Genomic DNA, 72,089 nt, shown 5'->3' with positions numbered 1-72,089 from the left:
GTTCTCATTGCAAACAATAAAAAAAATAAAAAATAAAAACATTGACAGCAACATTTGCACAGAAATTCAAATAACTCCATTATTTCTCTCCTAAACATAAATCATGCACCTGCTTGCTCGTCTGTGCCCGAATCTCTCGCTGAAGGTGGAGGTGTAGGTCTGGGACTGGGAGTGAACTGCGGTCCTGCCGATTCTGGATGTAATAGAAAAAGCATACAATGTATTTGCAGCAAAAAACATTTTAAAAATATACTGTTTATTTCAAAAATGTGTTTGCGAATAAAAAAACAGAATTCTTTTAAAAAACAAATCCTTTACAAACTAATAGAGTAAAAAAAATACCTTTAAAAAGAAAAAAGCAATTAAAAAAGAAAAAAGCATTTAAAATACTGTTAAGGTAAAAAAAACAAATAACTCACCAACTACTTGGCCAAAAGAGGGCGAATCGGTGTCCTGCACATTTATGCCCTCTACAATTTCAGCCGGCATTATCTGGCGCAGCTCCTCCTCGTACGTGGTGTACTCCATACAAAGTGGGGGGCCACCACCCGTGCGCCTTGTAGACCTCCTTTCCTGGGCCATTTTCTCTTTAAGCCTCCTCTTAATATCAGAGAAGCGCTTGCGGCAGTGCTCCACTGTCTGCTTCAGTGGGCCCTCCATGTAAACGGCATCACAGACACGCCCCCACAATTGGTGACGCCGCCTTAGAGGAGTCCGGGCTGCCAGGTTGCCTAGGATGACCTCGTAGCAGGGAATGATATTGTGCACCAACACACAATTCTCATCATGTGAGAAACGCACATTCCTCCCTGTCTTGGTCTTCCTGCCCTGTCCTGTCTCCTTAACCTCTCCCTCTCCCTCCTCTGACCCCTCAACCTCCATCTCCATCTCCTCAGCCTGTTCTCCCCTCCTATCTCTGGACATTTTTACACAGAAGACAGAAAAACACAAAACACTGAAGGACTTACAAACACAAAGAACAAACTACACTACCTACAGACACACTCTCCACACAGTCACACACAAGTAACACAGACAAAGGACAAGTCAAAAACAAAAAATACAAGACAGAAAATAAATTAGAAAATAAATCTACAAAACAGAAAAATACCACAGGACTACTCACACTTCAATCAGATATCGCTCCACCAATCCACCAAACCCCAACTCTCACCAACTCTCACAAAGCACTATCCTCCAAACTCCTCTCACAAAACTCCTCAAAACCCTATCAGAGAAAAAAGTGTCAGTCCAGTGGTTTATATAGGGCTTGTGATGTCAAATCTCCTGACTTTGAAAATAGCCAATAGTAACAGGCCAGGAGACAGGTGTAATTTTCAAAAAAACCGCCTTCACACAAAAGCGCCGTCATTTAAAGCAAAAGCGCCATGTTCTATTCAAAGCCGCCGGCGGCTTTGAGCATTACATCCCGCTGTGACATTGCCGGCGGCTTCAAATTGAAGCTCAAATGCGCCCATTAGTAAATCCGGCTGTTTGCAATGCAAACCCGCCGGAAAACCGCCGCGATGCATGGCGGCTTCAAGCCGCCATGCATCACGCCTGATAGTAAATCTAGCCCTTAGTGTCACACTTTTACACAAGGAATATCACTGACTGGTATTAGCGCTACTAACCTGAGAGGCGCGGAGTCTAACACACCACCGGTGTTCACCAGGGACCCCCGCAAGGAGGTTTGGGCTTTGCTGCGTGCGATGTGCAGGTCGCGGTTCTCCCAGGAAGTCACCAGTGCAGCGATTAGAGGGTAGTCAGACAGGCCGAGTCGAAATCAAGGAAGCGAGGTACCACGGAGAGTAGGCAAGAGTAGTCAGGAACGGTCCAAAGGTCAATAGCAGTGCGGACAGCGAAGTACAAAGGATATCCGGAAGAGAGGTCAAACAAGCCAAGGAGTCAAATACACAGGAGGTCAGAAACAGGAATACAAACTAAATGCTGGAGCTGGTTAGAACCAATACTCTGGCACTAGATGTCACGGTTCTCAAACAGAAGTACAGCTAGGAGTCACGAATTTGGTGAAAACACTCTGTGTTTATTTGCAGAGAGGTATTAACAACAGGTAATAAGGAGCAGTGATAATTACCAGGTTCCAACTGATGCAGAAAGTAGCATGAATGTCCAGAAACAACCAGGTAAACGGTAATGCAGGGTAGCAGAGGGTAGGTATTAACAACAGGTAATAAGGAGCAGTGAAAAATACCAGGTTCCAGCTGATGCAGAAAGTAGCATGAATGTCCAGAAACAATCAGGTAAGGACAACAGGAAATTACATCAGGATCAGACAACAGGAAAGGACATCACAGGATGGGACAACAATAACCAGCAATGACTGCTGGGAGGATCAGGTATATATAAGGGGAATGAGACACACCCAGGTGCATGAGATAATTAGTGAACATACAGGTTAACTCCTTAAGCACAAGAATAATGCACGATAGCAGCACCTCTGGTGAAAAGAGGTACTGCTGGAACACAAAATAGAAATACAAATAATAGAATGACAAAAAGGCAGGAGCTGCCATGCAAGGCAGCATGTAATGCATACGCTGTAGGCAGATCATGACAGTACCCCCTCCCTTAAGGGCGGATTCCAGACGCCCAATTACCAAAAATGTCTGAAATCATCGGAATCATAGTCCAGAATTGGGGGGCCAGCAGAAAAGTCCTCGTCAATGGGTGGATGAGCAAAGGAGACTATGCCAGCTGCCAGTTCAAGCTCTGTAGACCTTGCTCTCTTCTTTCGCTTTTTCTTTTTGCGAGAATTCCCTGGAACAGCAGTTTGAACCAATTGGGTGGAGCACAAAGAAATCTCTAGGCCAGGTGAGATGGGTGGACCTGCTGACAATACAGAGGCCCCGTAACAAGGCATAGCGGGAGGTGTTGGTGAAAACTTGTTGATCACTGCCTCGACAAATAGTTGTAAGTCAGAAAGAATGGGGTGATCAGACTCAACAAAAGGGTTTGCCCATTCCATAGCCTCTCCTCTAAAATGTGTTAACAAAAACAAAACTTGCCTCTTTGGGTCACTGGCAAGGCTAGGTACTGAGGGGAAATAAGAAGCACAAAACCTCAGTAGAGCACTAAATTGAGAAAGGTGCCCCTCAAAGGTAGATGACAGCTCACACTTGGCACCCTTGGCAACGGATGGTTCGGACTTGGCAGCAGGCTTGACAGGAGACCCGGACTGGGCGGCAGGCTTGACAACAGGCCCGGACTGGGCGGCAGACTTGGGAGCAGGCCCGGACTGGGCGGCAGACTTGGGAGCAGGCCCGGACTGAGCGGCAGACTTGGGAGCAGGCCCGGACTGGGCGGCAGACTTGGGAGCAGGCCCGGACTGGGCGGCAGACTTGGGAGCAGGCCCGGACTGGGCGGCAGACTTGGGAGCAGGCCCGGACTGGGCGGCAGACTTGGGAGCAGGCCCGGACTGGGCGGCAGACTTGGGAGCTGGCCCGGACTGGGCGGCAGGCTTGGGAGCTGGCCCGGACTGGGCGGCAGGCTTGGGAGCTGGCCCGGACTGGGCGGCAGGCTTGCCAGCACTTTGAGAAGCCTGAGGGCAGACAGCACTTTGAGAAGCCTGAGGGCAGACAGCACTTTGAGAAGCCTGAGGGAAGACAGCAGTTTGAGAAGCCTGAGGGCAGACAGCACTTTGAGAAGCCTGAGGGCAGACAGCACTTTGAGAAGCCTGAGGGCAGACAGCACTTTGAGAAGCCTGAGGGCAGACAGCACTTTGAGAAGCCTGAGGGCAGACAGCACTTTGAGAAGCCTGAGGGCAGACAGCACTTTGAGAAGCCTGAGGGCAGACAGCACCAAGTGGTAACTCGGGCTGGACCGCATGGACTGGCAACTCGGGCTGGACCGCATGGACTGGCAACTCGGGCTGGACCGCATGGACTGGCAACTCGGGCTGGACCGCATGGACTGGCAACTCGGGCTGGACCGCATGGACTGGCAACTCGGGCTGGACCGCATGGACTGGCAACTCGGGCTGGACCGCATGGACTGGCAACTCGGGCTGGACCGCATGGACTGGCAACTCGGGCTGGACCGCATGGACTGGCAACTCGGGCTGGAGGGACAGAACCCCCTCTGGAGCAGACAGTAAGGGCAGCGCCCCCTCTGGAGCAGACTGGAAGGGCAGCGCCCCCTCTGGAGCAGACTGGAAGGGCAGCGCCCCCTCTGGAGCAGACTGGAAGGGCAGCGCCCCCTCTGGAGCAGACTGGAAGGGCAGCGCCCCCTCTGGAGCAGACTGGAAGGGCAGCGCCCCCTCTGGAGCAGACTGGAAGGGCAGCGCCCCCTCTGGACCAGACTGGAAGGGCAGCGCCCCCTCTGGAACAGTCGGTAAGGGCAGCGCCCCCTCTGGAGCAGACTGGAAGGGCAGCGCCCCCTCTGGAGCAGACTGGAAGGGCAGCGCCCCCTCTGGAGCTGACTGGAAGGGCAGCGCCCCCTCTGGAGCTGACTGGAAGGGCAGCGCCCCCTCTGGAGCTGACTGGAAGGGCAGCGCCCCCTCTGGAGCTGACTGAAAGGGCAGCGCCCCCTCTGGAGCAGACTGGAAGGGCAGCGCCCCCTCTGGAGCAGACTGGAAGGGCAGCGCCCCCTCTGGAGCAGACTGGAAGGGCAGCGCCCCCTCTGGAGCAGACTGGAAGGGCAGCGCCCCCTCTGGAGCAGACTGGAAGGGCAGCGCCCCCTCTGGAGCAGACTGGAGCTCAGGAACAGAGACAGCGGCTGAAGACTCAAAACTGGACACAGTGGCAGGAGACTCGGAACCGGACACAGTGGCAGGAGACTCGGAACCGGACACAGTGGCAGGAGACTCGGAACCGGACACAGTGGCAGGAGACTCGGAACCGGACACAGTGGCAGGAGACTCGGAACCGGACACAGTGGCAGGAGACTCGGAACCGGACACAGTGGCAGGAGACTCGGAACCGGACACAGTGGCAGCAGGCTCCAAGCTGGAGGCAGATGATGTGACCTCAGAGCTGGAGGCAGATGATGTGACCTCGGCACAGGAGACAGAGGCTGGCACCTCGGCACAGGAGACAGAGGCTGGCACCTCGGCACAGGAGACAGAGGCTGGCACCTCAGCACAGGAGACAGAGGCTGGCACCTCAGCACAGGAGACAGAGGCTGGCACCTCAGCACAGGAGACAGAGGCTGGCACCTCAGCACAGGAGACAGAGGCTGGCACCTCAGCACAGGAGACAGAGGGAATGGGTGCCTCAGGACAGGCGGCTGGAGCTGGCAGATTGGGTCTCTTCGCAGAGAACAGGAATGCTGGAGCATAAACAGATTTGGAGTGCCGAGAGGAAACAACAGGAGATGGTTCAGTAAGCTGACGTGGTCTACGGACAGGACAGTCCTGCAAGAAATGTGCATTGCTGGCACAGTAGAGACACAGTTTGTTGGTTACTCTGCGCTGTCGCTCCACTTCGGTCAGATGGGGGCGTGGCCCACTTGTGAACCGGGCATTAGTTAAACTGCAGTTGTTAGTTAAATGCAAATTTGACATGGTATTATTGCAAGGTGTTGGCGGCACGGATTCAGCAGCAGACAGAGTTGGCTGGGTCAAATCAACAGCATTAGATTTCAGTGAAACCGTCTCTGATAGTCTCCTGAGTGGGTCCAAAAGCAAAGCGGAAAATCCGGCCAGCTGGGAGCGCAACAATATAATGTCCATTTGTAAGGTTTGTAGCAGGGGTAATTCCATGATAGGTAAAACAGACATGTTGCAAAAGACAAATGAAAACTTGATTGCAGCAAAAAGGTCCCAGAATAAAACAAAACTTTCACCTGACTCCAAAGCTGTTTTTTGGGCTGGTTATACTGTCACGGTTCTCAAACAGAAGTACAGCTAGGAGTCACGAATTTGGTGAAAACACTCTGTGTTTATTTGCAGAGAGGTATTAACAACAGGTAATAAGGAGCAGTGATAATTACCAGGTTCCAACTGATGCAGAAAGTAGCATGAATGTCCAGAAACAACCAGGTAAACGGTAATGCAGGGTAGCAGAGGGTAGGTATTAACAACAGGTAATAAGGAGCAGTGAAAAATACCAGGTTCCAGCTGATGCAGAAAGTAGCATGAATGTCCAGAAACAATCAGGTAAGGACAACAGGAAATTACATCAGGATCAGACAACAGGAAAGGACATCACAGGATGGGACAACAATAACCAGCAATGACTGCTGGGAGGATCAGGTATATATAAGGGGAATGAGACACACCCAGGTGCATGAGATAATTAGTGAACATACAGGTTAACTCCTTAAGCACAAGAATAATGCACGATAGCAGCACCTCTGGTGAAAAGAGGTACTGCTGGAACACAAAATAGAAATACAAATAATAGAATGACAAAAAGGCAGGAGCTGCCATGCAAGGCAGCATGTAATGCATACGCTGTAGGCAGATCATGACACTAGACATGTGTCAGAGGCTGCTTTAAGTACTCTAAGGTGCCTCCTGATAGGGTTAGGGAGATTTAGGCGGTAAAGACATGCTGGCTGCAGACAGGTGAGTAGATATAGAGTTCTGCTGCTTGGCAACAGGACGAGGATTGCGGAGAGAAGGTGTCCATCTGCGGCGCCTGTGGAGAGCGCGGAGACGGCACCTGACATTTAGGTATATGTGAAAAAATTGTATTATAGTTTTTAATGCAATGCACTATGCCAGTGGTTCCCAAACTGTGCGCCACCACCCTGGGGTGCCGCAACGATCTCACAGGGGTGCCGCAGTCAGAGCCGGTGCTAAGCAAGGCAGGGGACTACTTGGTAATTATTTTGGCTTAGGGATGCCATGAAAAAATTATGGAGACCCTAAGGGTTTCTCGAACTGAGAAAGTTTGGAATCCACTGCTCTATGCACTCTCCTTTTTCTTTATTGGTTCCATATACTTAGGAAATTGATATTTCCTTTTTGGAAAGCAGCAGGCAGTATTTTTATTATTTTAAAACAATGAATTCTTTTTTTTATTGTCGCTATATTTGGCACCTGAATTTCTCAGATGTTTGTGTTTTTCCTTTGGGGCGTTTATTACATTAGCCGTATGTCTGAAAAAGTGCATGAGGCTAATCTGGAGTGGAACCAGGAGGGCACACAGCATGATCTGGGCAAAGTCCTAACTGTGGGGGACAATTCCCAAAAATCAGGACTGTTTGCAGACCTCACTTTTCTCTCCTATTTGTACTCGTTGTTACATTTCTGTCAATTCCCTCTGACATCTCTTCTTTGATTCCTTTTACATATTTCACCTGTTTTATCCTCTATAATGAAACAAGAGACTTCATAAACACAAAGTTTTCCAAAATCACTACGAACCACTAATATAGGTAGTAAAATGTGTTCATTTATCTGTTTCTACTAACTTGGTTTCTGAATCCAAATGTTTTCACTATCAGAAAGGAGGAGTTGGGTGGATTGTTTTTTTTTTTACTGACTGCATTTATATTTATTAGCGTAGATTTTATTTGGTGGGATATTATGTAAACAACATCAAAGGGATGAAGAGGGTGCATTTAGTAAAGTGTCCCCAGCTTTGCTGCAAACTACTTTATTTACTGATTTTAAAACAATTCAAGAATGGGTTTTGTCCTGTACTTGAAAAAAATATGTAAATCTAGACACATTTGGGGCTAGATTTACTAAAGGGTGAGTTTGAAAACTGCCATATTTGCTAAAGCCCAATTGCCATTAAAACAGCCAGAATTGTCCTTTTACAAAACAACCATTTTACAAGTCGCCATCCCGATTTTAACAAAATACAAACTGTGGATTTACTAAGCTTGGATTTGCAAAACTGCTGCAAAACCGTAATCCAAAATAGACAAAATAAAAAAGGTGGTTGTGAGTGGAGAGATTGCCTAAACTGCATGCTGATTGAACTATGTTGCCATTCAGAACAGAAGAGGAAGCACCATTCACATTTCAATTATTGGGGCAATTATTATTTATTGATTAAGGGGCAAAATTAATTTACAATTGTTTTTCTTTATTTTAAGAGGACACTTTTATTGTATTATATTATGGGAGAAATGTGAATAAATAATAATATTAACTGATTGATAATGGTAGATATAATTATTTATTATTTATGTTGCAAGATTTGGCATTACATAGTGCCCGAATAATATAATAATTTAAAACGGGGTGAGACATAATGACATGATTCATGACGTCAAGGTCCCACCCTCGTTGCAAGAGGGGCAGATGGGATGTGGGAGGGTGGTCTACTTTCGCTGGAGTGTGAGAGCAATCCACAAATTTTGTGAGTCTCCCAGATGGTCTGGGAGACTAGACAAATATGAATTAGATTTTTCAGTTTTTGCAGTTTGTTAAAAAGCTTTAACGTTGTATATTAAATATTCATGAATAACAAACTTCATAATTCAAAGAAAGAGAAAAAAACACTGATCCGAATGATTATAATTTTTTTTTCTTGACAGGGACACATGCTGAACGTTTTATTATGATTGTTATAAATTTGCATTTTACAGCCCACAAGTGATAACTTAATTTTCCAAGCCATATATTAACTTTTTACAAAGGATAGATGCCTAGCATGAAAGTCGTCACAGAGCTTAGTGAGTCTAAAACAGATATTAAAAGTTAATATTTATTTGTTTTGTTATATATTAGGAGCTCAGCTGCTTTAATGCTAATTCGAAATTGATCACTGGGCATTAGGATAGCAACAGATATTTTTTTTCAACTTGTACACATCACATCAAAAGAATTCGTAAATTGTTTTTGCCTCCCACATTCCCAATTGTTTTTGCCTCCCATTATGTAGTTTATTGAGCATGTGATCCTGATGCACAATGGTTGCTTGTCATATTTTGCAATAATGCCTATTTGTTCACACATACACAGGGCTTCAAGTACAGACAGATACATCCAAAACATACATGTAAAATGCATGCTGTAAAAATGGTGCTTTTTTGTGGTTTTGTTGAGTTGATCATATCCTAAGATATGCGTAACTCGCCATAGAGTGTTAAATGTATCTGCATGAAGATACATTTAAAGTGCATGACGATATGCTTTAAGAGTATGTTGATGTTTCCGCTAGAGATGCTCAGGCTCGATTCCCCGAGAACCGAACACACCCGAACTTAGAAGATCTGAGTACCGAGCCGAGGTGGCTCGGTACTTTCGCGTGCCCTCAGAATAAAAACAAGGCAAAACATCATCACTAGTGCAGTTGGGCAGGGTCATAGCTAGCAAAGAAAGAGGTAGGGTGTTCTTTAATGTCTCCAGTGACATTCAGGAGAGCTCTATTGCTCCATTGCTAATTGTCATTGCTGAAATAAAAATAAAAGGGCTGGGAGTCTTGGTCTAAATCTGCCTTCACTTTGTACAGTGTTATCTAGCTAAAACACCAACAGGACAGCTGCATTCCTCCATTGCTAATTGTCATTGCTGAAGTAGAAATAATAGGGCTAGCAGTCTTGGTCTAAAACGGCAGTCAATTTTTACGGTGTTATATAGCTCACACACCAACAGGACAGCTCCATTGCTAATTGTCATTGCTCAAATAGAAATAGTAGGGTTGGCAGTGTTCTTCAAAATCTGCAGTTACATTGTACTGTGCCATAGCTCACCCAGAAATAGGAGAGGTGGCAGTGTTTAGTGCTGAAACAGAAATTAATATACTAGGGCTGGCAGTGTTATTAAAAGTCTCCAGTCACATTTTACTGTGCCATACCTCATATGGAAACAGAAGGGGTGGCAGTGTCCTTTTCACTCTCCAGTCTTCAGTCACATTGTTCTTGTTACTCTCCAGTCTCAGTCATGATGATACTAATACTTCAACCTCATGTGCTAAAGCCTATGTTCAAGTGCATAGTGGTTTTAAGTCAGGGAAACAAAAATGTAAATAAAAGCTTGTACCTTTTTAAAGAAATAAACACATCTCTAATAAAGGTGAAAGTTTACTGTAAAAAAACATAAAGTTGCCAACATGCTAGTCTACCCAAAATATTGACAAGCATACCAGCATCAGCTATCTCCCTTCTCTCAGCTAGATCTCAGCACCTGTAATCTACACTGTCATCATATTCACCCTCATCAGTGTGTACATCATCCTCAAACAATACTAATTCATCCCCGCTGGAATCCACCATAACAGAGGTCTTTGCACTTTGATGTAATTGCTGGAAATGACCTTCCTCACTGAATTTGTAGCTCATTTTACAGAAGACCTGTCACGATTTTTGGGCAATTCTTTTAGATTAGACCAAATGTCAAAATGTTGGGCAGACTCATCTGCATCACCACTGGGTGTCTTGGGAAAGCTAACTTTTTTCCTAGCAGCAATTTCCAGAGAAACTGGAGGAGGAGACGTCATTGTGTCATGTACCACTTAATGTAATGATCCGATTTCAAGATGTTGATAACTCTTGGATCCTGGTGAAGCGAATAAAGTACTTAATCTCCAAGTCCAACATAATTAGCGGAATTGCTTTGCTTCATTTCCTCCTTCAATTTCTCTTGCTGCTTTTCAAAAAGTCTAATTAGGAGAATCACATGAGTCAAGCTAACAGTGTCTGCACCCTCTTCACAGGTGAGTACTTTGAGTGGTTTGAGCACCTTGCACAACATGGAAAGTATTCTCCACTGCGCTGGACTAAAGTTCTTTCCCCCTAAATTCTACTCTTCTTGCAGCTGCTGCATTCTCCTACGTGCTGTTGCAGAATCCCGAAGATGACCCTAAATATTTCGGGAAACTGACAGCATCTCCTGGATGTCATTGTCATTTTTTAAAAAGTTCTGTACCACCAAGTTGATTGTGTGAGCTAAACAGGGAATGTGATGGAATTCCTCCCGCTGTAATGCTCTAAAAAAATTGGTGGTGTTATCAGAAATCACATATTCTCAGGAGAGTCCAAGCAGAATAAGCTATGTTGCAATGACATCCCTTAGTTTTTCAAACAGGTTGTCAGCGGTATTACCTCTGACCTCGTCTCTGATAACCACCTCTCACTCCTGCCATCAAGACTTTTCCTGTGCTGCTTCCCACTTATGGAATTCCCTACTACGCTTATTCAGACTTTCCCACGGCCTTCAAATCTTTAGATGCTCTTTGAAAACCCATCTCTTTTTAGAGGTGACCTTATCCTCGATAACACTATTCACACTCACACTAATGCACCCTCACTACTATCTCAATCTCCACTCTGAGCCACACTCGCTCCTTTTGTTTCAGCTGTGCCCTCTTTCCTATAGAATGTAAGCTATCTAATGATCAGGATCCTTGTGAGGAAATAGGGTGCTACTGGACTGAGAACTTTGTATTCATCACCCGTTTCTCACGGTTTAATGTACTTTTTAATCCTTGGCTCAGTCTAAGTATATACACCAGAGCATCAGTGTATTATGTGTATTATTATTTCATGTTATTAGGTACATTTTGCCCTTGCTATTACCTGCGATATTGTATGTAGTATAAATATAAAGAATATTGCCATACTGTGTGAAAATAACAGAACAGCAGCAGTCATTTTGCTTGTGTTAGCTAATGTAATTACCATTTGTCTCAAATGTCCATTGTTATGAGGGGCAGCTGAGATTTGGTTTGTAATCAGAACAATGTCTTTCTTAACTAGCTGGCAGCCCAAGTTAGTTATCTAGGTCAACAGGTAACCTGAGAGGTAATGAGGTTAGAACTTCTAAATGATATGCAATGTGCCTCCACAGTAATATATTGGTTGAAATAGCATGAGGAAATGTATCAATATAAATGTTATTGTATAAAAAGGTATCACAGACTTAAATTGTGTAACACTGCTGATATAATGTGTCAAAAGTCGTATTGTTTCATGTAAGCGTGCAATGTCATTCCTTTATGTACTATTGTAGCCCCATGTGTAGTGTATCCAGCTAAAACAGCTAATTGAGTCAAGCCATTCTATTGTATAATCAAGATAACAGGGACAGTATGTCTAGCAGATAAAGTGTTGACTGGGAGACCCCTTCTGTAGGGGGGGGGGGTTTCAGACATTTGACCCTACTTCCTGTGTATACAGAAATTAATATAGGGAGAGGAGAATGCCAGGAGAGCTACTCTAGTTTGGAGGATCCTGGTGTACAAGACATCAGCAAAAAGGATTCTGGGCCAGGCATCGTGGTGCCGCTGGAGGAAACCCTACCAGTACAGGGGCAGTGTGAGCCATTATCCCAGGCTGGGGGACACCATAACTGTTTTTCTAATCGGTAGTGGTAATATTGCGGGAGGATAAGACCCTGAAAGAAACAGAGATTATTACTTTGGAGTACTGACTGTAAGAGGCTGCTGGAGGATACATGCTACCATTTACCCTGTAACTTGTGAATGTCTTGTGGTGTTGTGCTGTCATAATAATGTCTTATTTTGGATATATTCTGGTCTACCTGAGTGAGTTGAATCCCGCAGAGGGTAACTGCCATCCCCGCTATGGGTGGTATCCTCCCAATTCTCCATACCCTTTGTTTTCATGTCTCCATTCATTTTGTCTGCCTTGTCTATTCTTGTTTTACGTATGTCCTCTTTTATGTATGTCCTTGTCTTCCATACTGTACGGCGCTGTGGAGCACTGTGGTGCCTTATAAATCTACGATAATAATAATAATATGCCTCTTAGTGAAGTAAATAATATACAGAGTGAAAAAATGTGACTTTCTTGTGTACATGCTGCTGCTGTCTCTGCTGGTGAAGGCGAATCACCAACCCAGTGGGCTGTCACAATCATATAATCTTTAGTTTGCCCAGTTCTGCTTGTCCACATATCTATAGTTAAGTGTGCAGCGGGTAGAATGGCATTTTGTAGCCCAATATTTACATTTTTACGAACTTTCTGGTAGAGGTGAGGAATAGATTTTCTATTAAAATGGTGTTGTGATGGAATTTGGTAACGGGGACACAAGACCTCAAGTAACTGTCTAAATCGAGCTGCATTAATAGTGGATTTTGTATGGAGATCTAACACTAGCGTAGTCGCCATGCCATCTGTGATCTGCTTTGAGAATGGGTGACAGCTTTCATACTTGCTTCCTCTTGCAAAGGATTGTTTAACAGTCAATTGTTGTAAACTACTAGTAGTCTTCTTCTGGTCTGCTTCTGGGTTGAAGATCCACCCCCAGCAGCAGGAGCAGCAGCAGTGGGCCTAACGCTCAAGGATTCTTCTGAGGATAGGGGAGGAGTCATCTCCCCTTAGCAACTTGGATGCAGGACTAACTCCGATCACTTGTAAGGATATTGTGTTGGGGGCCTGGATTTTAGGTGCTGGTGTAATACCCTGTGTGGTGTTATTTAGAGTAATACGTTGAAGTTGCACTTTACCAGTATTAGATAGTACTCTTTCTGATTTCAACAGTTCAGATTTTCTGTGCACCAGAGAGGTAAGGAGATTTATCCACAGAGATTTAAAATTACACTTATTTTCCTTATATTAATAAGAATTACTCTGATATTAAGACCTGATCAACCACTAGGGTCGTTGATCAGTGGTCAGCAACAGGCAGCCAATCGCTAGGCTGCCTATTGCTGTGCAGCAGACAGGAAGCAGGAAGTCTTCACTTCCTGTCTGCTGATCTGAGGAGCTGAGGAGCAACGCTGGCCAGCACAACTACAGGTAAGTGAAGGGGGGACTGCCATGCATATCTATAGGGAGGGTGAGGGGGGGTACTGTCATGCATATCTATAGGGAGAGAGAGGGGGTAGGATCTGCCATAAAAATCTATAGGGAGTGAGAGGGTGGGGGGTAGACTTCCATACAAATCTATAGGGAGAGAGAGGGGGGACTCCCATACAAATCTATGGGGAGGGAAGGGGTGACTGCCATACAAATCTACAGGGTGGGAGAGGGGGGGCTGTCATATAAATCTATAGGGAGGGAGAGAGGTTGATATGTGTGAAGGAGGCCAGAGGAGGGGGGCTGATATATCTGACTGGGGAGTTTTGATATGACGGGGGGGTAGCTACAAGGTGGAGGTAAGGAAAATGGCTGCAGGGGGATGGATGCAGGGTGAGAGGTAAGGGAAATGGCTGCAGGGGGGGTTAAAGAAAATGGCTGCAGCAGGGGTTAAGGAAAATGGCTGCAGGGGATATTTAAAAAATAGAGCAGCTTTGGGGGCATAATCACATGATTGAGTGGCGGTTACATGTATGCTCTCTGTGGTCTCAGCAATTACTAGAATACTAAATATTAGTGAGATGGGGCTGGTAGAGGTTTGTATGTGATTGATCACAAATATTCAGATATTTCTTATATATGACTGTACAATGGGGTACTTTTAGCTGGCCATAATGGAGTGTTTTATTTTAACTAAAGGGCCTAATCATTCAGGGTTTGTTAACATTTTGCAGTATAATTAATTTTTGCAGGACGCCAACTCTCCAGAAGCCAACAAGAGGATAACAAAGCTGCAAGAGAGAAGAGCAAGAACAGGTAAGAGACATTGGCACAATCTGTCTAAATTTGACCCTTAATCAGGCCCTACTGATATTTATTTTAGAAGCGCACAATTATTTTTAAACAACATCTTATTACCTTAAAACTATTTTTAAACTATTAACAATTGACAAGCCATTAAATTTGCCATACTAATAACACTCATATCTTATTGGAATTCTATTTATATGGATGTTTCTGCCGGGATAAATTATTAATCTTAATCTTCACATATATATATATACATATATATATATATATATATATATATATATATATATATATATATATAAAATCACCTAACATTAATACATAACTTAACACGATAAAGAGATGAATTTCTCAATACAACTTTAAGACGTACATCAAATATTTAACTATTTGTAGAAGTAGTGCACGTGGTTGGGGCCCATACATTTCTTTTTTTTTATCCCTTTGGACTTTATGAATAATCACTTTATTAAGTGGTTGTAGAACTTCACAAGAAGATTTTGGTAAAACACTATTTCTGTAGTTTTTCTGAAAAACTGATTCATTTTTAGTAAGCAGTTCAATTATATATATACCTGCCAACTTTTCCTTGTTGGCTTCAGGGAGATCCCGGGGGAGATGGGCATGTGGGGGTGGGGCATCATTTTGGCCCTGCCCCCTAAACAATTGTCACCATTTTGGCTAATTACAGCACGGGGCGGGGCTAAGATGACGCAATATTTGCGTCAATAAGCCCGCCCCCACCACTTATCTATTGTGAGAGGTTGCCCAGAAATGCGGAAGTCTCCCGGACATTCCGGGAGAGTAGGCAACTATGCATTATAGAAAAGCAACTAATGAATCTATAGAGACTGAAGTGTCTTTTCCATTTCTGTCTCCATTACTGAAGTCATGTTGTCTTACCTGTCAGTCTTTGATTAAATCTTGGTCTTCATGAAAATGGCCACTTCCATAGGCATCAATATATGGACACAATTTCTGAACTGTGTCATCATGCCACAGATGGCGAAGCCAACTATGCCTTGTACTGGCTCAGCATCAGGGAGAATGCCAGACTCTTCAGGGAGTGAGGGAGATCACCCCTATTTCAGGGACTCTCCCTGACATTCAGGGAGAGTTGGCAAGTATGATTATATAGGGATCAGTAACATGAGTCTATGTAATTGCTGATGTTTTCAGTTGCAGTGATGTAATGGTGGAAGTTATGCTGAACTGTGTCTGCTTAACTGTTATTTAACAACTCCAACTTGTCTCTCTCCTCTCACACTGTCCTCAGTACATAGGCTTAGTTTCTGTTGTTTGTGTATTCACAGATCTCTCTACTGTTTAGTAATTTTACAGCACTTTATTTTTGACTCACGCCTCTCTTTTGCTCACTTCTTCTCTTCCATTTTTTTCACATATTCTCTGCTTATATATCACTTTGTCCGATTTTCATTCTGTCCCTATCTATTCGCTCTAAGTTTTCCGAGACACAGGGATCTCTCTCACTGGTCCTGAGTATATCACACTCCTCTCCTTCTGTCACCCCTGACAACCACCAACCAGGGTTGCCAACTCTGAAATAAAAAACAAGCAACGACTTAGTGAAAAACAAGCCCAAAACAAGCCCAAACCAATCCTAAAAAGCCCAAAAAAAGCCCAACTTACAGGGGACCGTCCTTTTCTGTAACACTAATTTCTACACTGAATTTCCATTTAGAAAATCTTTATAAACACAAGAGGACACATTTATACACTGACATGGCAAATGAAAAAGCAAATGCTGCAATTTAGGACACTGGTATGTCTATACCACACAGCTCCATGATATAACAGTATAACAGTATAAAATAGGGCACTGAAAGCAGTCTTCTGACATGAGCAGCTTACTGAATGGGAGGGGAGGGTGTTATACAGCAGTGTTACCTGCTATAAGTGCAGCGATCGTGTGTCTGTCACAGCACTTATTTCAGTAGGTTGCTGTAGATCCGTCTTCCTGTGATTTACTCCACGTTCTCATCTGACTCCGCCCACCAACAAAGCACCACTTCATTGGAGGATTTCGCTGCACAACCCGCCCACAAAAAAAACAAGCTGAATGCACCAATCACAAAATAGTAACACCACCCAATAGTCTGCCTGTCAACAGGGCTGCAGCTATGGCGGATGAGATCAGCAAAGCACAGACAGCCCATCCCGGTGGTGACACCATATTCGGGAAAATTATCCGTAAGGAAATCCCGGCTAATATAATATATGAGGACGATCAATGTATCGCTTTCCATGATTTCGCTCCACAAGCACCAACACATTTCCTAGTGGTACCTAAGAAAGCTATTAGCCAATTATCTGAAGTAGAACCTGCTGATGACGCTTTACTAGGATATCTGATGATTGTTGGCAAGAAATGTGCTACTGATTTGGGCCTGGCGAGGGGCTATCGGCTGGTCATAAATGAGGGACCAGATGGTGGCCAGTCTGTGTACCACCTTCACCTGCATGTTCTTGGCGGCCGTCAGCTGGGCTGGCCTCCAGGCTAATAGCACATACATACATAGCAGTCTCATTCTGTCCTGTCAGATGAAGTGCGTTCTCTAAATATCATCCTCCAATATATTGTCATCTGTTCAGGCAAGAATACAGAAGGCTGCCTGAGTGACCCGAGCATCGCCAGGTCCATTAAGTGCCACACTCGGGGGATAACCGGAGGCTCCCTGCACAAGAAAGTACTGCTGCCCGGCTGGAGCATATAGAGGTGCCTATCTTACCTCCCTGAGGGTTGCTGCCTGGTTTTCTGGCCTCCTGTCCGGCTTCAGGTGTCTCCCCGCCAGCTTCAAGTGCATATTGGAGCCCAAACAAGCCACAGAACTCAAAAACGGCCACTTCCGGTCAGCGGCTGTGCACTTCCGGTCCGCGGCTGTGCACTTCCGGTACGTGCCCGTGCACTTCCGGTACGCGCACGTGCTCTTTCGGTCCGCAGATACGGAGCTCGGACCCCAAGTCTAAAGTAATATACTACCTGGCGTGGTTTGGATGCCATCTTAGCCGGCAGCACTGTGAGAGAGCTCTCCACGCCGAGCCATTTTTGTTGGAGACACCACCTTCCCAGCCCGCCTACAACCCATCTCTCCCTGCTGTATGGGCCTATGTCCACCTAGTGACTCCGCGAAAGACCATCACTCGGGGAAGTACAGCGTGCGAGACCCGCAGCCTACCTGTCTTTGGAGTGCCTCCTATCAACAACCCGCCGCGGAAGCCCCTCTTGCTGCTTGGACCGCTCATCATCCTCTTGCTGGTGCCGGCTACCGAACTCCGGCCTGCTGAAGCTTATTTCCGGCCCGCTGAGGCCTACTTCCGGCCCTGAAGCATCGGTATCTAGTCCGGTGAGTGCTGCGGAGACCGCACTTCTGGTGGAGGCGGGGCATCACGGCAATTCCAGCCAGCGCAGATTACACTGAATATTGACCTCAAGCGCTAACAGCCCTGGAAGCACATCTCATCAACGGCTGTATACCTGTAGGGCTTCACTGTTGAGGTGCTACCCAGCATCTGATCTCCAGTGATGCTGGTTATGCGATTGGGGACCCTACCCTGAGGACGAGCTCCTTCTGGCTTACCCACACTTATGCCCCATGTGCCCTGCTGACAGAGAAGAAACACTAGCCAGCATAAGCTACCTGCCTCATGACATCTTGTGTTAGACATACAGTACTTCTACCTATGAAACAAGGAACCTATGTATAGTCTAGAACCCAGATAAGCTCCTAACTTGCTCGGACACAGGGGAACCCATGGCTCTTTAACTCTATAATACCTGTCCACAAACACGGCAAACACGAGAGAGATAGATCTTCGTAACTGCTAATTGAGTCCTGATATACTTCTTGCAATTACCAGTTGTTCCCAGAATAAGACAGTGCTATGTCTCACAGAAATCAGAAAAAAAGCACCGCCAGAAACAGACTCCTTTTTTACTCAGGCTAAAAAGAAGAATGCCTCTCAAGCATCTGCATCTTCTCCGCTCCACCAGCTTGACTCAGACCAAGAAGATGCCAACCCACCTAACAACACGTCTATTTCTGTGGAACTGAGAAACATCATCAAATCCACTATGCAGACAGAGGTCCGTACGATTATCCAAGAAGAAATTAAAAAGGGAATGGCTGAGCTTTGCCAAGAAATAGCGGCTATCGGATCAAGAACGGCAGAACTAGAGCAGAAAGTCGATGAGGTTTGTCACTTCCAAGAATTTGTGTCCACAGAACCGTCTGATATCCGTGCGGACATGGAACCATTTAAAGATCATTTAGAAGATAGTGAAAACAGGAACGGGAGGAATAATCTTCGTATTTGGAACATTCCGGAGACAATAGATGGAGATCTCCTACCCAAATATCTTGAGAAACTATTCCTCCATTTCCTACCGGACGCCTCTACTTTGGATATACAGACAGACCGAGCTCACAGAGCACTACGACCGAAACCTCCTCTAAATTAACCTCCTAGAGACGTCATTGTTTGGTTCCATTACTATAAATATAAAGAACAATTTGTCTTGGCCACTCGAGCAACAACCTCGCTTCAGTTTGATGGGTCTGACCTTCAAGTTTACCAGAATCTTGCTCCCTCTACACTACAGAAACGGGCGAGATCTTGCCCCAATCACTAAGCTTTGAACGAGCACAAAATTCGATATCGATGGGGGTTTCCTTTCCACCTATTGATTGGCCATGAAGGTCAGTCCCATAAGGTTAAGACGCCAGACCAAGGAATCACTCTGCTACGGACTCTAGGAATACCGATACCTCCGTCATTGGCATCAAGCATAACAGAGGCTGTGAGACCAGCAGTCCCCATGGCTTCATGGACACAAACATGAAAGACCTCGATAAAAGTTTCCAATTTGGCTGTTAGAGGGCTCAGATAATCTGGTAGGGATACCTGGAAAAGGTTATCGGCAACTCTGTGTATTGTACCGGAAGAAATCTCTGCAGAGACGTGACTGAAGAAACTCCTGCCCCGAATAGTTCGTGAGGTCTTGCCGGCAAACAAGTAGTCTTAGATTGCATTCACGATACAGTAATGTTGTTATTTTTTCTTTGCTTTCTGACTGATGTCCCTCAATTGTTGTCTGATGTTAACGTTGTTGGTAGTTCTGGCAGCAATGCTGTACTTTGCATCACTGATCATCCACTGCCTCACAGCCTGAGGGATATTTTATAACCTATAGCTTTTAATACTTTCTGGATTGTCCCTCGGGTTGCGACGCAGACGGTATTAAAGTAATTCTATCGTTTTCGAATAAGCATTGCCCAAGCGATTGTATAGTGTTTCTAAAGCACAAAGTGATTTATTTTAGCAGATGTAAAAAGTTAACAGTTCAATACATGATTGTAATATAATACAGTACAGTACAGCCAATACCAAAAAATAAATACATACCGCTTGCGCTACGCTGCGCTAACCATGGGCACCCCTGGACAGTGGTTCACCTTAGAATACTGTGTCAGAGTTGACTGAGGGCCACGGCAAAACAATATTAAACCAATATACTTTCGTTCATCCAATTATACGACTTTGACAGTCCACCCTTTGATAGTACAATAAACTATCACCTTAAAGATGTTATATGCAGGATCTCAGTACCACGTTTCATTGCTATGTAATGCAAATCCCCCTTGGGGTATGACCACGCTGTTTGTAGATCTAAACTAGTTATCATAAGAGAGTCTTAATCCTCAAAACGATTTCTTCTTTTACTATAGACCGTACATTTCTGAAGCTTGGAGATAACCTTTTGTATGCCCTTCAAGGGTGCAATAAAACACTTAATACATTATTTGGAAAGGTACAAGGTACAATAGAACATGTATCAGCTATACAGAATTCTCTACTACAGTTCTTCAAGTTTAACAGGTTCGTCTGTCCAACGCATGTCTTTAAGCTCAGAATACATTTAAATACTTCATGTTCATCAATAGCATCATCCTATGTCTATTGATAATGTCATATACAATCTCCTTCAGCTTGCGTTAATATACACACTTCTAATAATGTCATCAGTTCTTTTCATCAACACTTGTGGGCGGGCTATTGTCTGTTCGTTCTTCCCTGTCTCCCAATACTCAGACTTAACAGTGATCGGCTTGCAAAGCATTGGGAGACTTCAGACTAAGGGACCTAGGTGTCGTACTTTTTTTTCCCTAGTGACCTCCCACCTATAGTTCGGGTACCTCAAGAATATTTAGTGGAAAGAGAACTAATCCTACTTGATATAATCACTGAGGCACGTGTGAGCACGCCCAGCACTTTGTTTGTTCTAAAACCTTACCCTTCCAAGAATAATAATCATTCTCAAGGATGCCTGCTCAAGTCCGAATATTACTGGACTGGCATCGCTGGGTGTACCTCCTTTTTTTTTTAACCATGGGGTCGCCATACTTACGGACGTAATGCTACTCAGACAATAGCCCCTCGCACTTTCTCCAAGCTCCAAATTTTCCTTTACCCCTGAATTGAATAGAGTAATTGGCTGGACCGATTATGCTACTAACTTCTCCTCCATCCCCAATACCTCCTTATCATTACCTGAACCAGCCTCTGTCACCTGCTAATAATCAAAAGAATTAACCGTCCTGAGAAGAGAATGAAATGAGAGAACACAAAACCAGAAAAACTACAACTTCATGCTGGACAACTGTCTTAGCCTTTGGCTCAGGTGCTGCTAACTGCATTCGAGGCCTTCCAGAACAGACTCATGAGTGCCCTTGGACCCTTCTCTGAGTGTTGGCCCCTCTGCAGTGGGTGGAATGGGCACCAGTGTGTCTCTGCTACCCTTGAAGCCATGATGCTGGTAGCCTATACCTGGTACCTGTCTGTCAAATAACCTGAGCCTAAGAAATTTCTGCTCCACAACTTACTCTCCCAATCCAACATCCTGACAGTTAGTGTGACTTTTCAGGAAACAGTGTTTTGGACGTTCTCGGTTGCTGTCTCACTATTTACCTTCTCTCAAGGTCTAACCTAGCCTCCCAGTTACAATCTCATCTCACGAGGGGTCAAGAACATTTCAAAAACTGACAGGTTAGGAGTCTGCCCAGGAGTGATCTTTTGGTAGCGGGAAAGGACTAGTGGCCGAAGCTATAAGTCACTTCAATCAAGTTCCAACTCTTATTCTATTCAATTCGTTCTACCGAGTACCACTACTTTATGTTCACACTGGTTTATGGCTAATTGAAAGTATGTGATTTGTTACCACTACTCATACATTATACCTCTATTATCAATAACATGAAAACCCCTATCATCTATTATAACTCTAGGACTATCACATTGAATAACAAAAGCTTTGAATATGACACAGTAATACATTAGACACATTTCAGTATACCTTTACCCAGACATATTTCATTGGTACACCAGTGTATACTTGAGGATCCTGCATGGTGGTAATTGGATGACGTGTATTTGTTTTACCTGTATGAAAACCCATCAGCAGGAGGGATATGCGATGGCTCTATTGGTCTACCTTGTCCATCTTTCCAGAGTCCACCAGACTCCTCACCAAATCTCTTCACCTTCCAGACAGTTTATTCCTCAGGTAACACAAATCTTCATATATTCACCAATATGTGTATGTGTGCATGTTTATGTGTGTGTTCACCTTTTAAAACTAAAACAATACAACGAAAAACAAAACAAAACATAGATTTGTTAGCTGTCACATAAAACCCTGCTGTCTATTTGACAGCTATGTTCGCCCTGGTGTGACAGCCATGTATGGTCGTGTGTGTAAGTGTGGACTTTACTAGCAGCTACTTCAGTTGGTAACTGTGTCACTGTATAAAGTCCTCTATGTAGTGTCCTAATCATGTGCTGGTATTGCTATAAAACGATTTCTCAGTCACCTCAACATCGCCCCCTAGACTAGAAAAATGCTGAAGACCAATGTATATCAATCGATTTTCCCCTCTGCCAACTTCACCTGTCATTCTCAGTACCTCACATTCAGCTACTTGACTAAGTGAGAAGGACACAGGGGTCTATTTCTATAACACTTTCTTCAAATATAACAGTATCCAGTACATATCTGTCTAACAGTGAAAAAATATAAAACATGAAAATTCTACATTTTCTAGGGTTTCACATTATGTCGTATCTTGTGGTAAAAATCCTACTCCAATGTTCTATTCAGAGATGCATATCTGTATGCCTAACCTCCAGCAATCTCCTTTCCACCCTTTGTGCATCCATATAAAGGCACATTTTTGTACAGGAGGCACGAATCATAAAACAAAAAACAAAACAGATATGCAATCTATAAAACATGAATCGTATTTCCACAACAGAACCTTTCTGCTTAAAATCAGCAGTTTCTATACCCATGAAAACAAAACCCCTGACTGTTTCTGTAACTCATGTCAATCTAGTGTGTGTATCTCTGAACTTGTCTTATTTAAAAAAAAAAAAAATATGTCTTAGTCCCATTGTTGAGACTGTGTCTGATTTTATCTCTACCAGAGCAGAGAGAGCGAGAGAGAGAGAGAGAGAGAGAGAGGGAGAGAGGGAGAGAGAGAAAGAGAGAGAGGGAGGGAGAGAGTGAGAGAGAGTGAGGGAGAGAGAGAGAGTGAGAGAGAGAGAGGGAGGGAGAGAGAGAGAGAGAGGTACTAGCGTTTGTGTAAAGAATGAAAAATAAGAAAGCAATGAATGATGGGAATACAAAGATTTGAATACAAACATACATGTAGAAAGGGAGATTTTACAACAAAAATGACAGCTGGATTGGACTCTATGGGGAAATGGCTGAATTCATTCCACTGCTCCCCTTAGCTATTTGCTAACTATGACCCCTCCCCATACTTGACTAGGGGGTCTTAACCATGCAATCCAGTGTCGTCCGTCATTTGTTCATTAAGAACTCGGTATCTCATTGACTACATACATTTTCAACGGACTTTCCTACCTTATGATAGAGAAATGTAAAAATTAACTGTTGATTTTTATTCGTTGAAAAAAAAAATTAACTGTTGATGACTCATCTGAGATACATAAAACGATATTTTGGAGCAAAGTATGTATATACTTCATTGTTGGATAATGGTTCCCAGCCAAACAAATTATCATGAGAAACTGCAGCTTAAAACAAAGAGTGTTCCAAATGTCTATTTTTAATTTGTCTTTTAAGAGTAATTCCTCTATTTCTCTATCTCACCCCTTTTAAACACTAAGTCTATATATCTTTTGTGTACCTTTATCTGTGAAGAAAAGACAAGATAGTTATCTTTAAACAACAAACAAACCAAACATTCTCATTCTTTACACATCGGCCAGCGATTTAGGAAAGCAAACATGTGACAACATAAAACAAACAAACAAAATCAACAAAGATTACCTTTTAAATCCGTTCCCTGCACACTAATACTTACCACAGTTTAAAACCCACCTGGTTGTAGGACTACAGATCTGACCTAACCTCTAGGGTTGGCTATGGTTCTCCCCCAAGGCATTGGCTGCTATGAGGTGCACAGGAAACTGTTGAGAAGTCTCTGAGACTTGTGTACGCCGTCTCTGTGATTCCCCCTTAGATGGGCCAAGTCTCTTTGCTTCCGCTCTTGTCATTGTACAGTCCTTTGCTTGGTGTCCCATTTTAGTGCATCTAAAACACTTCCTCAACTCATGTTGTTTCTTTTCCTTAAACCAGGTGTTATTATGCTGTGGTTGTGTGTGCCGTCCCTCTAGTGCTTGGATACTCACCATCATTAACCTATCGCTTAGTGTATCTTTCTGTTTATTTATATTCTTATCATGTTCTATAGCTGACTCCCTGAGAGCATCTACAGTGATCCCTCTCCAGTTTGGTAATGAAGTTTGCACCCTTGTTTTCAAATTTTCTCTGAGGCCGTCCGTTAGAACTGAAACAGCAACCTCCCTGTAGTGTACATTATCCTTTTTGTCTGATAACCCAGTGTATTTGGCCATCGCTATCAGAGCTCTAGAAAAATAGTGCACTGCATTTTCACTATCCTGTTGTTTGATAGTGAAAATTTTACTCCAGTCCACTATCACTGGAAAATATATGGCCAACTGTGTGATTATATGTCTAATATTGTCCTGATTATCATCCTCGGTTAAGGATTCATCCTCCTCCAACATACAGTCCTTAATGAACTTTTGTATATCAGTATTGAGGGGGAGACAGGTCTTTAATAATACTCGCCAATCGTTATTAGTTGGCTCGTACACATTACCATAATATCTAATAAACTTCTGACATTTGGTCAAATCTTTCCTAGGATCAGGGAAATCAGACAAAATTGAAAATGTTTCAGACCTAGTGCATGGATCATGCGTTGCTACATGTTTTAAAGGAACATCACCATCTCTGTCCGCTTTCCCATTGGGAACTGTTATAGTGCAGACTGGATGTAAGCCTACCAACTCACTATAACTAGTTGCTGAAATTGCTGCTGCAGTACAATGGATGTCTTCCCCTGTGTTAACCTTTACATTATTCTCACCACTTTCAGCCGCTGCCCCTGCTGGTGGGATCGTTCCTTTTCTTTGTCCTGAAACATTACTTTTAACATTACTTAAAACAACATACAAGTTACTAGTTACAGTTTTCACATTTTTGGTATTGGCTGTACTATCCGCTCCGACCGAATTTATCGGGGGCGTGTTTGCGCTGAGATCGCCATGCTTCGCAACGCACACTTCCGGAATGCTTGTTTCCGGTACACTTACTTCCGCTGTGCGCGTGCTTTTCGCCACACTTACTTCCGCTGTGCATTCGCTGCTCTGACTCCTGTTACCTTCCATTTGCCATGACTTTAAACAATCATCATGTCTAGTTCTCACTTTGGTTGACTTAATCAACCGTACTTTATCTTTTACGTTATTTAGTACCTCTGCATTAAAACTCCTTATTGTTGGGAAAGGCCTATCACAATCTTTGGTCATCTTGACCCACGTGTCACAATACACAGTTGCGTATGCACCATATTTCTTACACAAAAGAAATCTCGCTGAATCAATAAGGCCTTCTTTAGGCAGTATATTGGCCATCTCTAGCGTATGCTTAGCACCCATGTTGAACAATAGGGTCCCAGAAAAATCACAATATCCTGCCACTAAATAGGGTTCCAGAAATATCACAATATACTGCCACAAAATAGGGTTCCAGAAATATAATATCCTGCCACTACTCTCAACACTTTGTCACCCGCAATCTACCGCTAGAGATATTTTACTGGCCTGTGGACGTATTTGCTACAAGCCGTGTCCACTCACTTCCTCTGGTCTTAGACTAGGACCCCTAATACAGAAATATCAATGTGGGCTAAGGGGTTATCAGCTCCTCGATTACCCCCGACTCTCCAACAAAATCTGTTGAGTTTATTACGCCCGGCAGCATCCGGTAAAGTCAATTACAAGCCTTACCACGTAATTCCTCCCCGTTGCTCCCAAGTCGCAATTACGGCATTATTCTGCCACCATATAGGGTCCCAGGAATATAACAATATCCTGCCACAATATAGGGTCCCAGAAATATCCGTGCCGTGCCGTGCAATCGCAACGCTTACAGATACTGATTATCAGTAAACGATGCGATTACCCTTGGGTGCACGTCGCGAAAACTTATTCAGTTTCCGCCCCCGGTATACCTGCCTTGTATACCGTACACCAGTTGGGCACCTGCCTCGTCAAACAGCAACTGACACTCTATTTTACAATAGATAAAACCTTATTGTATTTAAAGTCAACAAATCACACGACATACACCTTTTCTGCACAGAAAATTAAAAAGTTCCCAACAATAGTAATAATGTTCCAGAGTTAACAACTGATTATACTATGCATGTTTAACAACTATCAAAACTACTGTTTAACCATGTGGCAATTTTACCGGAAGTACACATACGCAAGGCAGGAAGTACACATACCCTATGCAATGCAATACACTTTAAAACGTAAAACGACAATAAAAAGAAACATTTTTCTTTCTTGTCCCTAGATTCAAATTAGCGTTCCTTCAGTCTATGCAACAATGGACATTCGGTTTCGCAACACACAGTGAACCACAGGTCTTAAACACATTGCGTTCTTTCCTGTTATGCGACGCGTCCGTCAATCCACCCTTTGTTGAGGAACCGAATACCGTGAGCGTTGCATACCTGCCGATAACGTAACTCCTAAACTCACGAGCCCCCAACTTATTAAAGTAATTCTATCGTTTTCAAATAAGCATTGCCCAAGCGATTGTATAGTATTTCTAAAGCACAAAGTGATTTATTTTAGCAGATGTAAAAAGTTAACAGTTCAATACATGAGTGTAATATAATACAGTACAGTACAGCCAATACCAAAAGATAAATACATACCGCTTGCTATCGCATGCGCTTGCTGCGCACCCACGGGCACCCCTGGACAGTGATTCACCTTAGAATACTTTATCAGAGTTGACTGAGGGCCAGGGGAATGCAGCTATGATTATATACAGTACAGTGTTACACAGTGAACAATAGAGATGACGTAGATTGTTTCTATAGGTCCAGACGTTGGGTGGGTCCAGGGTAAACAGGTCATAGGATGATTCAATCTAAGGAATACAAAGGTGGGGGTCGTCTCTCCAGGGGGGTCTGCTCCTTTCATAGCCAGCATCATATAAAAGGTTTATTCCCTAATATCAATAACTAAAGTATGCAATGTGCGATCTCTTCGCCGACTGCATCGGACAGCTGCTGATGAATAGGGCTTCAATATGACACTAGGCATGATACCTTTCCTATAACCTGAACCTTGAATATCACTGAAGTGTACGTATAATCATTATATATATATATATATATATATATATGTATATATACTACTAATAAACCAAATATTATCTGCTCATAAATTACAGTGTAACGAAACCAATATGAATATGAATTATATAAATAACTAAATGTTGTAATGCGAGTGTGTGCGTGCGTATTTTACCGTGCGATCGCACCACACCACGTGTTACGTGGTGTACGGATCGCAATTGCACGGCAAAACAATATTAAACTAATATACTTTCGTTCATCCAATTATACGACTTTGATAACGGTTTTTCAGCTTAGTTGCAGGCTAGTTACTCAAGCTCTTTATTAAGGTCACGACTATGTTATCTAGTTTTGATGTCGATGTCATTTTAAGGACCTTATTCACTGTTAGCTAATGGCCTCACTTGTTTAGCTAAACTGATGTTCTTTAAATGCACTTCATGGTATTGCTTTTCTACTTATCTCTCCCACTTAAATGATTCTAAAATGCACGCATGTATGTTTTTCCTCTTTTACTTGCACCATCTGGGTTTCCCCTCCCCTCCCCCCGAGCAAGGGTACCCACGGCTACACAACCACCCCCCACACTCCCCAAGTACACAGGATGTACTGGTCTCGACTTTCGGAAGGCATGACTTGCCAGTCAAGCTGTCTTCTTTCCCCTCACTTTACGTTTATCCCCCTACTAACCCGTCTTTTCCCCACCCAATCCTTTACACCTCGGCCTGGCATCGAGCTGCTCCTTGTATACTACCTAAAATTATCTTGGCATAAATTCCACTGGTATCAACCATGACCCTCTCGTTTCTAACTATAAATGCTAACGGTCTTAATACACCACAAAAGTGCACTATTTTGTTCCAGTACTTAAAATGTCATTTTCCTCAGATCGCAATGTTGCAAGAAACGCACTTTCAACATATGCACACAAATCTACAATGCAAAAATTACCCCCAGGTATATTATTCCACATCTTCCCAAAAAGTCAAGGGTACAGCTATCCTACTCCACCACACTCTTCCTATAACAATCAATACATCCTATACAGACCCCCAAGGACGATATATTATTTTAACAGGTTCTCTCCTCCGCACACCAATTACTCTAGCTACACTATATGCTCCCAACACCTCACAAAACACCTTTTTTACTCAATTTTTTTTGCCAGACTCTCACAAACTGGGATTGGAAGGATAATAATAGGGGGTGACTTTAATACCATCTTAAACATTCTATTAGACTGTTCACCTCCAACATTACGAGGTAGTCAAATAGCACGTGAAAGCCTTAAACTACAATCCTTGCTCACTCAAGCTAACCTTTATGATACATGGCAAGTGCTATACTCCAATGACAGAACGTATACACATTACTCGGTACCACATGGAACTTACTCTAGATTAGATATGATATTTGTAGATGCTTCTACGACGCGATCCCTGAAATCGGCTGCCACTACACCAGTTCCCTGGTCTGACCACTCAGCTGTGTTAGTGTGACTTGACGTTTTGCCACCCTTTACATCATTGTCAGACGCCGTCCCCGCTGATTCCCTGTCAGACGGGGAACGGACGTCTGATCCCTCCGTCGGCTGCCGCGGACTTCCGGATATCGGGCGCATGCGCCCTGGTCTCAGTCCCGTTGCTAGGCAACGGGACGCTGCTTCAGTATCCGCTGCCGCCCTCCGCTCTCCACCAATCACCTCAGACTTTCAAACAGACAATGCCCAAGAAGATACTACTTCTACTGTAAGATGGGAGGCTCATAAAGAGACCATCAGAGGACGCCTGATCGGTCTAGCCTCCCACGAGAAAAAACTACACCAAAAAGCGGTTACCGACCTAGAAGCCCAAATCCAAACCCTAACTAGACAACATCAAACATATCCCAAACGTAAAACTTATTTAAAACTTCTGGCTCTGCGAGGACAACTAGGCAAACTACTAGCTTTAAAGGCGGCTAAGACTCTTCAATGGCTGCAACAGCAATACTACGAAAAAGGGGATAAAGCTGATACTCTGCTCGCTCGTAGGCTTCAAAACAAACAGAGCCGTAACCGCATAATATCCATTAAGGATCAAGCACAGTGGGCACTATACGACCCACAATCTATAGCTGATAGATTCAGTGCCTACTACACTTTGCTGTATAATCTCCCCCTGACAACAGACTCCCCAGATATTCTTCATACCCAGATACGAGACTTTCTTCAGACTTGCTCCCTTCCCCGCCTTACTGCAGCAGAGCTCTCAATTCTAAACGCTGACATCACGATAAAAGAGATTAAAATGACCATTAAGACCCTAAGAAACTCGGCAGCTCCAGGTACAGATGGCCTTACGGCAATTTATTATAAAAAATTTGAATGGTAAGAACTTTGAAAGGGACACCACCAGGGCAGACGTTATTGTTATAGCTAAAGAGGGACGTGACCTTAGTCGTTGTGAAAGCTATCGACCAATTTCACTACTAAACTTCAACCTAAAGCTATTTGCCAAATTACTAGCGAACAGACTAGCCAGAGTGATTCCTGCCCTGGTCCACCCGGACCAGGTGGGTTTTATCCCTGCTCGACAGGGAGCCGACAATACTAGGCGAGCTATTGATCTAATTGAAATAGCAAATCGGGCCCAGGTTCCTGCTCTGGTGGTGTCTCTTGATGCAGAAAAGGTGTTTGACAGGGTTTTGTGGCCTTTTATGAGAGCCACCTTGGGCGCAATGGGGTTCAAAGGTTGTTTCCTATGCAGACAAGCGTCCCTCTATTATAATCCCTCAGCTACGGTCATAGCCAATGGCGCCGCGTCGTCTCCACTCCGTATTACAAATGGTACTCGACAGGGCTGCCCACTCTCCCCCTTGCTGTTCGCTCTCACGATGGAGCCACTGGTGTCGCGTGTATGCAAGAACCCGGCAATTTCTGGAATTCAAATGGGGATGACTGATTATAAGATATCTATGTACGCAGATGATATTCTTCTTACAGTTACCAATCCCCTCATCTCCATCCCATCTCTTCAAAAAGAACTCAACGAATATGGCGCAGTATTTAACTTTAAGATCAGCATGGATAAATCGGAAATTCTCCCTCTTAACCTACCTCCCCACCTATTAGATACCCTGAAGAGCCAAACAAATTTCCGATGGCAACGAGATAAACTTAAATACTTGGGGATTTACCTAACGACCCATTATAATCAGACATATGCAGCTAACTTCCCCAGGCTCTTAGACTCACTCAAATGTGATCTTGAAAAATGGGATAGGCTATATAATTCTTGGCTCGGCCGCATGGCGGCAGTAAAAATGAACCTCTTGCCACGAATTCTTTATTTGTTTCAAACCCTATCTATTCGAGTACCCTCTCTTGCGCTACAGACTCTCCAGAAGCAAATTACCAGATTTGTTTGGGCGGGCAGATGACCCCGTGTGCGGGCTTGCACGCTCTTCTGACGAAACTCAGAGGGAGGGGTGGGCCTACCAAACATCTCCAAATACTATAATGCTGCACACTTGACCCAATTAGTTTTATTTCACTCCTTATCTTCCACAAGGCTCTGGGTAGACATTGAGGCTACTTTTTTGCACTTACTCTCGCCCTATACATTACTTTGGATATCTATCAAACATAGACCTCCACTCTCTTTACTCTTATCCACCACCCGTTTCTCCCTCCAGATATGGGACTACAGTACTCGCACGTTTCAACTAATAAAAAATTCAGAAGCTATGTTTCCACTGTGGAACAATCCAGCCTTTCCACTAGGACAACAACACTCCTCTTTTCACCACTGGTGCCGACGAGGTCTAAGATTCATTACTGACACAGCGCCTATGCGGATATTCCCCGAATTTGCTGACTTACAATGACGATATGGCATTCCCCATTACCGTTTCTACCAATACCTTCAGTTAAGACATCTATATCAATCGATCCCAACGCTTAAGCTTATACACCAACTTACGTCTTTAGAAACTTTTTGTAGAGGTAAATCCCTCCCTACTGGTTTAATCTACATTTTACAGCATCATGGTGGCATTTCGTCAACCTGCCAAAGATCGCTTTGAGCTGAAGTGGGAAGAAGACCTTGGCGTGGAACTAGAGATAGAAGAGTGGGCTAAGATCAGGTCACGAGTCGCTAAGAGCTCTATCTGTGTCCGTACCAAAGAGAACTCATATAAGCTCTTATATAGAGGGTATTTAGTTCCAACCCACTTGAAAGCCAATTATCCTGACTCCTCTAGTCAATGCTGGAGACTATGTGGGCAGGAAGGCTCATTCCAACATATTTGGTGGTCCTGTCCGAGACTTGTGGAAATCTGGCGGAAAATTCACAATTTAATTGATAGAGTCACCTCAGTAAAACTCCCCCCTTCTCCTCATACTCACTATTACATAGGCCTATACCGGACGTTAACAAATATACAATGGCGCTTATGGGCCATATACTCAATGCAGCTAAATGCGCAATAGCAGCAAATTGGAAACATTCAGAATCCCCATCGCTGCCTGAAATTATCAATAGAGTATGGCAGACCTATAGCTGTGAACACATTACAAGCATTCTCAATGACCGTCCCAATAAATTTTGTGCGATTTGGGATCCTTGGCTCGCCTCCTATGGTGCAGAACAGCCAAGGCCTGATTAGATTGGAGACTGATGTATATAGCGTCAGAAGACGTTCAATATATGGTCTGTACCTGTAATACATTTAGATGCCAAGCCAGGTGCCACTTCTCCTTCCCCCTCTCACCATACTAACATTTTTCCCTTTCCCTTTTCCTCCCCTCCCCCTGTCCCCTGCTCTCTCTTTTCTTTCCCTTTCTCTGTTTTTACTTTTACTGACAAAGTTCACATTGTTTTTCTTATCCGCAATGTATTTGTTGTTTGATCAATGTAACTTATTCTTTACACTGTTTTGAAAATTGAAAAATCTCCCTAATAAAATATGTTTTAAAAAAAAAAAAAGAAAATAATATTGTGATCTGTGAGGTGGTCAAAATTGACTGCAAATGACTTGAAATTAGTGTTATTGAGGTTAATAATAATGTAGGCAAAAAAGAGCAAAATTATGTGATTTTAGCAAAAAAAAATAGGGATTTTAGAAAAATATAGGGATCCAAAACCAAAATCAAAACACTCAAGGGCGGTTTTTCCAAAACCAAAATTCGAAGTTAATCCAGATCCAAAACCAAAACCAAAACCAGAACACGGGGGTCAGTGAACATCTCTAGCTTCCACATATTAGATATACTAGTCATAATATCATCAACTTGATGATGCATAATTATGATTGGTGTTTTAATGCTTGTTTGTTTTTTTAAATATAATAAATACATTTTAAAAAACTACCTCCCCCCATCTGGGTAGGCTACTGGTAATGCAAAGGAATGTACAGTGTGAGCCCCACCAGAAAGCCACAACTAGTACCAGGCTATGACAGGCTGGGCTTGTCACGCTATATCCTGGAACTTCACTGCGAGGGATCCGCTCTTATTATAGGACATAGCTTCGTCCTGTTCAATCCAGGACTTAATTCCCTAATAACAGCTTTGTGTTGAATGTACTGGAACTCCTCTCAACACCGCTGGTCAGTGGGTGTTGGGGTTGTTGGGGTAATAATTTGTAAGAGTCAGAAAGTAGCACTTTCAAATGTGACACTTCTGGTCCCAGCAAGCCCTGGCAGCAATAAAATGCTTGGGTATGCTGGTGCTTGTAAAACTAGAAGTGCCAGCATGCACTGCCATCCAGGGCCTGCTGGAACCTGTTTGCTATATAGGAAAATACTGATAAAATAAATAAATAATAGAATTATATCCACGCTGCCGACTGGGAGTAAGTGGTTGGGCCCACCCGGGTTAATGCGTGTGAGGAATTTATATGCTATGCTAATACAGCAGTCCTGAAGGCCATTCCAGTGATAAAATTGATAAAACCATGCAATTTAAATGCCAGGAGTGAGTGTTTAGGCCCTAAGTTTATTTAGACTGATGGGGCTGTTACCAATGTCACAGTTAATATGTTTTGAGGTATGTTTGTTTAGGACAAAAACAGAAAACTAGTTGTTTTTGTTTAAACTTATTTGTATGTATTGTAAACTGAAATAATTTCCACCTACACTTTTAGCGCAATACACATCCGACTCTACTTGAGGCCATAATTGTTGCTGGATTCTAATAAATATTAAATAAGTAAGTCTGTGATGTCACTGAATATCATGTTTGCAATTTGTCATAAATAATTTTAACTCATTGCAGCACAAAACCCCCTGATCCGAATGATTGACTTGCATATGTTACAGTAATCTTCCTGGTTCGCAGGGGGGTTGTAGTCATTGTGCCGATGGTAAATATGTTGACACTCAGGTTAGGTGCACACTGCAGACATTTTCAAATGATACAATATCGTTTGAAACTTTACCAACTACTGAAGTCCCGATCAGTCTGCTCATTCATGAGTACACACTATACCCGATTATCTTCAGATCTTTACTCTTCATCTGTCAGAACCATCAGCTGCAAATGACAGCTTTCCTGAGTGTGGAAATGATGTGTGTGGCTCGACAGGCATTTAGTGAGGGACCTGATGCCAAATTATTTCCCAAATGTGTAATGGAGCTTTCCATCTTCTATTGAGAGTCTCTAATAGTCTAATTACCCCCCTCCCTTCACCTCCACATTGTGTGACTGTGTGCTCCTCTGATATACCATGTGCTGTGCCATAATGTTCTGTACTTTGATGTTATTATATACTGCTCTGTGGGACAGATAACATTTGCCTAGCCCTGGTATTGCACACCCGACCCATAGCTGAATGTTATGTGCTGTTTCAGTGACCTTCCCACCTCTCTGATAACCTTCCTCATTGACCATATCCCTGGGACACTGATACCTTCTATGAATGTCTCGGAGCCCAGGTAACCCATTCACTGCTGACATAAGAGTTACCTTTGGGGCAGTGATGATCTTCCAGCAGGTGAGGGGATCAGCTGGGAAGGAGTTAACCCATGCATCACAGCTCATGTATGTTCCAGCAGCCAAATGGAGATGCATTGCAGTAGAAAACAGAACAGCGTGTGATGAGCACATTTGGGAAAGAGCAATCATGCAGCAAGCCAGTTAAAGCATTACATTCCTGGGTCAAAGAGCTGTCCAGAAAAATATCTGTCGAGAGCATGTTAAGGATAAATATTTTTCTCAGTTCAAGGCAGTGGTTCTTCCTGTGTTGCTGATGTGAATAGTAAATAAGGACAGGCTGCATACATGTTTGGATAGATTAGTAGTGAAAAGCCTGCAGAGACACAGAGACAGGCTGGGCAGACAGTCGTGAGTGTATACACAATGCATTATCAGAAGGTGATTGGAATGAGATTATCAAACAGTGTAACCAACCAAAAGAAATGAAGATCGACACTGTCGTTCGTCGCGTAACTATACACACTAACGTGATATCTGACCTAACGGTCGTATGCCAGCTGATTGGCCCGATGGTTGGCTCAAAATCTTCCACTGTGTACCTAGCCTTATACTGTCCACACCAAAATGGTGACAGTGTAAATGTCAAAATTTTCGCCCTGTAGGCATGTTTAAAATTGTGACTGTCAAAAATTGTAATTTCAACAGTCACAATGACTGCTTGCTCAGCCTACAGATAAAAGAGCAGACATGGAGATCATTGGTGTTTATACTAGAGATGTTCAGGCTCGTTTCCCTGAGAACCGAACACACCCGAACTTAGCATATCCGAGTACCGAGCCGAGCCGGCTCGGTACTTTCGCACTTTTTTGGAATCGAAAACGAGGCAAAACGTCATCATTACGTCGTCGGATCTCGGATCTCTTTAGTTTTGAAATCTATAAATACCGCCCTCCAAGGCAATCTAGCGCCATTTAAAAGAGGGACACAGAAGGGGTAGCACAGTCTGTTGAGCAGTTGGGAGGCAATGTAGATAGAATTGAAAGAAGAGGGGGTAGCAGTGTTCAACAAAGTCTTCAGTGACATTCAGGAGAGCTTCATTGCTCCATTGCTAATTGTCATTACTAAAATACAAATAATAGTGCTGGCAGGCTTGTTGTAATTCTGTAGTCACATTCTACTGTTTTATATAGGTAACACACAAAGAGGAGAGCTCCATTGCTTCATTGCTAATTCTCATTGCTGAAAAATACAAATACTAGTGTTGGCAGGCTTCGTGTAATTCTGCAGTCACATTCTACTGTGTTATATAGTTAACACACAAAGAGGAGAGCTCCATTGGTCCATTGCTAATTCTCATTGCTGAAAAATACAAATACTAGTACTGGCAGGCTTGGTGTAATTCTGCAGTCACATTCTACAGTGTTCTATAGGTAACACACAAAGAGGAGAGCTCCATTGCGCCATTGCTAATTCTCATTGCTGAAAAATACAAATACTAGTGCTGGCAGACTTTTCTTCTGACTTTGCAGTCAAATTGTACGGTGTTGTATAGGTTACACACAAAGAGGAGTGCTCCAATGCTAGATGTCATTGCTGAAATACAAATGCTTGGCCTGGCAAGCTTTTTTTCTGAATTAGCAGTCAAATTGTTGTATAGGTTACACACAAAGAGAAGAGCTCGATTGCTCCATTGCTAATTGTCATTGCTGAAATACAAATACTAGGCCTGGCAGGCTTTTCTTCTGAATTAGCAGTCAAATTGTACAGTGTTATACAGGTTACACACAAAGAGGAGTGCTCCAATGCTAGCTGTCATTGCTGAAATACAAATACTAGGCCTGGCAAGCTTTTCTTCTGAATTAGCAGTCAAATCGTACGGCGTATAGGTTACACACAAAGAGGAGTGCTCCATTGCTAATTCTCATTGCTGAAAAATACAAATATTTGCGAAGACATGATTGGTGTAATTCTGCAGTCACATTCTACAGTGTTCAATAGGTAACACACAAAGAGGAGAGCTCGATTGCGACATACTAGTGCTGGCAGGCTTCTTTTCTGACTTTGCCGTCAAATTGTACGATGTTATCAAAATGGATTCACAGCAGTACACAGAAGAGCAGAAGCACCAAGCAGCTGCTGGCACCAATCATGATGATAGTAATCCCTCTACGTCATCTGGTAAAGCCTATGTAAAAGTGCATAGTGTTTTAAGTCAGAGAAACAAAAATGTAAAATATCACCTTTTACCTTGGTCAAGACAAAATGACCTGTAATCCAGGCAAAGTTATCTGCAGAAAAAAAAAAAATTGCCAACATGCCATTCTACACACGCAGTGACAAAGAAAGAATGAGGCCTTCGCCTTTCTCTATGAGTGCGAGTTCTGCAACTGTCACTGAGACATCTTCTTGTAAAGTCAATCATAACCAAGTAAGACCTTGTCATTTGGACTCCAAAAGTGGTGCCCAAATACTTTTATGTCTAAAAGCCGAGCTAGAAGAAAACAGTAATTCATTAGAGGAAAATATACGTACAGATTCAGAAAATACACAAATCCCTGAGGAGAGTCCATCCATGAGCGCTATGTGTAATCGTGACCATTTTGATAGTGTACCCATAAAGATGGTCCCTTTCAGCATTTCTGCAGATGTGTGCCTGAACAGCCCAAGAGTAGCCGGTGATACACCAATTGAGGATGCCACTTTAGAGTTGCAACAGGATGAAGGGAATATTTGTGTAACCGACGAGTGTGCTAATGAGGATGTTGTTTGTGTATGTCCTGCACCGGTGGAAACAGTTCTTGCACGTGATAAGATGAAGGCCATTGCCATGCCTGGACATATGACCAAAAAGCCACTTCTTATGTGTGGAATTATTTCTACCCAAATCCTGCGAAAAGTTGTCTAGCCATTTGTAGTGTATGTAGAGCCACAGTCAGTCGATGGTAGGGACCTTAACCATCTAGGAACCTCATCCATGTTAAGCCATTTAACGCAAGTTCATGGCAAGGTATTGGGAAAATCAGAAACTTATGCTAAAAAAATAACAACAAGCAGTCCATCATCAGCTAGGACCCTTCTCTCACCTACATCCCAACGCCTGCAATCTACACCCACAACATTGTCCTCATCAATATTCTCAGTAGCAAACGGAGTTAGTCCTGCATCCAAGCTGCTAAGTCTAGATGACTCCATGACTGCTCCACTATCCTGGATTCCTCAGAAGAATTCTTGAGCGTTAGTCCCACTGCTGCTGCTGCTCGGGGTGAATCTTCCTCCCAAAAGCCGACGAAGAAGAAGACTACTAATAGTTTAGAACAATTGACTGTTAAACAATCCTTTGCAAGAGGAAGCAAGTATGAATGCTGTCACACAGTCGCAAAGCGGATCAAAGACGACATGGCGACTATGCTAGTATTAGACCTGTGTCCAATATCCACTATTAATGCAGCTGGTTTTAGACAGTTACTTAAGGTCTTGTGTCCCCGTTACCAAATTCCATCACAACACCATTTCAGTAGAAAAGCTATTCCTCACCACTACCAGAAGGTTCGTAAAAATGTAATTATTGGGCTACAAAATGCCATTCTACCCACTGTATGCTTAACCACAGATATGTGGACAAGTGGAACTGAGCAAACTAAAGATTATATGACTGTGACAGCCCACTGAGTTGGTGATTCGCCTTCACCAGCAGGAACAGCAGCAGCATGTACCCAAGTACGTCACATTAGTCAGAGTCAGGCTACTCTGTGTATCACCGGCTTCACTAAGAGGCATACAGCTGACAATCTATTACAAAAACTAAGGGATATCATTGCAACATGGCTTATCCCGCTTGGACTCTTCTAAGAATATGTCATATCTTATAACATCATCATCATTGATAGAGCATTACAGCTGGGTGAATTCTATCACATTCCATGTTTTGCTCACACAATAAACTTGGTGGTGCAGAGATTTTTATAAAAATGACAGCGACGTGCAGCAGATGCTGTCTGTGGCCCGTAAAATATCTGGACATTTCCGATATTCAACAACAGCGTGTAGGAGATTGCAGCAGCTGCAAGAGCATTTTAATTTGCCCTGCCACCAACTGAAGTAAGAGGTGGTGACAAGGTGGAATTCCACCCTGTATATGCTTCTGTGGATGAAGGAACAGCAAAAAGCCTTCCACGCTTACTCCACAAGCCACAACATTGGGAAATGAGGGGGGATGTATTTTAGTCAAGCGCAGTGGAGAATACTTTCCATGTTGTGTAAGGTGCTGAAACCATTACAAGTAGTCACCTGTGAAGTGAGCTCAGACACTGCTAGCTTGAGTCAAGTGCTTCCCTTAATTAGACTTTTGGAAAAGCAGCTTGAGAAACTGAAGGATGAGATTAAACAAAGCAATTATGCTAAGTATGTTGGACTTGTAGATCAAGTTCTTTATTCGCTTCGCCAGGATCCAAGAGTTATCAAAATCTTGAAATGGGATCACTACATTTTGGCGAGTGTGCTTGATCCTTGGTTTAAGAGCTATGTCTGCTCTTTTTTCCAACTGACCCAGATCTGAAGAGTTGCAAGGAGCTCCTGACGAGCAAGATGACAGCTCAAGTGTTACGTGCCAGGACTGCGTCTCCTCCTTCAGTTTCTCACTCAACTGCTGCTAGGAAAAAAACGTAGCTTTCCCAAGAGACCCAGGGATGATACAGATGACTCAGCACCAAATTTTGACATCTGGTCTGGTCTAAAAGAATTGACCGAAAAACGTGACACCTCTGCTGTAACTTCACGTGATCCTACTATCAGCATCCAAATGATGGTGGAGGATTATTTTCACAACAGAATAGAAATAGACACATCAGACAGTCCCTTTACATGCTGAGAGGAAAAAAGTGAATTTGGAGACTCATGTACCAACTCGCTTTGCACTGCCTAAGCTGCCCACCCTCCAGTGTGTAGTCGGAAAGAGTTTTTAGCACAGCTGGGAACCCTTGTGGGCGATCGGCGTAGGAGGCTTCTTCCTCAAAACTTGAAAAAGATGATGTTCATAAAAATAAACTTTAAGTTCCATGGGGAAGGCCTTTCCCGCCAATTACATGAAAATACTGAGACTTCTGTAAAGGTCGATTCCAGCGGTGATGAATTAATAATGTGTAAGGATGATGTACACACTTATGAGGGTGAGGATGAGGCTGAGGATGATGACAACAAGATCTTCAAGATCTTGCCACAGTAGAGTTCATTAACAGCACTGTTTTGTGGGGCCCAAACAAACCAAGCACTTCAGCCACAAGGAGTGGCACTTTTGTGGCTGAAGTGCTTGGTTTGTTAAAGTGTGCATGTCCTTTTTAAGATCCAACATAAGGGTGGGTGGGAGGGCCCAAAGGACAATTCCATCTTGCACAACTTTTCTTTTCTGCCACTGCTGTTTGCCAATTTGTCCTAGATGTGCTAGGAACTGCTGTGTGTTTGTGTCATTGCTCTGTCGCTTAGCATCCAGCCAGGTTGCTGCAGTATTTGTCCGAATGTGTATGAAAATAATATTGTGACCTGTGAGGTGGTCAAATATCAATGCAAATGACTTGAAATTAGTGTTATTGAGGTTAATAATAATATAGGATCAAAAAAGAGCATATTTATGTGATTTTAGCATATTTTAGCAATTTTTCTAAAAAAATACAGATTCAAAACCAAAATACACGAGGGGTTTTTGTCAAAATCAAAACACAAAGCTAATCCAGATCCAAATCCAGTGGACCCTGTCATTCAAATAGAATCAGAAGGTAATATTCACTGAACTACAGCATACACTTAAAAGCTTAAACTTGAATAAGCCCCAAAACCAAAAATAATTTCTATTTGGAAAACACTGTGTAAAGCATTGCACTAAAGGTGTCATGGGCCCATCATGACAAGGTAACCCACCATAAGCTTTCTTATAATGAAGTCAGAATAGAAGACAGCCTAAAATGCTTCTATATCATCCCTTGGTGTCCCAAGAAGATAGGAGACCCTTTGTTATAAAAATGGGATAGTCTCTACCAGGTGAATTGCCATACTGAGGTAACCTTAATATTTCATGGGTAAGAAAAAATACAAACACTTACCTATTAATCTTATTCATAATCCTGACACAGTACAATCATTAGTCAAAGTCCCTCATTTGAAATTCTAAAACTAATTCTGTTCTTAAGAAATTCTATATTTTGCTTACAGTAGTAATTAATGTATAGCCATTTCTGTATTTATGGAGCAATTCCACTATTTTTACTACATGTATATTTAAAATTAATTCACACCAGAAAGCAGGTAGGTGTATTTTCTTATATAGTGATTAAACAGGTGCTCAGTGTATACCACCAAAAAGTGCTTAAAGTGGTCAAATGTAAACAAATACACATACAGAAGGCTGCTCCAACTCCAAAAGCATCAATTGCAGATGCAGATAACCTAGATAAACATAAGAGAAAGGGGCGCCAAACATAGTGTAAAACTATAAAATGATGTAACATAAAATAATGTGCTTCATAAGCCGCGTACCAAATATATAAATATATCAGGCTTATCTGGTTATTGATCCAATTCCAGATCCTCCTCGAGAGATAGCAGGTTCACAGATGCACTAGAGCTTAAAGGATAATGACATATTATTATTATTATTAATTTTTATTTATAGGGCGCCACAAAGTATCCGTAGCGCCGTACAAGGACAAACAATGGCACAGTACAAGGTGAAACAGCACAGTACAAGTAACAGTAAGCACTATAACTCTGGGGGCTCAGGCACAGCATGAAAGAGAGGGAGGGAGGGGAAAAGTGAGTACAGGCAGGTAACTATGGCCCAAGAGGGTGGGCACGGATGACAGGTTGAGAGTCACTGAGGGGAGTGGAGAGAAGCGAGAGGAGACAGAGGGCAGAGGGACTGAGAGGAGGTGAGCTGAGTAGCTGGAGAGCGCAGTTAAAAGTGATGGAAACAGAAAGTAGGAGAGCCCTGCTCAAAGGAGCGAACAATCTAAAGGGAGGGGAAGACAGACAGACACATGGATGAGACAGAGAGACGGGAGGAAGGGGGAGAAGGGAAGAAGGGATGAGAAAGAGAGGTAGCCGACCGGTGGGAGTTTAGGCATGAGACTGGAAGGCTTTAAGGAAAAGGTGGGTTTTTAATGTTCGTTTGAAAGAGGACAGATTAGGGGAAGTTCTGATGGAGCGGGGGAGCTTGTTCCAATGGAGGGGAGCGGCGCGGGAGAAGTCTTGGATACGTGCGTGAGAAGAGGTAATCAGAGGGGAAGAGAAGCGACGATCGTTGGACGATCGCAGTGAGCGGGAGGGAGTGTGAATAGAGATAAGGTGTGTGAATAGAGATAAGACATAGTGTAATACGTCCATGTATCAATTTTAAAAGGTTTTAAAAAATTTTAAAATTTTAAAAGGTTTAATTACCCATCCGGGTACAAAAGCAATTAAATGCCCGTACATTAAAATATATATAAAACAGCTTATCTGAACAAATTCTCAGAAACACAGAAGTCCCAAAGATCTTTTCTCCAACGGGACCATAGATAGCAAAAAAGATGCCTCTTCAATCCTTAACGCGTTTCGTCGGGAAGACTTTATCAAAAGGTAATGTCCGTTCATAGTACAGGGTCTCCTTAAATAGTCAGCACATCCAGAGAGCAAGGGTCCGCCGGAGCCGCTCTGACTTCCGACTACCGAGCCATGACGTCACTTCCGCCATCCGGCGATACGTCACTTCCGCCCTTTTAGAAACCAGCTACACTAGATATTTTAACCACATCCGCCCATAGTTTACGGGCAGCAGCAGAGAATACTTAACATCATAACAAATATTAAATTATTATTAATTAGAACCAATTTCTAGAATACAATTATTAGATAGTCAATTTCTAAAATATATAAAAACATATAAATACAATTCTTCAGAGAATGGAGAAAGTACGCTAAACAATGAATGAACCTAATTATTTAACATATAATCCTAATAACTCCACATATCTCCTCTTGGCATATGAGATACACATTTCATACACATCATAGTAGATTTATCCAGTATTCACACATTTAAACATATGAGAGATATGCTTTACAGAAAGGCATAAGCTTTGGAAAAAGACAAATGGGAGAGAATAAAAGGGAGACAAAATAGGTATTTTATTAAATCACATCATATAAATGGGGCTATTTCAAAAGCCTCATTGAGGCCTAAAGGTGCTAAAATGTGTATTTTCTTAATTACTGCAATAAGCCTTAAAACACTACTGCCTCCTGTAAATTAAGTAATATAACCCTTTCACTGCATTATTTATTTTCACCTTCACTATTCAATGCTAACAATTAGGTCCTGTATCACAGCCTTTACTATCAAATATGTTTCATTATTCAAAATTTGAATAAAACAAGCACACACTTGTTTTTTAGCAAATATAACTTTTATATAATTATAACTTAAAACAATACAATCAATTAACATAATTAAGGGAAACAAATCAGACATAATTGGCATATTAAATTAGATGCAAGGTGTCACAGGACATTGCTTCAGTGTTTGGCTTATCACCTTGCCAGCTAATACGGTACTATAATTTCAGCTAATTTTCCCTCGCATGTCTATGTGTCTCCGCGTATTCCGGAGATACCTTGTAACCAATTGAATTCCCTCAATTTGTTCCAATCTAATTTAGATATTTTTTTATTTTGTGTTGTTTTTCTATAATGTGTTCCATTTAAACAAACAAAAATAATAATCTTCAAATCTATATGCAAGGGTATTCTCTTCTCTGACTCTTCATGCTGTTGTTCAGCTGGAAAAAAATCAAATATGAGTAAATACTATATTTAAACATTGCTGCATCACTACATGTTACAAGCATTGTTTTGCCGTTTGGGTGTTGTTAGCAAGTATATGCTTTCTACACCACTCTTACATTACAGTGTTTATATATATTTGCAATTTTGTTCAGCATTTCTTAAACTCTACAGAATAAACAGGTGCAGCATTATTTTCAATTATACTTAACATTCAGTTGATTCTTAGCACAGTACTATCCAGAGGACAGTACTTTGGAGCCATATGTGTTGTTGTTGGGCTGTAATGAGGGAGGGGGAACATTGTAATGAAGAAGGGCACAGTGTGAAGAATAGGAGAACTGTGTGATGAAGGAGGAGGCACAGTGTGATGGAGGGGGCAGAGTGTGATGATGGAGGTTGCAATGTGATGATCAAGGGGCAAAATCAGGAATTCATTAGTGAGAGGGAATCATATGGGCAGGAACAGGGATAGATAGAGAGGATCAAGGAATAAGGGAGGAGCGAGAGAAGCAAGATGTGAGGCACAGGGGAGAACAGGAAGGGAGGGACAGAGGAGAATACCTGCAATAAAAATAGTGAATCCGCAGTCTTACGAGGAGCTTGCTATGGCAATAGACAATTATTCGGCACTGCAACACATGTCTAAGGCTCCAGACGGGAAAATTTACAGATAGATGGATAGATAGATAGATAGATAGATAGATAGATAGATAGATAGATAGATGGAATATATATATATATATATATATATATATATATATATATATATATATACACACTGTATAGTCAAAATAAAATAAATTATAAACTCACCATACCGTAATGTAGTTATTATGCATTTAAAACAACATCTGTACAGTTTAGTACACCTTTTCTGTGTTTGTCCTTTAAAGTATGCTCAATTAAAATGGCTAGATATGTCAAGTTAGCACAAATGCACAAAATGGAAGCTTATACTTTATGATATAAATTCATAAATACATATTTTTTAAAAAAAACTACTGTATATGTTAAAAAACATGCATTTGACATATAAAAATATAAATGTGTGTAATGAAGTCTACTTTTAGACATCGCTACATACATGATAATGTTTTTTTTGCAAACTATCATAAAACATTGATTGACAATGTAATAAAATTTAAGGGATTAACACATACAAGTGATTTGTAAATAACAACAATTACATTTTTCTTAAAGATCAATTAATGAATTAATGTGAAGATACTCCTATAGGCTAAGGAGTAATGCTTAAGGAGGCTTGTGTTGCAAATCCGAATGGCAATCCCAATTAGCACTAGCAGACCAGAAGCGCGAAGTCTAATGGATTCCTTGGTGTTCACCAAGAACCGCTGCAAGGCAGGATGGACATTGCTGCCAGGAACCCAGAGGTTGCGGTCCTCTGGACTGCCTTAGGATGTAACACAAAGCCCTAAGAGAAATGATGGAGAATTCTTGTAGGTAAAGCTGAGATCGCTACTAGGAGTGAAATCAGAAACACACAATAACGGCACAGAAATGTCAGACATGCTTGGAACTGGTACACTGGTGGTCCGGCAGAGAGTAGTCAGACAGGCTAGGATATGGTACACGGATACTCAGGCAGAGAAAAGTCAGACAGGCTAGTATCTGGTACACTGGAAAATCAGGCCGAGAATAGTCAGGCAGGCTAGGATTTTGTACATGGGTAATCAGGTAGAGAATAGTCAGATAGGCTGATTTTGGTATACAGGGAGATCCAGCAGCACGTAGTCAGTCAGGCAGAAATGGTACACAGGGAATCCAGCAGAAAGCAAAAAGCAACAAAAGCGAGTCAGACCCAAAGCAAACTAGTTGCAATGACACTGAGCAAGTGTTAGTGCACAGATTTTATAGAAGCATATTTGAAAAACCTGCTCCGACAGGCGAGTTATGTGACCCACTACTTAGAGGTGCTGACAGCGCTGGAATGCGGAAAAGGTAAAACTGTTACAGCTTGGTGGGATACTCCACTATGCTTTCATAAAGTTCCTATGGAATGAAATGTGTCAGCAGGTGCTAAGTAGTGAAGGAGAAAACATGCTAGTAAGTTAATTGGCTGCTATTAAATTTACCTTAGTCTCTCTCAGTGTGTGTGTGTATGTGTGTGTTAGGGAATTGAAACTGTAAGCTCCACATCAGTCCTTGGGGCAGGGCTGATGTCAGAGCTGGATTAAGGCTTTGGGGGGCCCGGGACACTTAAAACAGGGGGGCCCCTAAGATCTGAAATTAAGAGCATATTGTCATCATGCACGAGAGAGCGTTACAAGTAGGTGGTGAATATTAAAATGACAATCTGACCAATTCTATCATAAAAGGGATATTTATTTAACATTTATTTAACATGTATCTAAACATAATAATGAAAATTTAAATGTTTTATATATTATATGTATCTATACATACACACACATCATCACCATTCATTTATATAGGGCCACTAATTCTGCAGCGCTGTACAGAGAACTCACTGACATCAGTCCCTGTCCCATTGGGGCTTACAGTCTAAATTCCCTAACAAACACAGACAGACGGACAGGCAGACTAGGGTCAATTTGAAAGCAGCTAATTAACCTACCAGTATGTTTTTGGAGTCTGGGAGGAAACCTGATGACCTGGAGGAAACCCACGCAAACACGGGGAGAACATACAAACTTCTCACAGATAAGGCCATGGTCAGGAATTGAACTCATGACCCCAGTGCTGTGAAGCAGAAGTACTAACCACTACACCACTGTGCTGCCCCATACCAATTCCTTATCTGGACATCTGTGTATATGGTCTAATTAAATATAATTGCATTGCAATTAAAAGTTGTTGCATAAGTAGGCATCTACAGTGAAAAGCCATCACCCTACACTGTCGAAATGCAACATTACACATTTAACATCCACTCATTAGAACATGGCTTACAAACACAAACTTTATACCTAGCTTTCTATTAAGAGTATTACAGCATGGTCTCCGTATAGTTGCTGTCAGGGCCTGATCAACCACTAGGCTGATCAGGCTGCAGCCTGGAGCGCTGAGTCCTGGGGGGGCGCAGCGCGGAACACTGACAAGCTGTTGATTTTTTTGAGGGTTTATTTTTCTAAAGTGCCGGTGATCGGCTTCTTTCTCCTCTAATGGGGCCGCCCCTGGCCTCAAGGGGGCGGTCCCGCATGTTCCTGTACCCAATCACGCAGCTAACAGCATCCAACGCTGTTAGCTGCCCTATCAGTGTATTGCTTAGTGTGGTCACGTGAGATCTCACATATCACGTGACCACACTAATCACACAGAGCGCGCCTGCAGCTAACAGCGTTGGATGCTGTTAGCTGTGTGTGAAGATGACAGAAGCGCCGGCGTCTGGTCAGAGGAGAACAGAAGACAGCAAGGTAAGTGCTTGTTAAATATCAGGGGGGTGACACATTGGATGTGGAGGGGGGGGAGATGACTGGGGGGATCTTATAAATTGGATATGGGGGGATTAATGATCTGCTAGTATGGATTGGATATGGGGGATTAATGGAGTGAAAATGGTAATGAACTGGCTGGAGGGGGGGCTTATGAATTGGATAGGGGGGCATATGAATTGGATGGGGGAGTTAATGAAATGGCTAGAGGGGGGGATTAATGAAGTGAAAATGGGGATTAATGAACTGGCTAGAGGGGGGGGCTTCTGAATTGGATAGGGGGGCATATCAATTGGATGGGGGGTGTTAATGAATTTGCTAGAGGGAGGTGATTAATGAAGTGAAAATGGGGAGGTAATGAACTGGCTAGAGGGGGGGTTAATGAATTGGATAGGGGAGATTAATGAAAAAGCAATGGGGAGGTAATGAACTGGCTATGGGGGGGTTAGTGAATTGGATAGGGGGGGTCATAAACTGTCTGGTGCGGGTTGATAATAATGACAGGGGGGATGAATTGGTGGGGAGGTGATAAAATAGCTTGTAGAGGGCAGGATTTCTGTATTGTGTGGCGGTGATGTTGATGCTGACTGTGGTTTCAGCGGTCACTAGAATGCTAAATACTAGATAGACAGGGCTGGTAGATGTTACTATAGGAGTGTAAATAATTTTCATCTATTTTATTGTCTGTCTGTACTAGGGGGTTGTTTTGTATCATTCAGGGTTTGTTAAAATTTTGCACTATAATACAATTTTTGCAATATTTTTTGCAATTTTTTTTAAATACAGGACTCCCAAGTTTCCAGAAGCCAACGGACAACACTCCAAGAACATGCAAAAGAGAACACCAGGTAGTCTACACTGCAAGATCAGGTAAGAGAGGAAGTGCATAATGAAGTGTGTTTAATGTATTAATGTTTTACAATTTTATTTACAGATATATATCTATATATATAAAAATGTTATTTACACACACACTGGGGGGGGGGAACTAGTGTAGTAGCCTGGGGCGGCTGTGACCCTTAATCAGGCCCTGGTTACTGTACAGCCACACCTCCCATTATCACACTAGGTGACATAAACTTAAAACAATATATTTATTACAGAATGCCCGGGACAGGCATAAAACAAATTTGGTGATTATGTTAATGTAAAATGCCATATCATTTTCCAACATAAGTAGGAAGGCAACAAGCACATGCAGTGTTTCTATAGGAGGAAATTACCAGTAAGAAGCAGTATAGGAGACTGCTCCACCTTCTCAGGCCTCCAACCCATTCAGCTATTTTCATTCACTCCATACATACTACTACTGTTGTGTTGCCATCAGTGTTCCAAAATAAACTACATAATTTTACAAGCAAAACCAATTTTAAGATATGGGATATATATTAATGAACAATGAAATCCCACCAAATATTTACATTTGTATACTAGGTATTCCAACCCAAGTCATATGTTCCATTTATGTATATTTGGGAGGTTTCTCCTTGTCTGAAGAGGTTTGATGAAAGTTCCAAGCTGTATTGTATGTACCGTATTTCCCCATGTATAAGACGCACCTTTTTTCCCCAAATTTTGGGTCTAAAAAAAAGGTGCGTCTTATACACTGCCAGCGCTACTTACCTGATTGCAGAAGTCGGCATCTGGTGTGAGGAGTCCCCGCTAATCAGCTCCAGCGTGTCCAGCGTGTCCCCCGTTACTTTGCAGGACCTTCAGGACCTTTGCAGGCGCCTCCCACAGTCTCGGCGCTGTCAGTCACGTGACTGACAGTTCTGATGAGTGCCCATAACTACAGATTCCTCCGTTTGCTCCGTTTGTCACAGCGTTGGTGACATTAGAAAAGTCACGTAGACACGCCCCAAGACTGTGCAGTAGCGCTCGTTTTGGTCTGAATGTGGGACTATTGTAAGCTGCTGTAGCGCTCTGTGCCCCAATAAATTGCAGGCTAGTGTGCTTTGTGCCCCAATAAATTGCAGGCTAGTGTGCTTTGTGCCCCAATAAATTGCAGGCTAGTGTGCTTTGTGCCCCAATAAATTGCAGGCTAGTTCAATAACTTTATGTAATACATCTTTTTTTTCATTTTGGGCCCCAAAATTAAGGTGCGTCTTATACATGGGTGCGTCTTATACTTGGGGAAATACGGTACATCTTTTAGCTGCTCCAGCTGTCGCTTTCCACGCCGCAGGAGGTATTCAATGATCATGATATTAGTCCTTGGTATCTTTGCATTCTTTCTGAATTCATGTTGGATTTGGGGCACAAATCCAGGTTTGTCTTTCCCAGCTACTAAAAACTGTTTATACAGACTCAGAACTTGTTTCTGGAGGTTGCTGTGTCTTGCCATCATATCTCACATTACTATTCCAATCTGACATTAAGGTGCAGGATTTGTCTCCCTGCAGGGACTTTAGAGCTCTAATAAAACGTTACATCAGAGGAGGAAAACAATTTCTTCCTCTGGTTTCAGGATGACACAATAGCCAGCTGCAATGGAACTACAAGTCCCAGCATACAGTGCCAGTCATGTTCCACAACAGCTGCGGAACCACATGTGACCCAAGTCTGTAAAACGCCCCATTACTTCCACTACTGAGGGACATCCACTGACCTTCTACACATGCTATATTTATTTATATATGATTTATTTTGTGACTTACAGTATGAATATGAGCCCAGTGAAACGACTTACCTGCTCATTGATGTCTTGGAGGAGCTGCTGCTGCTGAGCATGCGCAGCAGCTCCATTTTGGCCATTTTAGACAGTACAGCAGCTCCTCCAGCAGGTGCTGCTGTACTACTGGCGCAGATTTAGAGATCGTAATGATCTCTATGTGCACACGGAGCGATTCACACACTGAGTGTGTGCATGCATCAGGGGACCCCCGCAGCCGCCTCTGACGTTGCTGATAGTTGCTGCTGCGGGGGTACCCTCAGGGCTGCCAAGAAGAATTCAGGGCCCGGGTACAACAAATTCATGGGGCCCCCCTCATAGTGAAGTAAGCCCCAAAATTTTTTTGCGCCGCCTTACGGCGGCGCAAAAAAAATTAGGTATATGGTCATATATTCAGGGGCGTGGCTAGCCAAACGGCAGTGCAAAAATTTTGGGAGGTGCGGTCATGCATTTGGGGGCGTGGCAAACGTGCCATTGGGGCGTGGCTAACATAAAAACCACTAGGCTCTCAATTCGCCGGAGCGTCACATATGTTTAAGCACTCCTGACTTTCAGGACATCTACCACCACAGGGTAGTATACAAACAATGCAGTGTGTACACAAACAGTTCAGTCTTGGCCTACACCTTACATTGGACACAACATTCACCAAAAATTGGTATTGTCCCTACTAGAATCACAACATTTCACACACTGTGCTGCTCTCTCCTACCTGTTCTTCTCACTTTCTCCACCTGTGGCTGCTGCTTTCTTTAGTTGTGGCTTGTCCGGATCCAGAAATGTTGAAGGACCTATTTTGAAAAAAAAATGGCTACATTTAGAAAATTACAGCCAGCCCCAGCGTTAAATCAATAGCACCCACGATTAATAATTAGGCCTTCCTCCAGCTCCAATATTACAATAATGTGCCCCTTCATCATCGCCATGCCTTATGATCACACTGTGCCCTCCATGCTGTTTTTGCCCCCTTCATCTGGCTCCCCTTCATCAGACTATACTATGCTGCTCCCCCCCTTTTTCAATCCCACTGTGCCATGCCTCCCCCCCCCCCCTTTGTAACCCCACTGTGTCATGCTGCCCACCATTTTTTAACCCCACTGTGCCATGCTGACCCCTGTTTATTAACCCCACTGTGCCATACTGCCCCGTTTTTTAACCCATCTGTGCCCCTCTCATTTTTTCACCCCCTCTGTCATGCTGCTTTCCCATTTTTTAACCCCTCTGTGCTCCCCCCTCAATTTTTAACCCCTCTGACATGCTGCTTTCCCATTTTTTAACCCATCTGTGCCCCTCTCATTTTTTAACCCCGCTGACATGCTGCTTTCCCGTTTTTTAACCCCTCTGTGCTCCCCCCTCAATTTTTAACCCCTCTGACATGCTGCTTTCCCATTTTTTAACCCCTCTGTGCCCCCACTCATTTTTTAACCCCTCTGACATGCTGCTTTCCCATTTTTTAACCCCTCTGTGCTCCCCCTCATTTTTTAACCCCTCTGACATGCTGCTTCCCCGTTTTTAACCCCTTTGACATGCTGCTTTCCCGTTTTTTAACCCCTCTGTGCTCCCCCTAATTTTTTAACCCCTCTGACATGCTGCTTCCCCGTTTTTAACTCCTCTGACATGCTGCTTCCCCGTTTTTTAACCCCTCTGTGCCCCCCCCTTATTTTTTAACCCCTCTGTCATGCTGCCCCCCGTTTTTTAACCCCTTTGTGCCCCCTCATTTTTTAACCCCTCTGTCATGCTGCCCCCCCCCGTTTTTTAACCCCTTTGTGCTCCCCCTCATTTTTTAACCCCTCTGTCATGCTGCCCCCCCGTTTTTTAACCCCTCTGTGCCCCCCTCGTTTTCCTCCCTTCACTTACCTTTTCTCCTCTCTTGGTCTTCTCTGCTGCTCTGTGCTCCATTGCTCCAGACTGACTGAATGCTGGGCATGACATGATGACATCACACCCAGCATTCAGACAGTCTGAATAGAGCACAGAGCAGCAGAGAGGAGGGATGCCGGCTCCGCGATCAGGTGAGTATGTTTTTTTTTTTTCTTAAACTAGCCTGCTCCCCCCACCAACGACCGAGCCCCCCCCCCACCCCCCCCCCCCCCCGCCAAAAAAAAAAAAAAAAAGGAAAGGAAAAAAAACGTTTTGAAAAAAAAAATTAAAAAATTAAAAAAAATCAGCAGCGCAAGGGCCCGGGCCGGGCCCCCTGACATGCCGGGCCCGGGTAATTAGTACCCGCTCCCCCCCCCTCTCGGCGGCCCTGGGTACCCTGATGCATGCACACACTCCATGTGTGAATCGCTCCGTGTGTGCAAAGACAGGTAATGCAGGGGGCCCCTAGAGAGAGGGGGTTCCGGGGCACGTGCCCCCTGTGCCCCCCCTTAATCCGGCCATGGTTGATGTGAGTCAGTTCTCTGTACAGCACTATGAAATTAGAGGTGCTATATAAATAGCTGAAGAGGAGGAGGAGGACAAGCTGATTTGCTTTGATGTAATCTCATTATATTGCGATCAGGAAGTCTGAATGTCAGATGGATCTTTAACATAGTTATATTTATTCTTTCCAGACTGGAGAAAAATAATTTATATAGTGGCCACCAAGTTTTATTACTATAAATTTATAGAAGTCTGAAAGCTGCTTTGAAGAACTTCCATCCCAGGCTCTGGGTAATTGAACAAAGCAACTGAGTCTTGCTGTGATACAGAGGCACGGTAATTATGTGATCGCCTTGCACTGAGTATTCCATCTAGCTGCCAGAGACTGTTTTCTCAGTTTTTGGGTAAATATCTAAACAGCATGATTCTTAAACAGCGTGATTTTCATACTGATGCAGAGACATGGAGAATATGTAGAGAATTTATATCTAAGCGCATATTAAGCTATTGACAACTATTGTTCCAGGATCCAGGTGATTAACTAATAACCTTTCATCATCATCATCAGCTATTTATATAGCACTACTAATTCTGCAACGCTGTACAGAGAACTCAATCATATCAGTCCCTGCTCCATTGGAGCTTACAGTCTAAATTCCCTAACATACACAAAAACAGACAGACAGAGAGACTAGGGTCAATATTGATAGCAGCCAATTAACCTACTAGTATGTTTTTGGAATGTGGAAGGAAACCGGAGCACCCGTACGAAACCCACGCAAACACGGGTGAAAACATACAATTTTCACACAGATAAGGCTATGGTCATTGAACTCATGACCCCAGTGATGTGAGGCAGAAGTGCTGAGCCACCATGCTGCCCACAGCTTTGCCTGAGGACTTGGATAATCAAATAATCAGTTACTTTCTCTAAATTGTGAAAACCGTTCAATTTATATGCCAGCCTTACTAGGTAAAATGAACATCTAAAATCTGGAAAACTGTTTTTTGGAACTAAGTTAAATAAACAGTCGGAAATGCCTGTGAGATTTATGATTTGTGCTACTTTATTTATTTCTCACTAATAAAGCCTAATGTTGTGATGAAATATTGTACTCTTTTATATGTGTATACTTTACTTGCACAGGAGGACTCCCCTGTTTATGATTAGTCGGGTTGGAGATATTATCTTAAGCTATCAAGTGATTGTATGAATTGATTGACTGATTGAATGATATGGCTTTTAGATATAATTAATTGTTTTAGACTGTTTTTTATGTGGTATTATTGAAATAAATAAATACTTATTATTGATTGAGATTCTGTGGCTTTCTTTTTCTGACCTTTGCATTTAGAATGAATTACAATAGATTTAGAATGATGTACAAGTTTAATATGTAATTGTGAACAACAGAATTGGCATTATTTTGAACTTGCAGGAAAGATACCTTTTTCAAATTCCATTTTTAAAAATATATTTAGTCAAGAAAATGTTCTTGCAATAAGCAATAGGTTAAAATACCTAATAGCCAGACATCTCCATGTGGCCTTGTGCCTCCTTGCATCTGTCTTAATTTGTGCCAAATGTGATTGCCTGAATGCAAGGGAATAATGAGTGCTTTCTGGCCATTTAGCAATCAGGCATCAAAACTGGAGAGATACATCACATATAGCCTGAACATTGTGTGCAAATGTTTCATATTTCTAAAAATAGTTTAATTTTTACCCGATGGGATCAGGGATATTTGTGTACTACACCTTTAATGTGTAGAAAGCCAACTATTGTGGCAAATTGCTGCATTATGGCCAGGACAACCTGAATAATTGGCAGATAAAAAATTGACAGATGCATGACAGGAAAACTCACAGCACCACCTTCTGCACACAACTAAAGGGAGGCTCGGAATATTGCTACTGCACCACCCACTGTGGTCTGGAATGACCCAGACACACTTAAATGTAACACTGCCAACATTTTGTTAGTAGTATTATTGCTTTCAGGATGTTTGTCTGGAAGAGACTCTCGGTCACTCTGCACATTGGGCAGAGTGTCCATGATGACATGAGTTGAAAGTCAATGACAACGGATCACTTAAGCATCTGACATCCCAAAGTGGCTGATACATGGCCTGAAGATACACTCCCTGTCTGGGTCAATGACAATGATCCAGTTGCTGGTTTTGGAGTTGGCAACAGCTGTCGTCCTCCAGATTTACCAGTTCTGCTATGTGTTGATATATATGTGAAAAAATGGGAAAATTGTAAATTTGCCTTCTGCATAGAATAATGTACACTCTCTTTGACATATAAATTAGAAGCAATCAATTCTTACAAGTACAACAATATCGACATTGAACTAATAATTAAGGTTCTCTGTGTAGAAAAATAAACTAAATGTGAGATTTAATAGAATGAACGCATGCGTGAAAGTTGGTAAACAGTTTCACACACCTCCTTAACAATGAGTATTCGCTGTGACCCCAGAATTTTTGAGAAACGAAGTGACACAACGGGTATCCCCCTCCAATGGTCTGATATAGTGATGTTTGATGAGACATGTGGTGTCAGATGTGCATGTGAATTAACAATCATCTAAATGTGATGTTCGTTTTGTCGCTACCAATAAACATTGTCCAATGCGATTTATGTGGTTCCAACGCACAAAAAGATTTAATAGCAAAAGATAGCAGGATTTATAGCAAGCCATGATGGCACATAAAAGGTATAACAATAAACAGGAAAGTATAAAACTGAATACATTACATTACACAACAACATCCTGGGCCCAGGTCCATGTAGTCTTCGGTCAGGAAGAGAGGTTTAACACTGGCCCATGACTTGCTTATATGCAGTTTGTATTAACATAATCAGTGATGATGTCACAAATAAATACAGATAACACTAAGAGAAGTCTTCATTGGCCGAATAACCAGTTTAAACGAACCCATAAACAAAGTACTTTTGAGTATTAATCTCATATTGGTCATAACTTGTGACCGCTAGATGCAATCGCTACTCTGTTGAAACCGAGTTAAATCTGGTGAAATAAGCTTTAATATGAGACCAAACTCCACACATTTCTGTGGACCTGAACCATAATTACCATTACTTTAGTATTATCTATGTATATATAATCTCTAATACATTTTACCAATAAATAAATGTGGATTGGAACCTTAATAATTGTGTACTATTTACAAGTATAAGTGTGAATGTAAATGTGTGTGTTATTAATCCGTGTGATTTGGTTATTACACGTGGCATACTAATCAAAATCTTACGGTAAAACAATATTAATCAATTTAGCTTACTTCATCAAATTATTTGACTTACACACAATCCAAATCAGAGAGGTAATGACGTGTTGGTCATCACTAACATCTGGCATTTACACCTGCCTTGTACCAGGTGCAAAAGATACTGCTGAAGATAAGCATACTTATGAAAAGCACAGGATTTGAATTGGCCACATCTGTGTAAACATGACCTTATTGTACATGGCTTATATTAGACCGCCCCTCCCCTCTCCCGTTCTACCTCTTAAGTTGTAAGAGTTTGTATGTGTCAGATGCTTACAGATATGAATTCTACGCATTTACGTTAATTTGCTTAAGCTCAATTTCTGGGCATGTGATTTCTATTTCATGTGAGGTACACTAAGCAAACAGGTGTATGTCTGGATTCAAACCCAGAGTCTTTATATAGTGCTGGGATGATGACAATGTCAAATCATTGTGCTCAATGGTGTGTTTGAGGTGTAGATCCAGGCAGAAGAAAATCTATAGGACAATTCTAGGTGGAACAATTGTATACAGAGAATTCACAACTGGATACTAAATGCCATATTCTACCAAAGATACATGCAAAATTATGTGTCCAAATGTGGAAGGAGGCAAAGAGTCAACAAAATAATTTTGAAAATATTTCCCTCTTCTCTACAAGAAATCTAATGCTCTCAAGAAAACTTGATGCACTTTACATTCTACTTATACTTATGTACAATAGTAATAAGTAACCTATTTTGCAATAAGTAAATGTGATATTTGCCCATAACCCACTAATGTCTTATAGTGACCCTGTATTGCACAAACTGTAATTACATTATAAAAATAGAAATTGTACTGTTTAGAGATAAAAGTAGCACTAGGACAAAAAAAATAATACATTCCTGATTATTATTTCAAAGTATTTATGAAAACATTCATATTGTCATTTCTGATATTATGCCTCTGTTTATGTGCAAATTCATCTACTTTTACTGGAAGCATATGGACATAAATGTCAAGATGGTGGCAGCTGTGGGGGATACAAAATTTGCATTACATTGTGCATCTTCTGATGGGTGGAGCTGACTAAATTATACAGTTCCTAGCTACAGTGCCTATAGATTACCTTTTGTCACATTACACCATGGAAGTTTAAATAAATTAAATCAAACTATTTACAGCTGTATTTACGCATTACACATTTCTCTATACAACATTCAATTAACGAAAAAAAGCCAACAGTTCTAAAAATAAATAAAAAAATGAAAAAATAGAATAACAGTTGGAAAAGTGTTCAATCCCAGGTGTAATACTTTGTAGAGCCACATGTTGCTGTAATTACAGCCATCAGTATGTTTGGATATGTCTCTACCAGTTTGTGCACCTAGAATGTGGAACATTTGTCCATTCTTGATTGCAGAATTGGTCACGTTTAGTAAAATTTTGTGGTGAACTGCGATGGATTACTCTATTCAAGTCTACCTATAGATTTAGTTCAGGCCTCTGACATTGCCAGTCACGGACATTCACCTTCCTATTCTTAGGTCACTGCATTGTTTTCTTGGCGGTGTTATGCACTGGACCCTTCGGCTCTATTACTGGGGTTTGGTGCATAAGTCGGGCATCCTCCATTGGGTCTTCTGGTGGTGCTGATGGGTTGTCCATTTTCTGATGGCAGCCTCCATCTTGGACTGCAGAAGTGCGCATGTGCACTAAAATCTTTTATCTCCTTCTATTCTATTACATTGTTAGACTAATTACCACTCCCCCTGCTGCTTATTTAAAGCATCTGTTTTGGCAATGTGGTGCCAGATCTTCATATCTAGTTAGCCTGCCTGCTGCTGGATCATTTTGGCTTTTGCTTCTGTATTTTGTGAATCCTGGAATCCAGTATCCAGTAATTCTCAGCTAATCCTGGTATCCAGTATTCGGTGCTTTCAGCTAATCCTGGTATCCTGTATCTGGCACTTCTCATAAATACTGGTATCCAGTATCTGGTGCTTCTCAGTTATTCTGGTATCCAGTATTGGGTGCCTTTTAGATACCTTTGTTGCTAGTATCCTGTATCCAGAACTCCTCTTCTATTGTTGGCTTCCTATGCTTGGTTCTGCTCTGCTTGTCCCACACCTCCTACATCCCTTACCTGGTACCCATCGGAGAACTGCGACCTGCGTGGTGCTAGAAGCAAAGATCAAACTTGCTTCTGGGGGGGCCCTGGTGAAAATCTTCACCATTTTAGACTCTACGCCTCTGTGGTGGATGGAGCTAAATCAGACAGACTGTGAGAATTCCACTACTTCTGGGTGTTACATGATAGGTGATATGTTTAGGGTCTTTGTCATGCTGGAATTTACACCTGCCCCTCTGCAGTTGTCTAGCTGGTGTCCTGCAGGTTTTCCTAAAAAAAATTGGGTTTATTTGGCAGAATTCACCTTTCCTTCAATCCTGACCAATTGCCCAGTCTATGCTTTAGAAAAACACAACCACAACTTAATATTGCCACCACCATGCTTCACAGTAGTTATTGTGTGGTTTGGGTGGTGTGCTGTGTTTGGTTTGTGCCAAACATAGCGCTTAGAGTTCAGTCAAAAAAGTTCTATCCTGTTCTCAACCTTGGCAAAAAAACCTTGAGGTTTTTTTTGCCAAGGTTGAGAGACTGAAACGAGAAACTCAAACGAGACTGAGTGTGGTACTTTTTTAGTAACTTCTTGATTGCCACCCTGCCATACAGCAGACACTCACTTTCCAGTTGCCAGGCAGGACTTATTGACAGGCTGGTCCCCTTCCTAGGATCAGCCACAAACCTACAGATCGATCCTTTCTGCCCCCGTCTACAGTATGCCCCCCTCTTTTGTGGGGCGGTCTGTGTATCTTAGTGCAGTAAATAGGAGAGGCAGCCAAAGGAGTCTCTGAAAAGCCTCTGAAACATATGCACAGACCAAAGCAGGAGACAGTAAGTGAGAGTCCTTAATGTAATAGGGCTGAAGGCTGGGTATTAAGTTAATGGAGAGGGTGGGTGATAATCATTTAATAGTGGGTAAGAAATGTTAATCTATTGGTGGGGGCAATTTATTTCATGGTGATGACTATTTATTTTAATAGTGGGGTCATAGTAATTAGTATGTCATGGTGTGATTGCATGATTTAATTTTATTAATTATTGCTAGGGTGGAGCTTATTAATTTAATGTGGGGAAGAATTTAAGGAGAAGGGGGCTATTTATTAATTGTGAATATCAGCTATTTAATATTGGGGAAATTTAGGGGGAAATAGATTTAATTATTAAATGGGATTGCTGATGATTTAATTTTAGGGCTGTTTGGGTGGACATATGTGTATACTGCATATTAAATGTGAGTACCAATAACTCTATGTCAGGGCATGATATGGGGAACTAGGTCTACATATTAATTCTGAATGCTATTAATGCAATGTTAGGGCTAATTGGGGGGTATATATTTATTTATTAAATATGGATACTATTAATTTAATTTCAGGCTGGCAGGGAGGAAATATATCTATTAATTAAATGTGAATGCAGTTAATTTAATTTCAAGGCTGGAAGGGATGATATAGGCATATTTATTAAATATGAATACTATTATTTTAATTTTGAGCTGATTTCAGGTAGGGAAGCCTAATTATTAAACATAGGTGCTATTGAATTAAAGCATGGACTGATTGGGGGAAGTAGGCTAAATAGGCTCACTCACTGCTAGACTTACCATATTACAAGAATATCCGTTTTTAACAAACAGGGCCCCAACATTCCAAGATCTAGGCTAGTTGCAACTGAGCTTAAGAGACCATCAGCTGAAAGGTAGTAAAAATTACAAGAACAGGTAGAAGATCACAGCACAGTATGCCAATTGTTTTGATTCTGGTGGGACAGACCTGATATTGTTTGACTCTCCTGCTCAGTCAGGACATTGTCCCGACTGCAAGGATAGTTGGGTTATATGTCCCGCTTCACACAGTACTGCTTGTTAAGGGCAAGCAACATGCACAACATTTAGATGCAAGCAGCTCACTCTTAATATACAGTACAGTGTGAAGCAGTACATACATCCCAACTATCTTTGCAGTCACAAAACTCTTGAATGAGTGGGATAGTCACATATAATTGGTACTTCCCCACCAGAATCAGGAAAGTTGGTTACCATTGCTTGTGTATTTGAAAGGGATGGGAAAAGTTGGAGTAAAGTCTAGCACTCTCTCAAATGATAGCCACACCACTTCCATACACTCTGGAATTGTGGAATCAAACCCCCCTTTAGAAATCCTGCATTTGCCTCTGTGCAGGGCAGCTTTATGTAAAACTTGTGATAGTTGTCACAGGCACAGACCAATCAATCTCTGCCATGAAGTCCTTCAAAGTTAGCATTGCCCTCTTGGTTGTTTCCCTGATCACTATCCTAGTGGCTCTGTCATCCAGTTTAGAGGGAATGCCCGATATAGGCAAGGCATTGTTGGTGCTATATGGTTTCCTCTTAAGAACTTGCCTTTAGAATAGCCCTCATCCAAGATGGCTGGGATTGTGTCATGAAGATTCCATCTTGGTTCTCATTTCGAGTCTGGGCCTATAAGAGACTCTTCCTGTTTTAAAGTCTTTGCTTGTGAATTGTGTTTGAAGCTGAACTAGATGCTTCCACAAAACCTTGCTCTCTCTTGTGATTTGGATTGTAATTGTTAGATACTTCTACCAAACCTTTATCGGCATTGGGATTATTGACTTCACTTGTTTGATACTTTAGATTTGTATATCAAAATAAATCCTATTTACTTTAGAACAAACTGGCTACCGGATTCCATCTGTAATAAAAGAAGTGTGACATTTCCACTTCTTAATAATGCTTTCAATGGTACTCAGAGAGTAAAATCATTTAAAATCTTTTTGCATCCTTCTTCTAATGTATGCCTTTCCACAACTTTATTCCAGGGCCCTCTTGAAAGCACTTTTCCAACCATGGTAAATTATTTGCCTTATCATGCCCTATTAGTAGTGGAATCCTCATGGAACCGCCAGTTTTATTCTGAAGAAATCAAAACCACTACAATTGATGTCAGGTAGTGGCCAAGTAGTCTGTTGTGTGATCTGGAAGGTCATTGGCTGTACCAATCAAGTTTACCGAGCAAGTTTATAATAGTTACACTAAGGCAGAGGTGTCAAACTCGTGGATTGGGGGCTACAAGTGGCACAAACCCCAATTTTTGTGGCCCTATCAGAGCCGCCGGCCCAGAATTCTTTTTATGCCACAAAAAATATATACTTACCTTCCCTTCACTCTGAATGATGTCATCACGCTCCATCATTTTCAGTGGGGAGTGCACAGAGAGGAGCAGCGACGGACAAGACAGAAGAGAAAGACAGAAGAGAAGAAATCAGTAGAAAGAAGGCAATATAAAGGTAAGTGAAGGGGAGCAAAACCAGCATAATGGTGGGCACAGTATGAAATAGAGGAGACAGATGAAGGAAAGCAAAAGCTGCAGAATGGATGACACATTGTGAAACAGGGGAGACAGATGAAGAGGACCAAAAACAGCATAATGGAGGGCACAGTATGAAACAGGGGAGACAGGTGAATGGGAGCAAAAACAGCATGAGGGGCACAGTGTGAAATAGGGGCAACAGATGAAGGGGAGCAAAAGCAGCATAATGGAGGGCACAGTGTGAAATAGGGGAGACAGATGAAGGGGAGCAAAAGCAGCATAATGGAGGGCACAGTGTTAAATAGGGGAGACAGATGAAGAGGAGCAAAAGCAGCATGGAGGGAGCAGTGTGAATCAGAGGAGACAAGTGAAAGTGTAGCAAAAGCAGCATGGGGGCACAGTGTGAAAGAGGGAAAACAGGTGAAGGGGAGAAAAAGCAGCATGGAGGGAGCAGTGTGAAACGGGAGACAGGTGAAGGGGAGCAAAAGCAGCATGAAGGGAGCAGTGAGAAACAGAGGAGAGAAGTGAAGAGAAGCAAAAGCAGCATGGAGGGCACAGTGTGAAAGAGGGGAGACAGGTGAATTGGAGCAAAAGCAGCATGGAGGGCACAGTGTGAAATGGGAGACATATGAAGGGTAGCAAAAGCAGCATGGAGGTCACAGAATGAAAGATGAGAGACAGGTAAAGGGGAGCAAAAGCAGCATGGAGGGCACAGTGTGAAACAGGGGAAACATAAAGGAGAGCAAAAGCAGCATGAAGAGTGCAGCGTGATGATGAAGGGGGCACATTGTGATGAAAGTGGGTGACAAAATTTAATATGCAAATTTTTCCTTTTATTTTGGCCCACATAATCTTAGACTTTGAGTATTTGGCCCAAATGGGGTTTTGAGTTTGACATGCCTGCTCTAAGGGTATGATCACTTATCCAACTCAGGTATTCCAGTAATTATAATATTTGTTAAGAATATTTGTTAATGTTATTTTCACTTTCATGTTGAAAGTTATAATGTGTATAGACAGTTGTAAAAAGCTGTATTTAATTTATTTCTATTTCCATTGCGTAAAGTGACAAAAAGTAATGATTTTGACAGGGTAATATGATTTCCTATAGGCAGTATATATGGGCGCTGAGCACACTCATCAGATTATGAGCAGTATTTTCAGAGAAAATTTGAAAAGTTAAATCTAATTAATGGGAATGTTTTTTTAATGCTAGTGGAGTTTATTTTTCTTTTGGCTCTTTTACTTCACAATTAATTTGTATACAGAAAAACACTGACTGCTATTTCTGGGCACACACATAATGCTAACAATCACCAGTGCACTGTGCAAAAGTTTAAATGTCACTTAAACACCAACCTCCTAGCACTTTAGAGTCACCATTTTTAATAAATGAAACATATTCAGTTTTTTCCTATACTACAAGTCAGTTTAGCCTCATTTATGCCTTAAATTACTCATAAGAGTGAAGGGACATTGACACTGAATGTATTACATGTGTCACTTTTGTATAAATATTTTTATTACATTGGTCAAAGTGCGCCTGGAATACACTTTCCTGTAACAGTGCAACTTCATGGTGCAGGAATAGAGTTGAGGTTGAGTCTTTCACACCTCTTAGCCAATCAGAGAACACAAGTTTTTTGTGAAGAGGTAAAAGCTGTGCATAAAAAAAAATTCAAAGACAGTGGAAACTGGAAATGACTTCTTAATTTCTTGACCTGACAGCTCCTTTAAATCATCTCACCCGACAAACTTATACTTAATTGTTCTACTCAGAGCCATAACTAGACATTTTAGTGCTTTGTGTGAGAAACAACACTGGCACCCCCCACCCCCATGCTACACACACAATTTTGCTAGGGGCAACACTAGGCAAATGCGGCTGTGGTACGTCGCAATGCAATAGCCCTCTCCCCATATTTCAGTTATTACCATCTTTTAGGGGTCTTTAGGCAACTCCATGGGGTCTGTGGCTGCACCCAAGCTCCCCTGTCCCCATTCTGAATGAGTGCAAGCCCAGCGATTCCCCTTTAATAGTTTCTGTTTTACTAAGCCTTTGAAGTGCTACATAATCTTTTGAATAGACATATATTACAAAATGTAGAGCTAACGTTTCCTGCTTGCATAGAGATGTTAGCATTGTAGAGACTGAAATGGGTGATAACACATCCCATTCTCAGGCACGTTGCATTAAGCTGAAGAGCCGAAAACATTGATAAATTAAACTCAGCTATCTAAGGAATAAGGGGTAAATATTGCTGTCTGTACTACTCTACCTCACTCACCCATCTTACCACTCACCAAATACATCACCCACCAGATAAAATACATCACCAAATATTACACTATCCCTCACTCACTAAAATAGCCCTTGTTCACCACCACTCCATGTTACCACACCTTACCCACTAATGTGCTCCTAACCACTCCTTAGCAATAACAACTCCTTAGCTCCTCACCACTAAAATATCCCTCATTCACCACCACTCCATAGCACCATACCTCACCCACTAAAATACCCCTCAGACACCACAACTACTTAGCACCATACCTCAACCACTAAAAAAAACCTCAGTCACCACCACTGCTTAGCATCATAACTCACCCACTACCACTACTTGACACCATGTATGACCCGCTAAAATACCCTTTCCATCATGTGACAAATTAAGGAGACACCAAAAGAAAAGTTTATAACATTTTTATTTAATAAATAAATGAAATTGTCCCAACTCTCAATAGCATTCTCTGAAATTGATTCCTCTTGAGTTTTTGGGGGATAGCTGGCTTGTTAGGTGGAAATGGTCATGAGAATATGTATTGGGTAAAACGTAACTACAATGTTTACTATATGCAGCTCTGCGAGTGCAAGTGAAGGCAGAGTGCGAATTGCAGACCAACCACCAGCTGTATTAGACACCATCACACCAGTACAATATTGTGGCTGGTCCGGACGAGACCAGCCATGAATAAATCTCAATAGCTAGTGCTGGCCCCTATTAACCAGAACCAGTGTCACGAATCAATGTAGGAATACAGCCAAGGAGCCATGGATAAGGTGAAAAAACATACAATGTTTATTGCTGGAGAGTATGAACAGATGATAAATAATGAGCTTGCAGAAATTACCAGATGTACAGAAGTTGCAGGTACAGGGAAATGCACAGGTAAGTCCCAAGTTCACAGATGAAACAGGTCAGCGGAATGTATGTTGAGATAGATCACAAGCAGTATAAATCCAGGAGCACAACAGGAGGAAGTGACCACAGAGTATGACATCAATAACCAGCCATGAATGCTGGGAGAGACAAGTATAAGAAGGACACACCCAGGTGCAAGGAATAATTAGTGAACAGAAAGGTTAACTCCTAAAGCACAAGAAGCAGGCACAATTGCAGCACCTCTGGTTATCAGAGGTACTGCTGCTAACACATAAAATGAAACACAAATAACACAGTCCAAAACTCCAGGAGACAGGAGCTGCCAATACAAGAAGCAAGCTGTAAGCAGATCGTTACAACCAGCACCTTTCAAAGAAAATTAATTCCACACTGGAGCTGGCATGCAATCCCAACCTTGCACCCTGGATGGTGGCACATTTAGCATTGCCATGCACAGTACAACAGTGTACATAATATGTAATAGTACCATGTCTTTTTATTATAAATGACCTATGGTACACTATGTTTAACCGTTCATCTAGTTATATCTATATGGGCATAACACACGTGACAACAGTATTCTTCTTTCCTGGGCAGCATACAAACAAGTAATATAGGCTCCTGTATGCGTAGAAAGTTACACATTAGTCTAGGCTATTGATTAGGTTGCAAATGGATTATATACAGTAGACACAAATATATATATCAAAACGCAGCACTGGTAGGAGTATATCCGCGCGGTCAGACCACAAAGCAGCCCTTAACCTTTTAGTACACAAACCCCTATGAGTACAAACACATAAATACATCCAAACAAATTAAAGGGAAGAAGGCGCTGATGGTAATAGCTTATAGTTCAATACTGTCCAAAATAGACATCATGTTCTTTAGGTCTTTGCGAAAAGAAGGGAGCATATATCCACGATAAAATGAGAGAGTCCTCCTCCTCAATTAATCCATTCCGTATACAGATATAAAGGGAGAAGAAAAACAGACATAGCACAGCCTGTAGGATCCAAAATTCTGAGTATCTATGTCCCCTGAAATATCCGTGCGTTTTATAATTGAAAAAAACACCACGTGATGGAACAATCTTCTTAACCCCTTAGGGTTATATACTCACTAGACCACAATGGATATCAAGCATATAGAATAACATATGGTTTCCACAGGGGGACCACAGTTCCACTTTACAAGATTCCTCTCTGTTTGAATCACATTGGATATCAAGCGTGTAGAACAACATGTAATTTCCACAGGGGGATCTCAATTTCACCTTGCAAGATTCCTCTCCATTCAGATAATCATGGGAGGAAAAGAGAGGAACTCCATAGTGTAAAACCACATAACACTCTATTCCAAATACATCAATATGAACACGAAGATCCTATATAAAAACTTGTTTAGCAACCGTCAGCGGAGCAAAAGGGAATACCCTTTGTTGTCTTACCCTTATGTTGAAATAAACGAGCGTGATATTAAATAATCCTTGCAGAAGACATCCCGGGCAGTACTTCGGCGGTTCATGCTGTCCGGACAGAAAGAGTAAAGTCCAAAAAACAATTCCCCGCTGGTGCGTGTGACGTAACCCACCTACGTCCGCCGAAGCGTTTCGATTTCAATAATCTTTATCCAGGCATGGTGGGTGGACAAAGTTACAATCCTTTATGCTTCCATAGAGCCAATCACAGACGTTTTGATGTAAAAAAAACTTTTTACATAAAATGTAACATTCTGGTAGTTATAAGGAACACTTCAATTAACACCAGCTTACAAATAAAAACATACACAATATGTATAAAAACTTCCACAATATGCACATATAAAAATAAAGAAGATGGACTTAAATGGTATCTTTACAGCATACTTTTAAACCAATAAACATGCCATAACACAGTACATCCCTCCCACTTAAAAATATCCTGTGTTACTCGATCTATGGGAATAAACTTAAAAGTTCAACCTCTGCTTCTTCAGATTATTCTAAAAACCATTTGACCTCAAAATCTACATTGAGGCCATGGGGAGCTAAAGTACCCATATTATAAATAAATCTCATTTCGGTTTTTGCTAAGTCACTAAGGGATTCTCTTTTTCGCCAGTGACCCACAACTTTTTTTATGCCGCAGAACATTTTAATGGAACCAATATTACACTCATGCAAATTTTTTACATGGGAGGATAGTGAATGTTTTTCAAAACCTTTTTTAATAGTGTTTTGAGGATGATTTGGAAGGGATGATGCAAAGGTTGGAAAAATAGCTTATTAAAGAAAGTAAAACCTGGTGGGAGATCATTACACTGGAGAAGTATTTAGCTGAAAAAATGGTCCCTAGAAGATAATGAAATCCCCCTCTTTTAATAGTGATTCTGAAGAATTTAAAAAGAAATGGCAAAGAACCCTTACTAAGTGTTCATTTTCACAAAGAATTGTCTGTGGTCAATGAGGAGATTGAAACATTAAAATCCCTTATTTCCCCTTTTTCAAATTTAGAGGATTTTAAAGAACTAGAGGAGAATATAGTCATTAAGATTAAAAAACAGGAAAAAGAAATTATGTAGAGGAAGTTTAAAAAATTAAGAAGAGATGAAAAAGAAAAGGGAAAGGCTGTTTATGATCTCCCCCACATTAATACTAAACGTGATTTGGATTTTGAACCCAAATATTCTAGGTTTGACCAACAAGATGAATATAGGGACAGAAGAAATTTAAGATCACGCAATGAAAAGATAGGCAATAGGAGGGTACAAAGAAAATCTCCCCCTATTGAATACCGATATAGAACATGGAATGAAATAAAAGGGAAACAGGAGGGTACAAGGAAGATCTCCTCCTCCCAGATCCCGATAAGAAACATCTCCGTTTAGACAGAAATATAATTCCCCATGGAGATATAACAAGAAAGAGAAATGGCAAACTGCAGAAAGGTTACGGGGGAAATACGAAGAAGGTGATAGAGAATATGGAAGGAATTCTCCCCAAGATAGATTTCACAAAAGGAACAAAAGGGAATTTGGGAATAGTCCCCCCCCGGATAGATCAAGATGGATATTTTATAGAAATAAGTTTGAAGCCCTAAGAAGACGTAGTCTTTTTTAGGAGAATTTGATTAAATAACAAAAGGGTTAATCAGAAACAAAAAAAGAAACAAAGGGGGAAAAGGGGAGGGAATAAACGTCCTAATAAAGCAAAAGAATCCATAAAAGATCAGGGACCATGTAAAGGTGATGTCAAAATCTACAATTTGAGTTCACATACCCTCACGGTAAATGAAACTAATGTGCCAAAAATAGGGTTAAAGTTTGCACCTGATAACAAACCAGATGCATTCAATATATTCATAGATCTTCACAAATTTGTGAGGAAACTATCCTTACAGAAATTCTTTAAGAAAAAAGGTCAAGAAGTGAAAGGTGAATCTAATGATGGGAATATCAAAGAATCTACCTTTAAGAAAAAATCTATTTTCTATCCCACTTTTTGTAAGGGTCCCCTGATAGAAAAATTCGAGAGATTGGTGTACAAAGATTTGTCCAAATTGAATAAAAAGAAAAAATGGAGAAAACATTTGAATATCACCAATAAAGAAAGGCAAGCCTTAAAAGATCTTCAGAAAAATTAGAATATCATTATTAAACCAGCTGACAAGGGGGGTAGTGTAGTGGTACAAGACAAACAGAAATACCAACAAGAGCTGGAAAGACAGTTGGGGGATGAAGCTACATATAAAAAGTTAATAGGAGATCTATCAGAAAAGATTCAGAAAAAATACTTCTATATGTAGATAAATACCTCCAAAAGGGGTTCTTGACTCAAGGAGTCAAAGAATTTATTATTATTCAGAACCCGTCGATTCCGGTTATTTATACCCTCCCTAAAGTCCACAAAGATGCCTTATGTCCCCTAGGCAAATGAAATGAAACCTCCCTATTGACTTTTTGCAATAAGCTTAATAGTAACCCCTTGAATATTAAATTGATTTTTAACATTAGCAAGGGAGAAGTTAACTTCTTCGATTTAAATATCTACATCCAGGAGAAGAAGATTTTAAATAAAAATTATAACAAACCAAGGGACGCCAACTCTTTTATACCCATTAACAGTAACCACTACGCTAGATGGTTAGAAAATATCCCAATGGGTCAATTTCAGAGGGTAAAAAGCAATTGTACAGAAGTTCATACTTTCCAAGCACAGGCTGAAATTTTGAAAGGCCAATTTCTGGAAAAGGGGTATAAAGAGGAGAAATTGAATGAAGCTCTCACTAGGGTTTCAAATATAGAAAGGGAAGAATTAATGATCCCCAGAGTGAAAAAGAACACAGCTCAGTCACAAATGGGAGGGTCTAATTTACCATTTATTACACAATATAATACTGAATTTAAAGAAGTAGAAAAGATTATCAAACGTCATTGGCCCATTCTAAAGAATGATGTAGATCTGGAGAAGGTTATTCAGGATTATCCCAGATTTATATACAAAAAAGCTCCCACCTTTAGAAACCTTTTAGTTAGGAGTACTATTCCCAAACCACAAAAGCAGTCTATTAAAAACAAAGGATTTTTCAGGTGTGGAACATGCGCAGCATGCAAAAATACGAAAAGTGTGTCCAAAAAAGTTATAGAGGTGAAATCCAATTCTAATGGATATATCTATAAAATAGAGGACTTCATCACGTGTAACACCAAAAATTCTATATACTTGGTTGAGTGCATGTGCGGTCAGCAATATATAGGGAGGACTAGTAGAAAATTAAAGGAAAGGTGGAATGAGCACGTAAGAAATATTAAAAAAGGTTTCACTATCCTCCCATGTAAAAAATTTGCATGAGTGTAATATTGGTTCCATTAAAATGTTCTGCGGCATAAAAAAAGTTGTGGGACAGTGGCGAAAAAAAGAATCCCTTAGTGACTTAGCAAAAACCGAAATGAGACTTATTTATAATATGGGTACTTTAGCTCCCCATGGCCTCAATGTAGATTTTGAGGTCAAATGGTTTTTAGAACAATATGAAGAAGCAGAGGTTGAACTTTTAAGTTTATTCCCATAGATCGAGTAACACAGGATATTTTTAAGTGGGAGGGATGTACTGTGTTATGGCATGTTTATTGGTTTAAAAGTATGCTGTAAAGATACCATTTAAGTCCATCTTCTTTATTTTTATATGTGCATATTGTGGAAGTTTTTATACATATTGTGTATGTTTTTATTTGTAATCTGGTGTTAATTGAAGTGTTTCTTATAACTACCAGAATGTTACATTTTATGTAAAAAGTTTTTTTACATCAAAACGTCTGTGATTGGCTCTATGGAAGCATAAAGGATTGTAACTTTGTCCACCCACCATGCCTGGATATAGTTTATTGAAATCGAAACGCGTCTGCAGACGTAGGTGGGTGACGTCACACGCACCAGCGGGGAATTGTTTTTTGGACTTTACTCTTTCTGTCCGGACAGCGTGAACCGCCTAAGTACTACCCGGGATGTATTCTGCGAGGATTATTTAATATCACGCTCGTTTATTTCAACATAAGGGTAAGAGTCCATCTATTCCCTTTTGCTCCGCTGACGGTTGCTAAAAAAGTTTTTATATAGGATCTTTGTGTTCATATTGATGTATATGGAATAGAGTGTTATGTGGTTTTACACTATGGAGTTTCTCTCTTTTCCTCCCATGATTATCTGAGCGGAGAGGAATCTTGCAAGGTGAAATTGAGATCCCCCTGTGGAAATTACATGTTGTTCTACATGCTTGATATCCAATGTGGTTCAAACGGAGAGGAATCTTGTAAAGTGGAACTGAGGTCCCTCTGTGGAAACCATATGTTATTCTATATGCTTGATATCCATTGTGGTCTAGTGAGTATATACCCCCAAGGGGTTAAGAAGATTGTTCCATCACGTGGTGTTTTTTTCAATTATAAAACGCACGGATATTTCAGGGGACATAGATACTCAGAATTTTGGATCCTACAGGCTGTGCTATGTCTGTTTTTCTTCTACCTTTATATATGTATACGGAATGGATTAATTGAGGAGGAGGACTCTCTCATTTTATCGTGGATATATGCTCCCTTCTTTTCGCAAAGACCTAAAGAACATGATATCTATTTTGGACAGTATTGAACTATAAGCTATTACCATCAGCGCCTTCTTCCCTTTAATTTGTTTAATTTGTTTGGATGTACAAATATATATATGTGTGTGTGTGTGTGTGTGTGTGTGTGTGTGTGCATGCAAACAATATGGGCCTGAGTCATTAAAGAGAGCAAAGCATAAAAAAGGAGTAACTTTGCACCTGGGCAAAACCATGTTGCATTAGAGGGGGAAGTTAAGTTTAAAATGTTTGGGACAGATTTATAGTTGGGATAGAGCATGTCCTAGATTAACTTTAAATTTCAGTGTAGAAATAAAACTATCAGCCAGCATTTAACTTATGTGAAAAATAATATACTAAATAATAAACTAATTTGCATTAACCCCTTGCATTATTATTATTATTAGGCTTTGAGGAAGAGGTGAGTTTTGAGTGCACGTTTGAAGGAGCACAGAGTAGGAGAGAGAAGGATGGAACGAGGGAGGTAGTTCCAGAGAAGGGGGGCTGCACAGGAAAAGTCTTGGATTCTGAAATGGGAAGAGGTGATCAGAGTGGAGGAGAGGCGGCGGTCGTTGGCCGAGCGCAGGGAGCGGACAGGAGTGTGAATGGCGATGAGGTTAGAGATATAAGGGGCAGTAGAGTTGGAGAGAGCCTTGTAAGTGGTGGTGAGGAGTTTGAAAAGGATTCTGTAGGGGAAGGGGAGCCAGTGTAAGGCAAGGCAGAGAGGGGAGGCAGAGGAGGAGCGGCGTGAGAGGAAGATGAGTCTTGCGGCCACATTGAGTATAGAGCATAGGGGGGAGAGACGGGAGTGGGGAAAGTCAGTGAGGAGGAGGTTACAATAATCGAGACGGGAGATGATGAGTACGTGGATGATAGTTTTGGTGGCATCCTGAGAGAGAAAAGGACGGATGCGGGCGATGTTGCATAGTTGGAAGCGACAGGCTTGGGCAAGGGAATGAATCTGGGGGGCAAAAGAGAGAGAGCAGTCGAGGGTGACACCCAGGCAGCGAAGTTGGGTGACAGAGGAGACCAACTGCATTGTATTGTAACATGGTTTGTCCCAGAGAAGATTTACTCCTTTTTTTGCTTTACTCTCCTTAATGAATCATGTCCTATATGTATTATTTATGCACATAGATATAGACAGCACTCTAAAGGCCCGTCAAACAATTAGTCGTTAATAAGAGTATTAAATATAAAAATATACTCAATAATTAAGAAAAATTCATCCAATACAGAGGGTAGAACCAAAATATGCAAATATGTATCAATTAAATATAATGCAATATATAATACAAAAATAAACATAGTACAAAAAAACATGAATTTTGAGTTCTAACTATAACCTCAACATAAAATATACAGGAACTAAATGCTTGTGCATACATTCATACAGACATACATCAATACTCTTGATATAAAGACTTCAATAGATTAAACAGTTTGGAGTATTATTATACATTAAGTTCAGTTATAGAACTTACTGTGCCCACGTTTTCTGCTCCCCATTGCTCTGTTCCTCCTGTTAGCTGCACGCTCTCAGTGTACAGTGTACACCTCCCTGCCAGTAACGCAGATCCTGCTGCATATCTGAGTTGCAGCTTACAGGAAGTGATGATTGCTTTACTTCCTCTATTGTGGTCCCGAAGCCAGGTGTTGCTTCTACCTGTGCAACAGGTGCACCGCTGACTGTGGCACTGCCTGGGAACTGGGGGTTGGGTCTGGCCAAACGGCGTGCAGCCGTTGCATCCCTGACATTGCACCCTGGGTGGTAGCACTGGCCGCACCGCCCTCATTATGGCTCTGGTTCTACTTATCTGCAAAACTAGGCACACTTGTTTACTTAATCCACACTTAGCAAGGAACACCATTTATCGTCCCAACTCCATCTTTCCAACCCCTTTGCCTGCAAATACAATGCAATTCCCATTCAAATTGATTTTTGAAAAAAAGAATGCGTGACATCACAAAAGTGCATTTGCACCGTGCTTATTTGCTTCAACAGGAGTCTTGACATAAAGCTATGAATTCTTACTAGCTATTTCATGTTGATGCTGATTATTGAAATTTACATGCAATATTAAAGATACAAAAAATGCAATAAAAATTAATTTCTTAGTCTTAGTAATTGGGATGTAGATAAATAATACAAAAGGCAAACAATAATCACTAGAAATATTATATGTACCAGTCACTTGGTTAATCTACTCAGTTGAAGTGGTTGTAAATAAAACAACCTGTAGTCAATTAGATCATTAGAATGTACACAACAGCGCCAAGTAATTTAGATAAGTGTGATGACTTATGGATAGCAATGACCTGTCCACTTGTGCAATTGTGTTAGTCATAGTAGGACTGCATATGACAGATTCAGTGCCCTGATGCGGGGAGGGGAATAGAAGCAGGAAGGAAGCTATAGACTAATACTCAGATAACATATAATCAAGAAACCTACTATATTTATGTACCTTTATGCGCAAGTGATTAGCGCCGTATTGCTATTCCTGTCTTGATTATATGTTATATAGAGGGTATCTGGTGGAACCCGTATTGGTATTAGCATTGGCTGCCATTCTATTGTGCACGGTCAGTCCCTTTCATATTTCCTGTACATTTGTAATACTTAGATGATGTAAAATGCATGACCCTCCAAAAGCAACACAATTGTGGTTTCAAACACACCTCTATATGAAGCTAAGTACATACATCTAATTATTTGTTGTTTTTATGAG

The 72,089-nt window shown here is 41.8% G+C and overlaps 1 protein-coding gene and 2 pseudogenes across 1 annotated transcript; 1 reads left to right on the top strand and 2 right to left on the bottom strand.

The window, feature by feature from the left end:
- The first annotated feature begins 16,555 nt into the window (after window positions 1-16,555).
- LOC142157752 (adenosine 5'-monophosphoramidase HINT1 pseudogene) lies at window positions 16,556-17,052 on the top strand (annotated as a pseudogene).
- A 30,346-nt stretch (window positions 17,053-47,398) lies between these two features.
- SDHAF1 (succinate dehydrogenase complex assembly factor 1) lies at window positions 47,399-48,925 on the bottom strand. Its single transcript, XM_075214384.1, has 2 exons — window positions 48,494-48,925; window positions 47,399-47,429 (listed from the first exon to the last, which is right to left on the bottom strand). The coding sequence occupies exons 1-2, from the start codon at window positions 48,709-48,711 to the stop codon at window positions 47,399-47,401; spliced, it is 249 nt and encodes an 82-aa protein (XP_075070485.1). The 5' UTR covers window positions 48,712-48,925.
- On the bottom strand, window positions 47,507-47,633 carry LOC142159735 (small nucleolar RNA SNORA47; annotated as a pseudogene).
- Window positions 48,926-72,089: the final 23,164 nt, after the last annotated feature.

This window comes from Mixophyes fleayi, chromosome 5 (genome assembly GCF_038048845.1).
Source record: "Mixophyes fleayi isolate aMixFle1 chromosome 5, aMixFle1.hap1, whole genome shotgun sequence".
NCBI classification, from domain to species: Eukaryota; Metazoa; Chordata; class Amphibia; order Anura; family Limnodynastidae; genus Mixophyes; species Mixophyes fleayi.
Note: the sequence above shows the minus strand (reverse complement) of the source record. Positions and strands in the feature narration are given on the sequence as shown.

Bases quoted from the DNA above. Each gene is read 5' to 3' on its own strand.
- SDHAF1 (XM_075214384.1), bottom strand. From the start codon at position 48,711: ATGATGGCAAGACACAGCAACCTCCAGAAACAAGTTCTGAGTCTGTAT. The intron at 47,430-48,493 runs GTATAAGACGCA...TATGTCACCTAG, and splicing joins GATGTACCGTATTTCCCCAA to TGTGATAATGGGAGGTGTGG.